The sequence below is a fragment of the Symphalangus syndactylus genome, chromosome 10, assembly GCF_028878055.3.
Source record: "Symphalangus syndactylus isolate Jambi chromosome 10, NHGRI_mSymSyn1-v2.1_pri, whole genome shotgun sequence".
Lineage (NCBI taxonomy): Eukaryota > Metazoa > Chordata > Mammalia > Primates > Hylobatidae > Symphalangus > Symphalangus syndactylus.
In genome coordinates, this window is record NC_072432.2 from 15,309,924 (window position 1) to 15,382,012 (window position 72,089).

The 72,089-nt window shown below is 37.6% G+C and overlaps 1 long non-coding RNA gene across 1 annotated transcript; it reads right to left on the bottom strand.

Moving 5' to 3' along the window:
• Window positions 1-14,318: 14,318 nt before the first annotated feature.
• LOC129491274 (uncharacterized) lies at window positions 14,319-55,717 on the bottom strand. Its single transcript, XR_008660496.2, has 5 exons — window positions 55,616-55,717; window positions 47,456-47,607; window positions 45,078-45,222; window positions 16,462-16,598; window positions 14,319-14,558 (listed from the first exon to the last, which is right to left on the bottom strand). It is a non-coding gene; the product is annotated as an uncharacterized lncRNA (long non-coding RNA).
• Window positions 55,718-72,089: the final 16,372 nt, after the last annotated feature.

Sequence of the window (72,089 nt, forward strand, 5' to 3'; positions counted from 1 at the left end):
TAAATGGTCATTTGAAAAAATATCCATCTGTGCTTGAGAAGAACACAGGCATACATCAGAGATGTGGGTTCAGTTTCAGACTACCTTGATAAAGCAAATATACAATGTTTTTTCATTTCTTAGTGCATGTCAAAGTTATGTTTACACTATATTCTAGTCCATGAAATGTGCAATAGCATTATGTCCAAAAAACAAAATACATAACTGAATTTAAAAATGCGTTATAGCTGAAAAATGCTAAAAGTCATCTGAGCCTTCAGTGAGTCATAACCTTTTTGCTGCTGGAGTCATGACTGATCAGGGTGGTGATTACTGAAGGTTGAGGTGGCTGTGGCAATTTCTTAAAATAAGACTGCAATGAATTTTGCTGCATTGACTGACTTTTTTTCTTGAAGAATTTTCTGTAGCATGAGATGGTGCTTCATAGCATTTTTACCCACAGTAGAACCTCTTTCAAAATTGAGAGTTAATCCTCTCAAACCCTGGGGCTGCTTTATCAACTAAGTGTATGGAATATTCAAAATCCTTTGCTGTCATTTCAACAATGTGTACAGCGTCTTCACCCGGCATAGGCTCCATCTTAAGAAATGACTTTCTTTGTTTTATTCTGGAATTACAGCAATTCAGTCACATCTTCAGGCTCCACTTCAAATTCTAGTTCTCCTGCTATTTCTGATACGCTATTTACTTCCTCCATTGCAGTATTGAGCCCCTCAGAATCATACATGAGGGTTGGTATCCACTTTGTTCAAACTCCTGTTAATGTTGGTATTTTGACCTCCTCCTGTGAATCATAAATGTGTTTAACGACATCTAGAATGATGAATCCTTTCCAGAAGATTTTTAATTTACTTTGTCCAAATACATCAGGAGAAGCACTATCTATGGCAGCTATGGCCTTACAAAATATATTTCTTACATAATAAGACTTGAAAGTCAAAATGACCCCTTGATCCAAGGACTTCATGGTTAGCAGTCATGAAAACAATATTTATCTCTTTGCATATCTCCATCAGAGCTCTGAATGACCAGGTGCATTGTCAATAAATAGTAATATTTTGAATGGAATATTTTTGTCAACAGTCAGCTTAAAATATTCAGTAAACCCTGATTTAAACAGTTGTGCTGTCATCTATTTATAGAGCACAGGTAGAGTAAATTTACCATAATTCTTAAGGGCCATAAGATTTTCAGAATGGTAAATGAGCATTGGTTTCAACTTAAAGTCAGCAGCTGCATTAACCCCTAATAAAAAGTTAGCTTGTTCTTTGAAACTTTGAAGCCAGGCTTAGGCTTCCCCTCTCTAGCTATAAAAGTCCTAGGTGACATCTTCTAACAATAGAAGGCTCTTTTGTCTAAACTGAGTAGAATCTGCCATTTGGTGTAACCACCTTCAACTACCTTAGCTAGATCTTCTGTATAACTTGCTGCAGCTTCTCCATCAGCACTCGCTGCTTCACCTTGCACTTTTATGTTATAGAGATGGCTTTAAAAAAACTCATTAATCAACCTCTTCTAAGTTCCCATTTTTATTCTGCAACTTCCTCATCTCTATCAGCCTTCATTGAATTGAAGAGAGTTAGAGCATTGCTCTGGATGAGGCTTTGATTTAAGGAAATGCTGTGGCTGGTTTGGTCTTCTATCCAGACCACTCAAACTTTCTCCGTGTCAGCAATAAGCCTATTTCACTTTGTTATCATTCATGTGTTCAGGAGAACAGCACTTTCAATTTTCTTCAACAACTTTTCCTTTGCATTCATAACTTGGCTAAATGTTTGGTGCAAGAGGTGTAGCTTTCAGCCTATCAGCTTACTTCTCAGTATACTTACTTCTTTCTAGCTTTTTTATTTAAAGTGAGAAATGTATAACTCTGCTTCACTTGAACACTTAGAAGCCACTGTAGGGTTATTAATTGGCCTAATTTCTTTTTTTTATATATGAAAAAGGATCAAATTTATTTTTTTTTAATTTTACTTTAAGTTCTGGGGTACATGTGCAGAACATGCAGGTTTGTTACATAGGTATACACGTGCCATGGTGATTTGCTGCACCCATCAACCCGTCGTCTACATTAGGTATTTCTCCCAATGCCACCCCTCCCCTAGCCCCCCACCCTGCTAATTGGCCTAATTTCAATATTAGTATGCTTCAGGAAATAGGGAGGCCCAAGGAGAAGGTGAGAGATGGAGGAATTTTAGGTCATTGGGGGCAGTCAGAACACACATAACATTTATTAATTAAGATTACTGCTCATGTGGGTGCAATTCATGGAGCCCCAAAATAATTATAGTAGTAACATGAAAGACCACTGATCACAGATCATCATAGCAGATATAATAATAATGAAAGAGTTTGAATATTGTGAGACTCACCAGAATTTTACACAAACTGAGCACATACTATTGGAAAAATGGTGCTGATAGAATTGCTCAGTGCAACATTGCCACAAACCTTCAACTTGTGAAAAAAGTAGTATCTCCAAAGCACAGTAAAGTGACATGTAACAAATTGATGTATGCAAGTATGTATAATTTCATACAGGCTTATAAATATGTGCATGTGGTCACTCATGTTAGTTACAGTGTTCAAATAAATCCTCTACAGCTTCACTAACTCTCTGTTTGCTTTACTTACAAGTAACTATTCAAAGAATGTTGAAACCTCCCACCATGATGATGGTTTTGTCCATTTTTTCTTATATTTATATCAGTTTTGCTTCATTTATTTTTAAAATATTTTAGATGCATGAAACTTGCAATAGTTCATATGGTCAACATGAGCTTTTGTCCCTAATAATGGATTTTGTAGTTAAATTTAATTTTTGTTTCATAGTAATATCATTATGTCAGCTTGCTTTAGGTTGGTATTACTGTAGTTTTGTTTTGTTTGTTTTGGTCTTTTAAATTGAATCCTTACATGTTCTTATATTTTAGTTCTGTTTCTTTTAAACAACATATCGTTGGGTTTTGTTCTTGTTTTATTTCACTAATTTTATTTTATTTATTTTTCTTTCCCATGCTGTTGTTTTGTTTGCATTTTAGAACCTTAGAGAGCTCCACTTCTTCCTCCCAGCTCTGCAATGTAATAATGCGTGTGTTTTATTTATGCTCCAGTTGCAACCAGTCTTCCACCTGCTCCTCAAAAATGTTTTGTTTTGCTTTGTTTTCATATTACATGTGCCTCTCTGGGGAGGATGCTTTCTACCCACCATCTCCCATCCCCTTAGACTGAGGTTGTGTAGGGTTAGTTTCCTGGCCATTGATGTTTGTTTTCATGTATTGAAACCACATAATCATATTCCCTACCTATGCAGTGCAAGGCATAAGGCAAAACCAAACATTCTACTTAGATATGATGTCATTAGGTGTCTACCTGAAATTTTCTTATCCTGTCCATATAACATGCTCCTGTCTCTAATTGGCACAATACACCTTGACATTAGTCAGCTTCTTAAGTACCAAGATAGCTTCTTGTTAGTGGGGTGCCTTTTTTTTGTGCTGTTGCAGAACATGTCTTTTTTCTGTAATGTAGTATTATAGTTCAGAGGAGATTAATCATATATATATATATTAAAATATATATGTAATTTTATATTATGTACATTGTCTGAAGATTTTATATCCTCCATGAAATTTTGTTTAAAATGACACAATACTCTATAAAATTATATATAGAAATATATAAAGACATATTTAAATTCCTCTCCAGACTTTGACAAAAGGTTGCAAGCAAATTTATTTACAGTGAAATGACAATCCAATTCACATATGCACTATCACCATATTTTAGATTTTGGGAAAAACAATCTCATCAGAAAAGATGTTCCTCATTATTCTATTCTAGCTGAACTAGGATTTCCAAAAAGGAAACAGCAAAGGAAGTCACTTCAAGCAGTAAAATAAGCAGAGTTTAAGATCGGGAATAAATCATTCATGCAAAAAGAAATGCAAGATTTCCATTTTATCTTGCTTCTACATATATTGGAAAGGTTCAATTCAGACCTGATGTACTAATGCAAGATTAAACCTTTTATCACCTGATATATTTTTTAGTTCTCTTACTAATCCACATAAAATTACTAAATTTGGCACTCTAGATATTTATGATTTTAAACAGATTCTACTAAAAGCACAATCCTGTTAAGATAGAATATGTTATGTACAAGTTATCCTTCTCCACCAGTAAATAATTTTAGAAACAGTGGATTTCCCAGGAACCCCTTTTCACCCATGAATAGGTCTTTGAATGGAATTTTACCATATTGGGACCCTATAACAATTCGTTTTAGGAAAGTATCAAGAAACAAGGCCTAATCTCTGTAGAAATCTTTTGAGGCTAATGATAAGATTCCCACTAGAATGGGTCAGACTATAAACCATGCTGTGATTTCATATATTTTCATATGTGACCTTATATTGTTATTTTTATAAAGAAAAATGAGTGTAGGCTTATTTTAGAAATGTCTATTAATTTTCTGAAGAGAGAGACAATATCAAAAAGATCAATGTATCTACCTCTGTGGAAAAAAACCCTGTATTTTGTCCTTCAAGAAGACTTTGCTCTCATTGGATATATCAAAGGCAAGTCAAAATAAAATAAGCAATTAAATGAATCATCAGAGAAGCAAACACAAACCAAGATATTTGTTCTTCCACACATATCCACCTATGCTGGGCTTTTTATTCCCTTAATATCTGTTCAGCAGAGGAAATATGGCTACATTTCCTTAACATCAGGCAACCCATGACAGTGGTACAATGGGACCAACCAATGGTTCTCTGGCATAGGCTTATAGCTAATGTTCAAACATATCCTGTGATGATAGTGCAAAAGACAACAGTACAAGACAAATCACACAAATAGTGAAGCACATCTGAAGAGTTTAACTGTCACGTTATGAAAATTATAAAATAATTTCTTCTTGCTGTTATAAAGGCACTCATGGCTAACCAATAAAAAAAGAAAAATACAGAAAATTAACAGAGGAAGATAATAATTTCTATACTCAATGGCAACCTATGTTAAAACTTGATTGTAATTCTTTCCAGATTTTTCACTCTTCCTATTTATCATTGTATGTACATTACTCCTGGGCCACAGAATCCATTGTCAATGGTCAAGCCAGATATAGAAGTCTTTTAGTATTTCCAAAATTTACAATATTAAATTACTAAATTCAATTCAAGTTTCATTTGTGTAGAGTGCATCTTTAGGTGTTTTTTCTAAAATCAACACTCAAACTCCGTGTTTTAGCATAGATAGCACTCTGGAGCCAGAAAGCCTGTATTAAGTGCCAGTTCCTTCATGCATTAGCAGTGTGGCCTTGGTTCTTTAACTTTTCTTGGAATTGAACTCATTGGCTAAATTAGTATAAAAATAATACTCACATGTAGTATTAAACAAGTCAATGCTACATGTAAACGTTTTAGATCAGAGACTAATGTACACTGAGCTCTAAGTACTGGTTTTCGTTTTTGCATTAGGATGATTATAGCTCTTGTTTTATTACTTTCAGTTAGTTTTAAGCATGCATGACCCTTTAGCATAGTGTAAAAGCCTCTGGTCATGACCCATTTCTATGCCATTGAAACTGAACTGGCTGGGCACGGTGGCTCACGCCTGTAATCCCAACACCTTGAGAGGCCGAGGTGGGCGGATCACAAGGTCAGCCATTTGAGACCAGTCCGGTCACCATAATGAAACCCTGTCTCTACTAAAAATATAAAAATTAGCTGGACGTGGTGGCATGTGCCTGTAGTCCCAGCTACTCGGGAGGCTGAGGTGGGAGAATCACTGGAACGTGGGAGGCGGAGGTTGCAGTGAGCTAAGATCATGCCATTGCACTCCAGCATGGGTAACAAAGTGAGACCCCATCTCAATAAAAAAAAAAAGAGAAAGAAAGAAAGTGAACCTGCTCCATAGTATACCTTCATACTTTATATTCCAGAGATGATGTTTGAGGCAGTTTCATTTATAGTTTTCAATTTTTTAGGAAGAACAGATTATCTGTTTTTAGTGTTTAAATAATTTGCATACACATATATATATATTTATTTAATCCCTAGGTATACAATTATTTATCCCTGTTATTCAACATTTTACCAGTATGCATGGATAGATGTATCTTTTATTTTTTCATCTTTTTTTTGCCAAATTCACAAAAGGTTGTCTTTACATATTAATCTTTTTCAACCTAAAAATGTTATCTTTAATTATTTAATTGAAAATTGATTTTATCAATTGATTTTTAATATTTTTCATTCCAAGAGTTTCATAGAAACTGTGCAATTCCCAGACTGAATGTTTCCTCTCTCCTTTTTCTCTCACAGTGTTATATCCCTGTAGTATTTATTTACCATCTTCAGTATTATATCCTCAAGTTTGTTTTCCTGTCACAGATTTGTTTGTCCACCATATCAATGAATTTTTTAATGCCACCAAGGTAATTTTTAGGTTTTCTATTGTATGTCAAAATACCTTATCACCACATTTTATCTTAGATGTGAGAAGGAAAGGTAATAAATCAGGAAGCTGCCCCCTGAAAGACAGCACCTAGGCCAAGCCTTGGGCTAACCTAACCTAACAAACACCCTCCACTGCCAGTGGGTTCTCACTATGTGTCCAGAGGATTCAAGAGGCACGACAGTCCAAAACTCCTTCTCTCCATCTCACATAGGAAATGGTGCATTTTCTCCCTTCTTTCTCTCTTTCATGAAGTGTCTCGGGCTACATCTATACTTGATGGAAAGAATTGCACATTACTCAAAGATTCTAAACTTAGAACTGGAAAACCACCTCATCTCCTTTTTGGAGGAAATGGGTGAATCTTAGGAAGATAAAAGTATTTGTTTCTATAGAATATGTAGGAAGAAATATATGTGTTAAAAGGGAGACAGGATCATTGGGCTATGGGAGATGTTTGTGTATGAGTCAACAAGAATCCACTTGCCGGGCTTTGCTAATAGGTGGTTTTCATTTAGAAAGCACCCCCACCCCACCCTCAGTCAATATGATTGCAGTGAACCTAAGGTAAGCAAGTCACTCAAGCTTGGTGAATTAGATTCCCCTAGCCCCCAGGCCACAGTAATTGGTTCACAGCTGCATACATTATCATTTCAGAGATTAAAAGGCATCATGAGAATTTTGCTGAACTCTCTGAAACAGTGGCAAATTGCATCTCTGTATGGATGGGAAGTTAACAAGTGAAAACTAAGGACTACTGCTGCCATCTTGCTAGATCATGGAGCCTGAATTTGAAACTACCATGGAAGAAAGAGTTCTGAATGCCTCATTTAAGCCATGAATTCAATTGTGTTTGAACCTACCCTACCCCAAGTGTACTCAGCACATGAAACAATCAATCATCTATTTCTTCAGCCAGTCCTGATTATATTGGCTGTCTTTTATATGAAGAATCTTAAATAAAATGCTCAGCTTAGGCTTTGACAAGAAAAATATAAACATATAAATGAATAAAAGTGCAAATAGTTTTCAGATTGAGAATGATAAGGAAAAGTGCCCCTCCACCTTTCATAGAAGTCCCTTATTTGAGGTTACTCTAGCATATATTATCCTTGAATGTGCCACATCCCCCAGCCTGCTTAAGCATTTTATGCATTTTATGTGGGGCTACAAATAGCAATAGGCTCTGGCAAGAACAGAAGTCAAAGGAACATTAGTGTGTGAATAGCAAATAATGGAGGCATAACCAGTGGAGAAGACTTGTGGACAAGCACGTATATATTGACTGTTAGAGCCAGGAGGCCTTCCAGGAAATATACCTTGGTCGTGAGGGAGATCTGGCTAAAATATTCTTCACCCCATTGACACTAATCTAGATTATTAGTACACTAATATACACAATCACCTTTTCTGGTCTTTTCTCTATTCTCTGCTCCTTCTTAGAAAAAGGCTTACATTAATTAAAGTTCTGTCAAACCCCTAAAATCAGATTGGTTATTATTTTAGGTTTTACTTCAGCAAAAGTTAATATAAATATGGAACTTATATAATTTTCTTTTTTAATTTAAATAATAAAAATAATACATTGGTGAACCAAAGGGGAAAACATGTATTTATATTGGTTAGCTGGGACCACCATAACAAAATACCACAGACTGAGTGGTTTAAACAGAAAGTTATTTCTCGTAGTTCTGGAGGCTGGGAAGCACAAGATCAAAGTGCCAATCATTTGGGCTCCTGAGGAGGGCTCTCTTTCTGGCTTGCAGATGTTGGCCTTCTTGCTCTGTCCTCACATGGTCTTTCCTTGGTATGTGTGAGTGGAAACAAAGAATAAAAAGCTCTCTGGTGTCTCTTCTTTTAAGGGCACTAATCCCATCATGAGTGCCCCATCCTCATGACTTCAGCTAATCCTAATCACCTCAATATTCCCATCTTCAAATACCACCCTATTAGGGGTTAGGACTTCAACATATACATTTGAATGAAACACAGACATTCAATCCATAACAGCATTAAAATAATGTTTGATAAAGGACACCAGACTTTTTTTAATGCTGAAGCAGAGGCAGAGATTCACAGATATGTTTGCTTAACCCACACAGATAATGACCTCCCAGATCATCATGAGATAATTCTCCAAATTAGTGTAGGTATTTGAGTGATTCTAATGTTTAACAGTGTGAAACAATTGTTTTTTGAAACTGCCAAAGCTACTGGGTTCCCAGTCCCATTTTTTTCAAATACTGTTTTTAGCTGTTTGCAGCCCTTCAGTCTATAGACTTTCAGAGAATATATCTTGCCAGTAGCGTATTTGTCTAAGTATACTCAGCTACACAGGGCAGAAGTTTCAATCATGGAAGAGGAAACTGGTGAGATAATTTTTCCCAAAACTTTTCAAATATTTATTCCATGATTGGCTCACATATTATGCACCTATAACTTCAAAAATCCCCAAATATGTTTCATTTAGGCATTCTTTGCATTTGGATTTTTGAAGAACTGTTTGAAGTCCAGGATGAGAGAGAGTTTGAGGATTTTATCAGCTTTTTAAATATGCTCTTTCTCTCTCAGAAAAAAATTGCAAATGCTTTATAATATACATGTACTATTTTACCCTTTGAACAATCAACCTGAACCATGCTGTCTCCCAAAGCTAATAAAGAGAATGTTGGAATCCTGAGGGCCAGTGATGAGACAGGGGAAGAAGGCACAGTTCTCATTATACTATCCTCTGACTTACATTCCTTTCTCTTTAAAATAACTTAGCATCTGCTAGTGTGCAGACATAAACTAATTTTCAATAGAGTACAGTGAGGAAAAACACATAATATTTTTCTCTCATAGCAGGATCAGTTTGGCCTAAAGATAACAAATTTGCTTTTATGTAAATATTTTACAAAAACTTTTAACTTACGCTCAATGGGCATTGAAAAAGTCCCTGGCGCTTTTTTTTTTTTCATCTTTTGGCATTTAAAAAGTTTGAAATTGCATGAAATATATTTTTCTTTCTGTTTGTAAAAGCACACTGTTCAGAAAGTATATTTCCTAATCAACATACGGGCTACATCTTTTCTGATTAAGGGTAATAGAAATTTCCCAGTTCAAGTCATGCATGTTGAATCAAGAATGCTCGAGAAAAACCCTGAGAAATTCAGATTTTAAAAGGACTTCTGCCGAATGTACCTATTCATTGCAAAATCAACCTTCATAGAAATTATTTTAATTGTATAAATTTGGCTAGACTTCCATGTAAACAGTTAAAGAGAAAAAGGTAAATTGGACATTTTCAAAGAAAAAAACTGCAAGATTTGGTATTAATTAAATTTATATAAAATATATTTGCATAAGATAAAAAGTAAATATATTTTATATAAAAAGTAATTGACGTAAAATATGAAAAGTATCAATCCATTGCATTTCTACAAGGGTACCTTTAAAAATATTATCAAAATTACTTCTCACATCAATACTCAATTTATAAGACTATTTTAAATTAGGATGAGAATAAACTTCACTCTAAAATGCAGAGATAAATATTATATGGAATTATATTATATTTAAAGACCATCCCCCAAATATCCTGTTTGGGCAAAATGTTTTTGTGTCATTTCAGAAATTTTCAACATAATGTAATTTCAAAATAATGAATTTTTAATCAAAAGGTTGATGGTCATCAACATACCATCAGATGAAATTTACTGTAAATGTCATGAGTAGCCTGAAATCTCTCCATGTTCAAGGACAATATATCAAAAGATTCTTAAAATAATTTGATAAATGTGAACTTCTATTTGAGTGAAGATAGTCATTCTTATTCCAGGTCAGCCTTAGTCCTTGGTTACATAGTTAGAAGAGATTATTCCTAGAAGTTGAATCCAAATAACATCAACAAATGCCAGTTAAAAACGGAAAAATTCATATACTCCAGGAAGTCCTACCCACTAAACCCCAAATAAGACTTTTTCCTGTAATGGAATAGACTAGATCTATCAGTATTTACCTATTGGGTTTTAGTTTAGTTTTCACTTTGACTTTTTAATAATGGCTTTAAATAACAATGCCATTAATAAATTTCATGGTATGCCATCCCACACAAGAACACTTGTGTTCTTGCCTATCAATAAGAGTATTTATCAAGACAGTGAAAAAAATATTGTATTTTCTTTAGCATACATTTCTGGGTGAGAAGGTTAGTTGTTCCATCTTTCAGAATGTCATTCCTTCCAAGGATTCTGGGTTGAATAAGTGTGTGTTTATGTGTGCGTTTGTGAACATATGTGCACATGCCTATGTATGTCTACAAAAAACACACACACAGAAACATATGTAAATGTATACACAGCTATCAATGTATACATACATATATGTATCTATATGTGGGTGTAATACAGACTGTCAATTCTGGTCCTCTGGGAAACCTTTGCCTAGGTGGAATTGGCAATGTAAGAAATTCTTCGGGGTAAATAAACATCTATAAATAATAAAGGGAAGAAAAAGCAGGATTGGGCAAGAGAGAACCTTCACTCTGCAATGCTAGTGTGACATCAGAACAAAGAGAGGGAAAGACAGAGTGGAGAGGGTAAAATAATCTCAGACTGTGTTGCAGTTCTGAGGATTTGACAGCTAGGCTGATGGTGAGACCCAGAGTAAAGATGGCAAGAATTCTGCATGGCTGAATCTACTATTCCTTCCATGCCCAGTCCCTGTGGGGAGTGAGGCTTTGTCCCTAACCCTGTGGTGGTTTCTACAGGTGCAGCTGCTGGATGCTGTCCGCTAAGTACCCCCTTGCAGCTGGTCGTCTCCTGAAAGTACATTTGAGTCTTGCAAGCTCAAGGCTGCCATGCACATGCATATGTAAATAGATATATTTTAGATTAGTCATTGCTCCGTCTTTCTGAAGTGAAGATTGATTATTTATGACCCTCCCAATTTTTTAATTTCTTCCCTGGGATTCTGAAATGATTACATGGATTTTCAAAGAGTGCTATACATTTTGAAGGGAGACGCCAGGTATAGCTATAAATACCTCATATTCTTCAGCAATGTGTATAGAATAGAGGTTGTTTTATTTAGTATATTGACCTATTTCCAAGTTGGCTGATAGTTCCAACATTTCTTTTTCCAAATAGGGGGATTATTTTTGGAATCCTGTTTTATATGGCTGAATGTTGCTTGTATTCCACTGACCACCAGAGACACAAAGGTACATTCTTGGGGGTCTGTGGTCAGAAAGGCTTAGATCACAGTTACAGATTTCAAAAATCCAAGTGACTTATTTGCAATTCAAAGCTTCCCTCTAATTCTCTAGCTCCAAAGAGAGAGAAAGGGGGTATGGTGCAGAACCAGCATATAAATTTTTCTAGTGTCAGATCTAAGATATGCACAGCCCCCATGGGATAGCTTTACATGAAGAGGCAGAAGGGAGCAGTATAAAAATTGTCCTTGTTATGGACTAAATCTTAGTGCTCCCCTCCACCAATGAATTCATATGCTGAAGCCCCAGTTCCCAATATACTGGTATTCGAAGGTGGGACTTCGCTAGGTAATTAGGTCTAAATGATTTCATGAGGGTGGGGCCCCCATGATGAGATTAGGGTCCTGATATGAAGAGAAAGACACTGGACAGCCTGGCGGGGGCTCACACCTGTAATCCCAGCACTTTGGCACGCTGAGGCTGGTGGATCATTTGAGGTCAAGAGTTCAAAACCAGCCTGGCCAACATGGTGAAACCCTGTCTCTACTAAAAATACAAAAATTAGCCGGGCGTGTTGGTGGCTGCCTGTAATCCCAGCTACTCAGGAGGCTGAGGCAGGAAATTGCTTGAGCCAAGGAGGCGGAGGTCGCAGTGAGCAGAGATAGTGCCACTGCACTCCAGCCTGGGTGACAGAGTGAGACTCCGTCTCCAAAAAAGAAAAGAAAAGAAAAACAAAAGACACTGGAGCTGGCCTGCTGTCCACAAGATGAGGACACACTGAAAACGGCAGCTTTCTGCAAGCTACGAAGAGAACCCTCTCCAGAAACCAAATTAGTGGGCACCTTGATCATGGATTTCCAGCTTCCAGAACTGTAAAAAATCAGTATTTGTTATTAAGCCACCCAATCTGTGTTATTTTCGTAAGGTAGCCCCAGCTGACTAATACCTTCCCTGCACCCCTGGCCCCATGTGATAAAAGCGAGGAAGGGAATGAGAAATCAGTCATTTCTGTTCGTGAATGACTCACATCATCTTAAGTTTCCTGAGTCTGATACCCTACCAGGAGTGGGAAAAAGCCCAGAGCAGAAAAATGTCATAGAATCCCAAGGCTTTGTAGACCAGTAACACCACCCAAATCTATAGCAATGGAAGATGGAGAGACAATTTACTCTCTTAGTGTGTTTTCTGTTGCTTATAACAGAAGATCTGAAACTGGATAATTTATAAGGAAACAAAATTTACTTCTTACAGTTCTGGAGCCTGACAAGTCCAAGGTCTAGAGGCATCTGTGCTAAGAGCCTTCTTGCTGATAGGGACTCCCTGGACATCCCAAGGAAGCACAGGGTATCACACGGCAAGGGGGCTGAACATGCTGGTGTGCTGGCTCAGGTCTCTCTTCTTTATATGAAGCTAACAGTCCCACTCCCATGATAACCCATTAATCCCCTGATTGACAAATGGATTAATCCATTCATGAGACAAAGCCCTCCTGACCCAATAACCTCTTAAAGGCTCTCCATACTGCCATATTGGGGATTCAATTTCACCACGAGTTTTGGAGGGGACAAATATTCAAACCACAGTGTGTAGCAAGCAGGCACAGCATTGTTGAAATTCACTCAAGGCGGGGAACTTGGGGACTGCATTGGTCAACAGTGCTGAAAGGCCTGGCAATATGCATTGAGACTTCTCACCCAGTCTACTGAAAAAAAGGGGAGCCTGAATGTAAGCCAAGTTTCCAGCAAGTGTAACTGGAGTGGGGAAAGTTTGCTGAGTTCATGTTTTTCTTGCCTACTTTGTGTTATTCACACATTTGCCATCATGCTTCCCCTGGCTGGTATCACACTTGTTTAAAACTCGAACTTCCCTGAACATGCACCATTGAGATTCCTTTTCCTGCCAAATTAACTGTGCAGAATTTCTCCTTAAATGTTATCAAAACCCCTAAAGTGAAAGATTAAATAATCGTTCGGTAGATATTGTTAAAGACAAAGGGGGTCTTTAGGCATAAAGAAATTTTTTTTACAGACTCTTTATGGGTTTAAATATTTTTATATGTTTAAAGCTAAATATATTCTTAGAAAAAAATTAAAAGATGATGATACTTGGAGCTATGAGACCATCTTTTTTGTTTGTTTGTTTGTTTTTGAGACAAAGTCTCACTCTGTCTCCAGGCTGGAGTGCAGTGGCATGAGCTCAGTTCACTGCAACCTTTGCCTCTTGGATTCAAGCGATTCTCCTGCCTCAGCCTCTTGAGTAGCTGGGATTACAGGTGTGTGCCGCCACACCCAGCTAATTTTTGTATTTTTAGTAGAGACAGGGTTTCACCATGTTGGCCAGGATGGTCTTGATCTCATGACCTGGTGATCCACCCACCTCGGCCTCCCAAAGTGCTGGGATTACAGGCTTGAGCCACCGTGCCTGGCCAAGACCATCTTTTTTATTTTGAATCGCGAAACTACAAAAACACAAATATGTGATGACAGTTCATTACAAGTTCAAAAGATAGAGCTCACAATTGTTAAAATTTCTTCTTTCTTCTGAAAATCAATATATTGACTGATGTTATATCATACTGAAGAGAAAAGGATATTTATAAAACCTCGTACAACCGTGTTTCAGGAACTTCAGAAAAAATAAAATAAAAATGAAAATTCCCAGCCTTGTTGTATGGTACTAAGAAATCTGAATCGTTTCGATAAGCATCTGAATATCAAGTGCTTATTCCAACTGAACTTGTTGCAATTCACCACTCTCTTCTGCATGTGCGATGCAATGTGATTGTGCCTAGGGTGGATTTCTTTGAGCACTGAATAATTTCTTTGCACTCTAGTCTTCAGTGCTGATTAGTTCTTTCTACTTCGACTTGTTCATACAAAGGATGCCTTGACATAAAGAAAGCCTAGAAACACGTAACAAAAAAAAAAAAAAAGAAAAAAGAGAAAAAAACAGAATTATGCAGTTAGAATAAAATCCCAGAGATTTTCATTAGCACACCCTGTCTATACATAAACCCATATATAGTCCCAGGGAAGGGCTGATATATTTAACTATGTGAGTAAAATCATTTTAATTAAAGTGAATGTAGCCTTTTGGTCTACAAAATAAACAATCTTACAATAGGAAAAATGCAATCTGTCGAGACATATTTGAGTTATTTTGCAGTAATTGGCTTGGCAACAGCTTCAGTCACAGATTTCTGTTTCACAGATTGCCCCCAAATGAATAAAGGTTTGCTTTGAAATGTAATTAATATTACGTTCAACTGTAAGACATTCTCAGGTTGTCAAAGGAATTTGAAGGAGGTAGCTACAAAAAGTGAACAAAATAAAAGTGAAACTGAAAAGTAAATTAAGTCAAATTAATGCACACAAAGTAAACTGGACCAAACAAAATGCCCATGGCATGAACCAGATTTTACCTTCAGTTCAGTCTCCTCTCAATGTTGAAATTCAGGTGGCTAAGTAATTCATAAGGTATATGTTTATTGACAATGATTGCCTCATTTTATCATTTAATAGTGAATGAGTGTGGGGAATGTGAATGCTATTCTATCCTCCACTGACATGAAACAGATCTGCAACAGGGCTGCACTCTGGAAGTTTGGATCTCTGAATTCAATACTCATTAACCAGTATCACTTTCTTCACATTAATAATCAGTCACCTGCTTATAGTAGGTCATTAAATAAATAAATATTGAGTTATATGGGTGAAGTGCATCAGTATTACATGGTTTTTTAAATTTTTTATGTAGTTTTTATGTTTTTATTACAATGTATTTCCATCTTTTCTGCAAGTCCAACTGTTCTTTTTTTTTTTTTTTTTTTTTTTGGAGACAGAGTCTTGCTCTGTCACCCGGGCTTGAGATAAGTGACACAATCTCAGCTCACTGCAGCCTCCACCTCCTGGGTTCAAGCAATTTTCCTGCCTCAGCCTCCCGAGTAGCTGGGATTACAGGTGCATGCCACCACAACCAGCTAATTTTTGTATGTTTTAGTAGAGGTGAGGTTTCACCATGTTGACCAGGCTGGGATCGAACTCCTGACCTCAGATAATCTGCCCACCTTGGCCTCCCCAAGTGCTGGGATTACAGGCGTGAGCCACCACCCCAGGCCTGCAAGTCCAACTAATCTATTTCGATAGGAGATATGGGCCCATAGGAAATACTGAGAACAAATAGAGAACATAGTCACAGTTGGTTCCCCTCAATGGTGTCAAAACTACTCACTATATTTAAAACATCCAGGTCCATGATATGCCATCAATCAAATATAAGTAGTATTAATTGCATACACTAGAGGAATCTTAAATGTATTTTCTCTCTCTTTTATTAGGAAATCAGTAAATACATTTGTATTTATTAGTCCTTAAAGAGTTGACTATGGTAGTTCATATAAATTTAGAAAAAATGTTATAATTTACAAATAAGAACATAGGGTTTATTAAAGAATAAACAATCATTCTTTTTTTTGCATCTGTCCTACCTGGCATTAGAGAGGCAGTTTCTTGTAAGCCTTACAATATCTCTTAAAAATATAAAATTGCTTCACAAATCAACAGAAGGTTGGTGATTTTGCAGATGGACATTTGTGTTGAATAATTATTTTACTCTATGTTCAAATATTCAGGTTGTTTCCTATTCACAATTAACCTTGTCTTTTGGTGATGTTTATTGTTAGTATTATGTGAACTTCAATTAGCTTCAACCTGTGATACTTGGAGAATTTGATAATCAACACAAAGAAGTTTGGGAAAGAAATTTTGAAGGGAAAGAAAAGGGAAAAGATTGGAAATGTGGCTTACTGTATATTCTAAATCTGGCTGAAAGACCAGCTTTTGAACAAGCTGTTATTTTCCACATGGGAGTAGCATTGCTACAGTAAAATGCCAGATTTCATCCATCATAATGTCATGGCTCATATTAAAATGTCTTCAGGGACCTAAGGGAGAGATGGGCAAAAGACATCAAATCAATTTTCAGGCAATTGCTATGGTTTTCAGAAACTAAGCCCTATGTGATAGTGTTATGACTACACAAAGGGAGGTTATAAATAAGGTCCATACATCAAGGGAGGAAGTAATTTAGAAAAAGAAAGCTGATTTGACTTTTGTGTGAGTCTGAACATATGGTTAGGGCACAGCTGGGTTATCATTCTATACATTCTTACAAGAGAAAAGAACCAAATCAACACTTTGGAGAAATGAACCTATCACCACAGTCTTGAACCTGACACCCTCAAAACCATCTATTGTTCTTCGTCAGTTGAGAAGGACTCAGGTTATTTTGCATTTGTTTAAGGTAGTATTTAATCACAAGAAAATCCAGTCAAGCGTCACTATTTGATGACCTTGGTAGCTTCGAACTAATCTTTATATGAAGGTGTCTTTTCCACAGAACAGGAATTGGCCCAATTAAGGGATCTGTGACGCAGTCAGACTTTCATACGTGAAATTCCTTCTTCTTGATTCAGCAGTTCATTGTTAAATCTATAAGCTTTAAAGTGCTACAGCCTATATTTGCCACAGCTGCCTCTACTCTATAAAGAGTCAGTCTGTCTTCCAAGAAGTTAATCATCACGAAATGAGTCTTGGGTGTAAAAATTAGGAAGGGTAAGTGGGGAAGAACTTTGTGAAATTTCTGTGCATTTATTTGACTGGAGAAAAGAAGTTAATAATGTGACATGATCTTACCAGCAGAGTAAAAATTAAAATCTAAATATTTGTTATATTTCCATATTCTATTGAGAGACTTTAATTATGGCAATATATAAGATAACTATATATTCCTTATAAACTGTAGAGTCACAACAAATCAGCATAGAGCATAAAATTACTTCCATCAATGTAATTAATATATAATCCTTGCCATTTAATTTCAAGAAATATGTCTCCATAGTGGTACTGATCTTCACATGTTCTGTTCCTCAAATCATTATGTGTTGGAAGAAATTGTGTTTCAGTTTCCTGACCATCAAAGTACGTTAGTGAACATTCCTACCCTAACTGAAGGGAAACTATATTTTAGAGGGTATATAACACCACATTAAACTATGGAAAACAAGGAATAAAAACATGATATGCTTTTAAAAACTATAACATGTGCAGAGATGGTTAATAAGGAGCTTAATTTTGGGGAGCAGCCAAACTACAAAGATTAAGAAAATGAACTGTGTCAAAATTTTGCAATAAGCAGCTCAGTTGCAAATAGCTCTAATACTCAGCTATGCTGGGAAACAAAAGATATTTCTTTAGACTTTTTAATTAGGCTTTATTCACATCCACATCAGGAACTAGGAATCAACAGATTCTGAGACGTCAAAATTAATCAAGAAAGTCCAAATAGTTTTGAGTCAATATAGATGTCTAGATTAACTGAGTATAAACAAGGTTCTATTATTTATCACAAAAATGAATGTTTGATGCACCATTAACACTAAAGTAGTTTTGCTTTGTTTAATTATGGAGTCATTTGTGATTCGCTTTTTTGATTTTAGTAGATTGATGCAATATAATTTTAGTCTTGTGCTCAACAGAATAGATTTATTTGAAATGCATTTATTGTGTATATATTTAGTAGCAAATGCAATACACTGAGTTAACTAACCTTGAGCCCAGTTACTAATTTATGAAGAAGAGGGTTGGGAAAGAACAGAGCTATTTTACAGAAACTCTTGATAAAATCCTCTGGAAGAAAATCAACCAAGGATCCAACTATTTGGTTTATCATTTTATTAATATATCTATTCTAGGTTTTCTATGGGCAGCAGGAAACCTGTGAACTGCTGTAATTACCACGATTTTACACATTAACTTTAGGTGCAAGATATTATAACAAGTGCTGAGGCAACCAATAAGAATAATGAGTATTATTATTATTAATTATTATTGCTAAAGTTTGTTGAGTATCCCAAGCACTGTGCAGCCCACATTCAGTGAATATTTGTAACAGCACTTTGAGTTAGTAACTATGATTATCTCCTTTTCACAGAAGGGGAAAGTACGATTTTGAGAGCTTAAAGGACATGGCTCAATTTTACGAAAGTAGTAAGTGCGAGAGTGAATCCAGGATTCTTTGACTCTGAAATGGCTGGCAGTCCCAGCTCCTAAGGAGCCATAGCTAATGAGATCAGGGTTATAAAAGGAATATATAGCTCGAATTGGAACATCTTGGAAGTCATAGAGAAAAAAATTGAACAATCGAAGGCTAATCATTGCCTTGTGAGGAAGTTCCCATTACACTGTTACTGACATATCTTTGAGAAAACCCCACAGATCTTGCTAAGTTTCTATTTGATATATGGAAATATTTCTTCCATCTCTTTGTCATTGAGAAGAATGTTGACTCTTTGGCTAAAATCTCATTGAATGCCTTTCTTATTCATTTATTTATTTATTTATTTATTTTGAGGTGGAGTTTTTCTCTTGTTGCCCAGGCTGGAGTGCAGTGGCGAGATCTCAGCTCACTGCATCCTCCACCTCCTCCTGGGTTCAAGTGATTCTCCTGCCTCCACCTCCCAAGTAGCTTGGATTACAGGTGCCTGCCACCATGCCTGACTAATTTTTTTTTTTATTTTTAGTAGAGAGGGAGTTATATCATGTTGTCCAGACTGGTCTTGAACTCCAGACCTCAGGTGATTCACCCACCTTGGCCTCCCAAAGTGCTGGGATTGCAGGCATGAGCCACCACCCCAGGCCTGCAAGTCCAACTATTCTATTTCAGTAGGAGATATGGGCCCACAGGAAATACTGAGATCAAATAGAGAACATAATCACAGTTTGTTCTCCTCAATGGTGTCAAATTACCCACTATAATTAAAACATCCAGGTCCATGATATCCCAGCAATCAAATACAAGTAGTATTAATAGCATACACTAGAGGAATCTTAAATGTATTTTCTCTCCCTTTTGATTCAGAAATCAGTATTAAGTGTCTTAGGGAGAAAGGTGTTTTATCTCTGAGAAAGGAGCAGTTTTACTCACTCTACTGAAGGTCTCTCACAAACTTTGATATGTTTTACAATTTAAACTTTTTAAGCTACCGAGAAGCATGAAAAAATATATATACATATCTCACTTCCATTTTTGCTAGGAAACTCAAAAAGTCTATTTTATTTTATATAGATGACCCTTTCTAGGAGTAGGATTATCATCATGAGTGGTAAGTCACACATGGCTTAAAACTGGGGGATGATAGTCTCTCTTAGCTTCTTGGTTGATGTCTTCAAGGCTGATATTGGCAGGTGGAGGCAGGTTAAAGTTACAGAAATGCAATTACATTTGGAAATCTCACTAGGATTTGCATTTCATAATCACCACCTTCCTCTCTCCTTCAGAATCACACAAAGCCATTTTATTCTTCTTGGCTTGATGGCTCCATTGTCTTTGGTTCTGTCTGGCAGTACCTGCACCTTGGCCTGGCCCTTGGCAGCAGTCAGCTCTTACCCTTTGTCCTTTTAGGCAAGGTTATTTCAGTTCATCTTTGACTGCTGTGTGCCACTCTCTGCAGGCTCCTTCCCATCTAATTTTCCATTTGTTTCTCTTTCAAAGGCTTCTTCATATTCACTGTTCCAGACTAGATTTGTCTGTTTGGAAAGATTTATTCTCCCCATCCCATTATTCTTATTATAATTTAGCATGCAAGGCAGAGTGCAGCACTGGTACTTTTACAGTAGAACTCTTAAAAGCATGCACATGGATAAAAAATGAGCAAACACACTTTAAAAATATGCAGGATTTCAGTCGTTTTAATTCTGAGCAGACAACTTTGATCCTGGCAACCCTTGGGATCAGAGAATTTTGTATAGTGAGAATAGTTTCTTAATCCATTTACTTTCTATTCCTGCTAATGTTCCATCCCATATAATTCCTCTATTTTCATTAACCAAACCCTTTACTGCCACCTCATTCTTTTCAGTATCTATAGTTGAAAGGATACAAATTTAGCTTGGATGAATGTTGAAGAACATGTTCAAGAAAAAACTTTAGACATAGTTTTTCAAGAGTACATTATATGCCATGCACAAAATTGTAAGTTCCCACTAGAATATAAGCCCTGAGGGGGCAAAGATTTTTGTCTGATTTATTCACCTCTCTACTCTCAATTCATGGAATCTTGCCTCCCACATAGTAGTTGTGCAATAGAAAGTTTTATATTTATTTTTTATTGTATTTTATTTTTTTGAGACAGAGTCTCTCTCTGTTGCCCAGGCTGGAGTGCAGTAGTGCAATCTCGAATCACTGCAACCTCTGCCTCCCGGGTTCAAGCAATTCTTGTGTCTCAGCCACCTGAGTAGCTGGGATTACAGGCATGTGCCATCACACCTGGCTAATTTTTGTATTTTTAGTAGAGATGGGATTTCACCATGTGGCCAGGCTGCTCTTGAACTCCTGGCCTCAATTGATCCACCCACCTCCACATCCCAAAGTGCTGGGATTACAGGCACGAGCCACTGTGCCTGGCCAGAAATTTGTAAATGAATGAATCATTTTTCTTAATCACCTGCCTAACTGAAACCAAAATATTGCACACATCAGTTTCAGTTTATTATGTCTTTCAAAATACCTCTAAGTAACTACTGCTTTATTTTAGGGGTAATAGAAATTAAACTAGTTATTTTCTGTGTATTACCTATTTTCTATATATAAGTTATAGTCATATTAATAATGAACTGCAAGTAAGGAACACTGAGCACATAGCACTTTTTCTTGGAGTTTGGTTAAATTATAATTTATGTATGTAAACGTAATAAATTTCATAACTTGATATGTAAAATGTGCATACATACCATGGTTGTTTACACACAAGGAAAGTGAGTGTGTTCACTTATTTCCTACCTTGCCTAGGGCTGAGTGTGGAGGATAAAGAAATTTGACCAGGGAAACAATCTCTTCTTTAATATTCATAGCATTGACACATTCCTGTTATTTTAGAGCCCTCAAAAATGTGCATACATACTTTTGCATTCACTGAATGGAAGTCAGTGGAGATTGGGAAGGAACATAGTCTTCATTACATGAAATTTTACATTCTTAGAAAAATTTTCAGAAGATATTCAGATACACTTGTTCGGTGAAGAATGAGAAAGTGAGCTAACAAGGAAGACAGAAGAAGACTGCATGTCAGTGGAACAAGAGCAGTGGGCTGGAGGACCTCCCTGCAGGGTTGTGAGACTGCTCTAGTGGCCCCTCATTTATGACAAGTAGAGGACTTGGGGAGACCACAGGATTTCCTGAATTACTAGAATTTTACCAATGGAGATAATACCATTAACCCTGTCTAAGCAAAAATCTGGCTCTCATAATTAGCCCTTCATTCTGAACTTGGAGGAGTTCATATGCTTAATAAACTTCATCTCCACAACACTGGTCTCCACTGGAGCAGCAAAATCTTGCTTAGGGGATCTTCAGGGAGGGTTTTATGACTCAATTCTACACTAAAATTTTGCCAGGATCCGGCAGGGTGGGACTGAAAAAGCATGAAATCTTTCAAATATATGGAATTAATTTCTTATGAAATTTTCTGTTGTCAATATGTTGAGAATTTTTCCTTTTTAACAATGCACAGTAAGTCTAAAAGAGTCAATGGTAACTGTATGTTTGGTAAGAAGGTGTATTTATTTATTTGTTCTTTTGGAGGTGTATTTATTTTTACACTATGTGTGTCTTTTTTGAAAAGGCTCAACTAAAATGGTTGCTTAGGTTGAATAATATTTAAGAAAGTGGAAGTGAATTATATTAGGAAAAAAAAAATGCCCCTTTGTAATGAAAACAAATCCTCCTGACCTACTTATTTAAATTTAAATCCAAGACCCATTTATTAGTCTAGTGGTTCTCAACCCTGCTGCATGGAGCTCTTTAAAATTACTTTTCTGCAGACCTCACCCCAGGCAAATTAAATTAGAATCTTAAGGTGTGGAACACATATCACAGCATTTTTTAAAAAGCTCCTTGATGGTTCTAATGTGCAGCTTGGTTTGAAAACAACTGATCAGGCTTTTTCTAATCCATAACTTTCAAAGAAATAGTATTCCAGAAGTTTGTTTGTTGAGCAGTTGTTTACATTTGGGAATACATTTTTTCAAATGAACAATGTTATACGTGGTGTTTAATTCCCCAGGCCTTTCCATAAAAGCTTAATTAAGCTCAATGTATCTGAAGCTTAGTACTCTGCTAATGGAATTATAGAACTTAATCATCATGTATAACAATGTTTCTGCAAAAGCAGACTCAGAATTCTAATGGGGAGGGGGAAGAATAGAGAAAGTATCACTGCCTACAGCCCAGCCAAAAAGCTGCTCTCCTGTTCCCTCTATTGTCCCCCTGCCACCACCACACACACCTGACTCTCCTTGTAGTCATCTAGGGGGTTTGAGGGTCCCAAATAGTGTGCTCCTAGTGCCTCTGCTTTTCCCTCACCAGGTGAAAATTAACCTGCCAGCTTTCATTCCACTGCTGCAACTACTGCTACTGGACAGGAGTCCCTTCCTTCTCTGGATGCAGACATAGCACCTAATTCCTTTGATGTGTTTGGGGGATGGGTGGTGGGGGAGTTGTTTGTTTGTTTTCTACTCTTATCTTCCTTCTTGCTATATTTTTTTTTTTTTTTTTTTTTTCTGAGACAGAGTCTTGCTCTGTCACCCAGGCTGGATTGCAATGGTGTGATCTCGGCTCACTGCAACCTTCACCTCCCAGGTTCAAGTGATTCTCCTGTCTCAGCCTCCTGAGTAGCTGGGATTACAGGCGCATGCCACCATGCCTGGCTAATTTTTTGTATTTTAGCAGAGACTGGGTTTCACTGTGTTGCCCAGGCTGGTCTCAAACTCCTGAACTCAGGCAAAAATCCGCCCACCTCAGTCTCCCAAAGTGCTAGGATTACAGGCATCAGCCACCGCGCCTGGCCCTTCTTGCCTTTTTTAAGTGATAGAGTTATTTCCCACTAACAATGCAAATCAGACAATGGATACAAATAATCATTTTTTCCTATGCTCATTCCTCCCCATGAATTTTTTTCACTTCTGCCCTATAAGCACAAAGTCCATATGACTTATCTTCCAAAACAGGCCACTTTTAAAAGTTAAAGGAGGGGCTAAATACTTGCCCTGGGACAATGGAAGTAAACCAGAACAACCCTCGGTGAAAAAGATTGTTTGTTCTCCCTAAAAATGGGCTTAGGCCACACAAAGGATTGAGATAAGATTCATTAGCATTTTATCATAAATACTAAATGCTGGCAAGGGAATGTCAGCCAAAGCTTTCAAATAAAGAGGAGGAAGGTGGTAGAGGGGGTGGTATTTCTCTATTAGTCCGTTCTCCCATTGCTATGAAGAAAGACCTGAAACTGATGAATTTAGAAAGAAAAGAGATTTACACGGCTCATGGTTCTGGAGGCTTTACAGGAAGCATGGTGCTGACATCTGCTTGGCTTCTGGAGAGGCTTCAGGAAGCTTCCAATTATGGCAGAAGGCCAGCAGGGAGCAGCTGGCTCACATGGTGGGAGCAGGAGCCACAGAGAGTGAGGGGGAAGGTGCCACACACTTTTAAACTACCAGATCTCCAAAGAACTCATTCACTATCACAGAGACAGTACCAAGGGGCATGGGGCTAAACTATACATGAGAAATCCACTTGCCACTATCCAGTCACCTTCTACCAGGCTGTACCTCCAACAATGAGGATTGCATTTCAATATGAGATTTGGGTGGGGACACACATCCAAATTACTAGTTACTATTATCAGTGATCTCTATACTGAGGGTAAAGAGGGAAAATAAAATAGGGAATAATCTCTTTTTGTATTTTTCCCCTTGCCACCCAAGTCACCATACAGGCCCCACAGCCCTGGGTTGTACTGTCATTCTATCATGAGATGGAGTGGATAGGGAGGTTCGAGGGGGCAGGGTGAGGAGTGGAGAAGATCTTACCTAAGGGTAGTGTTAGTGGAAACAAAATGCAGAAGAAAACATCCAGCGGAGTTATGAGACATGAAAAGAGAATTTTTATAGTCATGGAGCCACTGAGAATCATTGTGGCTATTTTAGGAGAGGAGGGCATTCTTTTGTAGAGAATAAAAGTGGGCGAGACCAATCAAATTGAGAACTGTTGATACAACCTGAATGTTCAGAAGTGAATACATAGAGTCTTGGAAAAATGAGAATGTTTTTATATTATTACCACTGTTCTTCGTTCAAAAATACTAACATTTATTTAGCTGGGTTTCTGTTTCTTATTAACCAGACGTTTTCCCATGTCCCCTCTTTCCAATTGTATGCATACGGTTGGCATCTAGTTAGTCCAGTCGCACTGACAGTATCTGGTGTCTCCAATTCGACTGGCAGAGAGTCCATCTCTACTTATGTGGACATCTGTCGGAGGACATTTCTATCCCTTTCTACTTAGCAAAGATGGGAAAAGGGAGCAAGGGAATCAGTATGTGAAATGTCAACCTCATGGCATATTGATTTTTTGGATTTATTTATTTGTACCTCTGGGAATCTCACTCATATGACACTTGGCACAATTACTCATTCAACCTTATATACTGGGATTTTGAATGTCTTCTGTTTTTGAGCCGCCTGGCAATATGTCCAATATGATTGATCTTGTCATTATTTTCTTTCACTTTGAATTTACGATCTAATGATCAATTTTGTGCCTGGGGAACATTTGAAATTGAGCTGATTTACTTCTCTTTTTCTCGGTCCCATTTTCCTCACGATACTCCCACTAAGACCTCTGACAACCAAATCACATCTTTGGCCCTGTGTAAAAAATTAATTATTAATATTGGAAATGACCAGATTCTGTTATTTAATATGATTACACATAATCTGTCTTTAAAATTTAAAAAAATATAATATTATGTTAATTTTATTAGATTTCTAATAAATATATGTCAAATGACTACAAACATCTAAATTGGTAGAATGCATAAAAATAATTTCAAAGTAATATTCAACTATTAAAAATAGCTATTAAGTAGTTATTATCTGATAGACACTTTAAACTTTTTGTAAATGTTTTATTTAATCTTCATGATGGATGGGGTTCAGGACATGAGATTTGGATAATAATACTAAAATACACAATCTCAAACTCCATAATCCTAAATGTTGAAATCCCAAAAGATCAAAATCCCTAAAGTCTAAAATCCCTAACATCTAAAATCTCAAAAATCACAAGCACAGAATAGTTGCATCATGTTATGTGGAACTATTCCTTCGGTATTGCCTTTATTTATATAAATTAAGTATGGTTTAAAAAGATGACTCTGGGTGCCAAGTTGACAAGGTGTAGACTTATGGACTTAATTTGAGGTGTCAACTTGACTGGATTAAGAAATTCCTAGAAACCTCATAAAACATCGTTTAGGGTATCTGTGAGGGTGTGTATTAGTCAGAGTTCTCTAGAGAGACAGAACTAATAGGGTATCTGTATATATGAAAGGGACTTTATTAAGGAGAATTGACTCACACAATCACAAGGTAATGTCCCACCATAGGCTGTCTGCAAGTTGAGGAGAAAGGAAGCCAGTGGTGGATCAGTACAAGTCCCAAATCCTCAAAAGTAGGGAAGCCAACAGTGCAGCCTTCAGTTTGTGGCCAAAAGCCTGAGAGCCCCTGACAAACTACTGGTGTAAGGCCAAGAATCCAAAAGCTGAAGAACTTGGAGTCTGATGTTCGAGGGAGGAAGCATCCAGCACGGGAGAAAAATAAAGGCCGGAAGTCTGCTCTTCCATATTCTCCTGCTTGCTTTATTCTAGCCTCACTGGCAGCTGATTAGATGGTGCCCCCCTAGATTGAGGGTGGGTCTGCCTCTCCCAGTCCACTGACTCAAATGTTAATCTCATTTGACAGCACCCTTACAGACACACCAAGGAAGGATACTTTGCGTACTTCAATCCAATCAGGTTGACACTCAATATTAACCATCACAGGGTGTTTCCAAGGGAGATCAGTGCATGAGTCCAAGTGGATTAAGTGTGAAAGAATCCCCTCAATGTTGTTGGGTACCATCCTACTGGCTAGTGGCTGGGAGAGAACAAATACAGAAGGTGAACTGGTCTCTCTCTGAGAGGTGGCACAGACATTTCTTCTGCTAACTTGGACATCAGAACTCCAGGCTCACCACCCTTTGAACTCTAGGACTTGCACCAGGGGCCCACAGAGTCCTGCAGCTTTTGGCATCCCAGGGTCTCCAGCTTGTGGATGGCCTGTCGTGGGACTTCTCAGCCACTGTAATTTCATGAGCCAACTCCTTTAATAAATCCTCTCTCATATTTTTGTACACATAGTGATACAGCAGCTAGAAAGAAATTATTTGGGTAGCTCATCAGGGTAAGAGAGTCCTTGGTAAGGTTTCCCTACTAACAAAAGCAGCCCCCAAATAATTTCTTTTCTAACAAACAGCAGCCTGTAAAGTCAAGCTGCAGACGTAGAAAAGCAAGCTGGCAGCTTGCATGGGTGAATGCCAGCAGCTAAGCTAATAGGAAGAGGCTACCTGGGGGCCAGGCATGTTCAAGGAGGCTTTATCTTCCCTTTTCTTTGTCAACCACAAAGAAACAGGCAACATGGTGCAGGGCAGGTAGAGAGTCTATTTACATAATAAAAGATTAGGGTGGAGTGGCCAGCTTCTTCAAGCGCTATGTAAACGGAACACCTGGTTTGACCAATCTTTTGGGCCCTGTAAATCAGGCACGACCTCCTCAAGCTCTTTTGTAAAACCGCCTGCGATTCACCAGGGAACTGGAAGAGCCACTAGAGAGTCCCTCTGTCTCTGCAGGAGAGAGAGCCTGTCTCTTTTCTCTTGCCTATTAAACCTCCACTCTTTTTTTTTTTTTTTTTTTTGGGGATGTAGTCTTGCACTGTCTCCCGGGCTGGTGTGCGGCGGCATGATCTCAGCTCACTGCAACCTCCGCCTCCTGGGTTCAAGTGACTCTCCTGCCTCAGCCTCCTGTGTACCTAGGATTACAGGCTCCTGCCACCACGCCCAGCTACTTTTTTGTATTTTTAGTAGAGACAGAGTTTCACTATGTTGGCCAGGCTGGTTTCAAACTCCTGACCTCATGATCCGCCCACCTCAGCCTCCCAAAGTGCTGGGATTACAGGCGTGAGCCACCGCGCCTGGCCAAACCTCCACTCTTAAACTCACTTCTTGTGTGTCTGTGTCCTCGATTTCCTTGGTGTGAGACATCAAACCTCAGTTATTTACCCCAGACAATGACACCACTTCAATAGCTTATTGGTTCTACCTTCCTAGTAGAGACACTTGACTATACAGACTTGGTATTGGGGAAATGTAATAGCATTCTTTCTTACTGTATTTGTTACAGCACAATGGAAGAGATCTGTGAAATTATTCTCCTGTAAGAAGGCTGTGATAAGTTAAGTGTACAAGTCTAGTTAATGGTGAGAAATCAAAGTTTAAAAGTTATACCTGGTGCTGTGAAAACAGAAAATCTCTTCATTGTGATGGCCTAGCAATAATCATACCTTGAAATGGACAGCATAGGCTTACAAAATTTGTAGATTGCAACCACTCTCCAAACACAAGTGGCTTGGGTGTATTGAAGATCATGGAAAGAGGTGAAAAACATAAGAAATCTCTCCTGCCAAATTATTTAATCACATACAACTTCTGACCTCCACACACAGCACCATGTTTACCTTCAAAAAACGCCTCCCCCAGAGAATAAAAATAATTAGACAAACTCAGTGATCCTCTGAACCAAAGACACTTGCTGATACTGAGGTTTCTTCAGGATTGCAAAACACATTAAAGGGTGAACTCTTCTTGATTAGGAATTTGACTATCAAAGAAGTTAAACTTCTTGTATTTACCACTAAAGCTAATGTTAAAAAACTAGCACATGCTGGCCAAGCATGGTGACTCATGCCTATAATCACAGCACTTGTGGGGGCCAAGGTGGGCAGATTACCTGAGGTTAGGAGTTCGAGACCAGCCTGGACAATATAGTGCAACTCTGTCTCTACTAAAAATACAAAAAAATTAGCTGGACATGGTGGCGAGTGCCTGTTATCCCAGCTACTCAGGAGGCTGAGGCAGGAGAATCACTTGAAACTGGGAGGCGAAGGCTGCAGTGAGTAGAGATCATGCCATTGCATTCCAGTCTGGGTGACAGAGGAAGACTCCATCTCAAAAACAACGACAACAACAAAACAAAAACAAAACTAGCATATGCTTCACTTTGCCTAATGGATTGGCACTTTCAAAACTATTCCCACTGTTTCTTCTCAACTATGTACAATTCATGACCCTAATGGATCAAAAAATCTTATAAATCTCCCCTCTTTTATGTATTAATGACTGGAAAAAGTGAAGCACTTTTTAAAAGCTTATTTGAAGGTTTGGTGGACTTTGCAGAAGGAAAATGGATTTTAATTGAACCTCTAAACCATAGTGATAGATTTGGAATCAAGTGAGATCAAGGCTTCACAAATTGAATTTCAAGCTGTTACCAATAAAGTTTGCTTTTTCTATTCAACCCAATGCATTTAGTGGAAAATTCAGATGAGTGGATTGGCCACACTATACAGTAACAATTAAAACTTCAGTTTAAAAATGTGTCATTTGCCTGCTTTGGCATTGCTCTCAGCTGATGAAATTCCAGAAGTTTTAGTAAATTAGAAACAAATTTACCTGAAGAAGCTAGAAAAGTTACTGACTGGTTCAGAAATAACTATGTGCATGGCAGGATAAGAAGACATGTTTGTTTCTGCCAAATTTGTGGCCTCTATGTGAGTGCATGAAAAGTGGATTTCCATGTGCCCAAATAGCATGAAAACATGGCAGAAAAAATGGTAACATGTAATAGGGAATGCTCACGTCAGTGTATCTCAAATTACAGAATTTCAGAATGAGCTGTGCCACATAGAAAATGATGTGAACATATCCTCTGAGAAGAGCCATGCCCTAAAATTAAAAAAAAAGGAGATATTCATCATGATGCAAGAATTCAAATCTTATTAATGATCATCCAAGTCAGTCAGTACCTCTGTGCAATTAGTCATAGTCTATTTTAATCCCTGTAATATACTTATTCATATGTAACATTTTCCTTTTTCAGTTTTTTAACAGTATTTTTAATTGTCAGCATTAATTTTTACTGTGCATTTTATCTTCCTATCCTGTGTATTTCATGTCTGCATCATTTCTATTACTGGAGACACCAATTGTGTAGAGACTTTTAGGGAGTTCTAATTCGTTTTATGCATTTTTTTGCAAGTCTGACTCCATAAAAGTGCATTATTACAATGTTTACTTTGGGTGTAAACGTTGTGCATGTATCTAAAAATGTTGAAACTTCCTCAATAAGTACAGAGATGTCCTTTTTGTACATCAGCATTTGTGAAAAATAAGATTTCTCAAGATCTCAGCTTTTCGGATGACTGCATATGTGATGGTGATCTATCACACTTTTTGACTGATCTCATCAAAAAACAGGTTGTTCCTCATGGTATTTTAGATGACTGCAGTTATAAAATTGGGTGCACCCAACTACCAGCCATAGTGACATGTATTTATACATTTTCCTTTTTGGCCTATTTCTTTATGGATATGGTTAATCTGTTCATAACTGATATACTCATGTGACTGTCATTAGATCTGGATGTTTATACATGCAAAACTATGTATGTTATTATCATCTATTCTATTGTGCAAAGTGGCCCTTGTTTTTATATGTTTCTCAAATAAATCTCCCTATAAAAGTGCAAATATGTATATTTTAAAGAATTTTGTATTATTCTTCCCATAATTATATTTTCAGGATTTTGATCTTTCAGGATTTCAACCTTTGAGATTATGGCTCTAGTATTGCATCTTTGGGGACTATAATTGTCTCCTGTTCAAAAGTTCTATAGAATTGGTGAATATGGGAGGGTAAAAGAAGGCCAGAGTAGCTGGAAATGAAAGAGGGAGAGCATGGGACTGGGACTGCAGTTAGTAGGCTACCAATCAGTAATTTGTCTTTAGCTAAGTGCAATAAAAAATCACTGTAGTAATTAAGGAGGGGCTGATTTAATGACATCTGTACAAACGAGTTGGAGATAAGGCAGAGCGGAAATAGTGAGGACATTTAAGAATCTATGACTGCAATTCAGGTGAGACTTGTGGTTACCTAGACAAGGGAGAGGACAATGCTGGAAAGAGATGGACTCATTTGACAGACTGTTAGAAGAGAAAATAGACAGGACTTGTGCTACATTATTATTGGAGGTAAGGATGATATTAAAAATAGCATCAATTATTGTGTCTTGCATAAGTTAATAGATAGCAGTTCCATTTAGAGATAGGAATATTTGAAAGGGGACCAGGTCACAACCAGGTTGAAGTGGGTGATTCCAGGAGTAATAATGTGTCTCATTTTAGATGTGTTGAGTTTGAGTTTGATTTGCTTTTTAAATAATCAAAGTACCACAGCTGCATTGTTGGACATATGATCTAAGCTTAAACAGAAGTTCTGAAATGAAGTTTATATCTATAAATGTCACCTGTATATAGATAGAAATTAAAACCAATGATGTAAAAGGTAACACCGCAAGATGGGAAATGAAATCAGAAAATGAGAGAGCCCAGTACTGTGGCTGGGAGCATGCAAGCATTTTATGTGGGTGGTGAAGGCAAAGCTTGACAGAGGTGTAGAGAAAGAGTGCTCAAAATAGTAGGAGACAAGGACAGGAACATGTTGGTTTAGATAACCAACATAAGTAAGTGATTTCCAAGAGACAGTTCGTAGTGTGGTTTGCTACTATGAAATCAGGTAAGATGAGGACTGAAGGTGACCTACCTGTTGAATAAGGTGGTATCAATCAGGTAGAAGAAAGACTGAGACATCTGAAGAATAACCTGATATCTTATATTCACAAACTTCTATAATTTGCTTTTCCATTTTACGATAAACTTGTGAAGATATTTTCATGTTGTTAAATACTTTTCTAGCAGAGTTCTACCATAGTTTATTAAATGCATTTCATATTGCTGGCCATTCCAACTTTTTTGCTACTATAAACAATCTTATACTGACCACCCCTGCAGCTATGTCTTTATGAATATCATTATGTCCCTGAGGCACATTTCTAGAAGTGTAACTGCTAGGTTAAAAGTTTTTCTATTTTTTTTCTAAATATAGGGTTATATAATCATTGGAATGTTATTGCCAAATCAGTGCATGGCTAAGTTTGCACAGTCTACTAATGTTTCTTCCCTGAGGAACTAAGTAAGCCTAGGTGATTACCCACGTTTATTATAGGTTAGCCCATATATACCTCTGAGATTGGTTTTAGTTGAACCACTCTATAAATCTTTAATCTCTGAAAATGATAAATTGCTAATATTTAGTTAGTACTTACTATGCATCACACATTCTTTTAAGAAAGTACATGAGGCCAGGTGCTGTGGCTCATGCCTGTAATCCCTACACTTTGGGAGGCCGAGGTGATCACCTAAGGTCAGGAGTTCAAGACCAGCCTGTTAAACCCTGTCTCTACTAAAAATACAAAAAATTAGCCAGGCATGGTGGCAGGCACCTGTAATCCCAGCTACTCAGGAGGCTGAGACAGGAGAATCGCCTGAACCCGGGAGGCGGAGGTTGCAGTGAGCCAAGATTGCGCCATTGCCCTCCAGCCTGGGTGACAAGAGAAAGACTCCACCTAAAAAAATAAATAAAAATAAAAAAATAGGTAATAATTTAATTCTGTTAAGAATCCTCTCTTTTCCTTTCATTATTTTTCTTTTGATATTAAATAAAGATAGAGTTAGACTATTTTTGCTCAGTAGGTTGGGTAAATTCTCATGTTCAACTTCAAGCAAAGGTTCTAGTGGATATAAGCTCAAGTGATGGGGGCATCCTATGGGAATGGACTATGAAATTAAGGAGTAGAAGGGAGTGTGTTTGTTCTATGGATCCTAAAATCATAAGATAAATGTACATATATCACCAGGTCATGGTAATATCCAAATATCAGGGGAAAGTTCATATAAAAATTTTTGCCATGTGTTTTTCCATATAAAATTATTTCTGCTGTTCAAAATTATTGGAAAATGGAGATTGCAATTTCCACTATGAATGAGGAAGAGAAGAAGAGAAAGAGAAGGCAAAGAGGAGAAAGAAGAGAAGGAGGAGGAGACAAAGAAATTGAGGAACGGGACTTGTTTTACTCTAAGTACATTAATTATAAAGAAAAATAAAATAAAATGGGTAAGGGATACAGCAACATTTTTTTCCAACAAGGAAAGATAGTTTAGAGTACGATAATTTCTTCTAAAGAATGTGTTTATTATCCTTGATGGAGGCCAGAGTTGAAAAGCAAGCAGATGGCTTTCAATTCTACACAGGATCCACACCTCTCCACATTGGTAGTTACAGTATTTAGGGAGAAGGTCTTTAGTGAATAAAGTAAATGAGATACTTGGATGGCATGGAGATACAGACTAATAGGTTTTTGCCAAGCACTTGAAAAACAGAAGATGTTTTAAATATATCCTATCTAAAATGGAAATCAAAAAATTGTTTTTTTGTTTTAAATACCACCATAATAAATTAGACTGTATGATAATTATAGCAAAAAGCTTCTGAGGTTAGTTGCTACAAGATATAGCTAGTTGATTAGTAGTAAGGAGCAGTGCTTCAGGACATGCATCTCACTGTGGTATTATCAAAACTGTCTCAACCACACATTCACATCTCTCTTCTTCTCAGGTTTCCAAGTCGGAAATGGAGTCCTGAATTTTGAAAAACTGCATAATTTGTTTTTTTAGCATCATGCTAGAACACGTTACTTTATTTGCCCTGTATTTCTTTATTGATTATTTGTTTGGGTTCAGTGTGCTTTCCATAGTTGTTTTCCTTTATTGGAATTTCCGTGACACTTAGGAATCATCGTATTTACAGGAAACCACTACTTGGGGATGTCTGTTTCTTTGCTTTAATTTCTCTTTAAATTTTTTTTATTTCCAGAGTTTGAAGGGGAACGGGTGATGTTTGATTGCATGGAAAAGTGCTTTAATGGTGATTTCTGAGATTTTGGCACACCCATCACCTGAGCAGCGTACACTGTATCCAATGTGTGGTAAATAGTAAGTGGTAAATACAGGAAAATGCTACTTGGGAAGTCTTCTTTTTTCTATTTGTTTATTTTTTAAATTTTTGTTTTAATAGTTTTGGGGGAACACTGATGTTTGATTGCATGGAAAAGTGCCTTAGTGGTGATTTCTGCAATTTTGGTGCACCCATCACCTAAGCAGCGTATGCTGAAACCAATGTGTAGTAAACAGTAAATGGTAAATACAGGAAACCACTACTTGGGGACCTCTTTGACTTGTCTGTAAAATGGAGGAATTTGATTATATTTTATCTAAGTTCCCTTCCAGCTTGAAAATAATACGATACTTATTTCTTTTTCTTTCTACCCTTTAAAAAAACTATTGCTTTTATTCACTTATGATATAAAACAGTGTGGTGTATAGTTCCCAATCTAGAGTTTCAGCTTGTTCAGGCTCCATTTAGAGGTATTAAGGCCTGACTGATTTGCAATGTCATGGTATTCCAGGTATAACTCATTCAATCAATAAGAGAAATTGAAAGGCAGTTTCTGAATCTTATATGTATATATGCATGTATATACTTCACACACTAATACTAACATTACAATGAAATGTATGATTACTACACTTGTCCCATAACTCAAAATTGGCCTAATCACAATTTACATTACTTATTTATGTTGATACAGTTCTAAAGATATTTGACCTATATTTTGCATTTCCTTCAAAGGACAAATTCACTGAGGTTTAAATTGCCATTCTCGGTATCAAATAAAAATAAATTGCTTGTCTTTCATCTGTACATTCATCTTGTGAACATTTGCAAGCAGAGAGACTTCCTTATATAGCGAATAGGGTTGGTTTTCTTCCTAGTAATATTCTGTGAAACTGAATTTGGTTGCATAATTTCAAATACAGCAGAAATAAGATGAATCTTATCTTCCCTATTCTGAGAGAAGTAAAATTGTTAATCCTCTGTGCAACGGAGTTAAATGGAAAGATTCAGACTGGGAGAAACTGTAATTCCATTGGCTGGAAATACATTCATTCTGATTTCCTTCCTGGCTATGCTACTGACATTTTAAGTGACCTGAAGTAAGTCATACAAATGCATAATTTCCCTTTAGTAAGTGAATATTACTACTGAACCTCACAGAACTTTGTATAAGTTGTTAATTGTTGAGAGCCAAGTACATGAAGGCTGTTACAGAATTTTATTTGTCTTATAACCAGTTTTTAAAAAATCAGGAATTAGAAACAGACTATTTCACAGTACTGTTTTGTGTAACCATGGTTTTTCCTTACTGTTTCTTTCCTGCCACCTCAAGATTCTGCCCTATGGACCATCTTACAGCAAGACATTAGCAGTGTGAAAATGTTGTGAAAAATATAAGGTACACAATAAGTAAAAAACCTTAATATTATCCATTTCTAAATATGGTATAATTATAAAACAAAAGCTTATCATGGTTTCTAGAAATGAAATTAGTAATCTTGTGAGGGGTTCTCCGTCAAAGAAAGCTTCTAGTCACAATTTCTCCTTTAGAAAAAGCATGCTGTTGGAGAGAATGGGAGGCATCACTTTTACAATAAATTTCTAGCCTTAAGTGTTCAACTTTGGTAAATCACAAAGGGTTTAAGACGTGGCTTCGCCAACAATTTAAGCTCAAATTCAAGGGCACTGGAATTTGTTTCTCCAAGTCAAGTCAGATGCACAAATAAGGAGAACATGAGAGGCCACAGAGGCAGTAGATATCCCAGTGATATGGTTTGGCTGTGTCCCCACCCAAATCTCGTCTTGAGTTGTACCTCCCATAATTCCCATGTATTGTGGGAAGGACCCAATGGGAGATAATTGAATCATGGGGGGCTGTTTCCCTCATACTGTTCTCATGGCAGTCAATAAGTTTTACAAGATCTGATGGTTTTAATTGGGAGTTTCCCTGCACAAGCTATCTTGCCTGCCACCATGTAAGACATGCCTTTGGTCTTCCTTTGCCTTCTGCCATGATTGTGAGGCCTCCCCAGCCATGTGGAACTGTGAGTCCATTAAACCTCTTTCCTTTATAAATTACGCAGTTTTGAGGTGAGAACAGACTAGTACACCCAGTAACAGTCCCCTTGTCTGCATGTGTAATCTGTAGAATGGTGTCATCGTGTCATCTCTAGAAGAATAGCAGAATTGAAGGCCTGTGTGTGGGCACTGTACTGTGTTTTCACCAAGTCCTGCACCTTCAGGAAGAAGCCCTTTTGTTACAAAATGAAATGGCTTATTTTTCTGTCTATATCCTATTAACTTCTCAGGATGCTTGATGTTTTTTTTTTTTGTCCCCTGGTCATGAAGCGACAATTTCCTTGGCTTTTCGGACAACACAGTCTCTTGATTTTGCTCCTAACTCTGTGACTGCTCCTTCTCAGGCCTTGTATCCTCTTTCTCCATGGATTCTTTCTCTACAGCCTCACACCCAAGGAATATACTGATATGCTGCTAACCCCAAAGTCTAGGTGGCCAGTCCACTCCATTTCTCCAGACTTAGATCCACCCTACCAGCTGCCCATCCACTCTGATATCCTGCAGCCACCTCAAACTCAAGGTGTCCATTAATCTGGCCAAATTGCTCCTCTCTCCTGCCCTTCATCAATCATGAATTTATTCTTGCATTCAGTATCCAAGTGAACAGCCTCCCTTACCGCCTCACAACACAGGTGCCCTCCTTCTCCTTTACCTCTTACCAATTCTACCAGTAGATCACAGACCACTGTCAACTCTTCCTCCTAAGTTTTTCTGTGAAGCAGATCAAAGACAGAGCTCTGGAGTTCTTAGAACTTCCTGGCTTTAAATCCCAGCTTTTTGCTTTTTTGGAACTCTTGAGTTTGAGCTGATCTTCTCTTTAAACTTGCATTTCCTCATTTTTTACATAATAAAATAGTACTTATATTTATAGAATTTTGTATGTGTAACAAGACCCTACACAGAAAGCATTGAGCGTAGCACATACATGTGAGCTATTCTTATGACTAATTCCTGTCCTCCATCCTACCCCAGTCCTTCCCTCCATCTGCAGGCTTTTCTCATGGAGTCACTGTAACAGGCTTCCCATTGATTTCCTGCCTTGAGTCTCCTCCGAGATCCAACCTGTCCTCTCACTGCGGTCAAAGTGGTCCTTTCAAAAATGGAAAGATACTGTGTTCTTCCAAGCTTCCTACCCTTCAGTGACTTCTTATTGGTTTTCAGATCCATGCAGCTCCTTACCACGGTGCACGAGACCCTTCAGCTCCTGGCTCTTGCCTACCATTCCAGGTTCAACTCAGGTCACCTCCACTTTATTCTGCCTGCCTCCACTGTACTGAAATTTCTGCTTCTAGAATTTGCCGTGCTTTTTCTTCCCAAACATGCTGTGTCAGGAACATTCTCTTTTCTTTCCTACTTACCCAGGCAAATTCTACACGTCCTTCCCCTTAGTTCCTTTTCCCTATTTTAATTAGGTGTCCTGCTGCATGTTCTCATAGTACCAGCATTTATTACAGCACTTATCTTGTGGTTACGGATTTTTTTTTAAAACAATCTCTCTCTTGAGACTTTCTGTTCAGCTTCTATCTCCTGTGACTAACCAATGTCTTATACAAAGCAGCATTCTCTTATGCAGAATAAATGGCCTCCAGGGGTAATGTAACATGTTTTCAGCCTTGTTCCCTCCACGAGGGTTCCAAGATAGATTTTCCGAAGATTGTCTCCCCAGAGACATATATGGACAGGCTTCTAGGAATGTATGACCCTTATGCCCCTGTGATTTAAGCATTATTTTTGTTATACTTATCATCTTTGTTATTTATGCCATTTTTCTCTTTTGCCAATGAGGAAACTAATCTAAGTAGAAGACATTCATCTAAGTAGAAGACAGATGCCTTGAATCATTCATCTAAGTAGAAGACAGATGCCTTGCCTCTAGTTCATTAGTGAGGAGAGGAAAAACAAAAAGAAGCTTTAATACAGTAGGTACTAAGAACACCTCTGTCTTGAGCAGATTTAGACCTGCGTGGCTTATTTGGGTTTAGGGGTGGTGAAAGAAAACAGCATTGACACCCACAGGGTCCTGTACTGAGAGTGAGAACGATGTTGCCAAAGGCAACAGCCTTTGCAAGTGGCGAGGGAGGAAAAAGAAAACAGATCAGTGTCTTTAGCAATAACAACACATGTATAGCACAGCGCCGAGACAAGTATGTCAGAAACACAAGTGTTTAAGAGGCGTATTCCTCAAGAGAATCCTTTTATATGCTTTAAATAATTCTTAAGTGTGAAATGCAAGTTATGTTTGAGCTGCATGTTAGTTAGGTATTTTTTCCCTAAACACCCTGAGACTCAATTTGAGGACAAACTCTGCATTTCTTATTACTTAACTGGAAGAGAATATTTTAGCTATTCTTCAGCTCTGTTAAACATCAGCACTGACTAAAAAAGTGTATGCCTAGGTGGGTGTTGATTAATGGTGCTAAGAACGCTTTGTGTGGGATTTTATGCTAATTACCCTTTATACCCTAACCCATGTCAATTTTAACAATCTAAATTAGCATTTTCTCCTAGGACTCAAGAATGTGAGAATTGTGAAATTGGCTCAGTAAGCTGAGTTAGCAGTGAGAAAATTGAGATGTTCTATATTTCCATATTAACATCTGCTGCTTGTTCAAAGCGTGATCCTTCCAAAATGATGAAGATATTGAAAGAAAAACGAACGGGGATAGGAGCGTTACTATACACTTTACAATTTTTAAAAAGTGCAATATTTGACGTTGTCATCAACAGTTCCAGCTAATAATGCCTGGAATAATGGAGTTTTAGTATACAATGTTTGAGAAATTGATCATATTATTGTTGACAAATATTTTAGCTTCTCTGCTATTTGTGGCACTTATATAACAGAACAAACTGTCAAAGACCATCGTTTATGAAAAATATCAGGTTAAATCACAATAATAATGAACTTTTGTTTGTTTTTGAAGTAGCTCAAGTAAGTACAACAGGCATTTTCAGATGATGCTTTATAAAATAAAGTACCAGATTCAAACTCTTCAGGAGAAAGATTTATAGTAACCTCCTATCCCACAAACTAGAATGTGGACTTGGACATTTAAAAATCAGAAGCATATAAGCATTAGTTGTAAACTGCATGGAGAAGTCTCTTTCCCCATCATATTAATGGTCTCATCTAGATTTGTAAACTATCCAGTTTCTTGTTGTTATAACCTGAAGGACCTAAGATATATACAACAGTGTTAAGAGGACGTGGTATTAGAAGCAAAACTGCTGAGCTTCAGAGGAGGATTCAGCTGCTATTAAGCCAAGGTCCAGCCAAGTGGTGGCTTGGCTGTGCAGATATTGTGGTGACATCTGAACCACATAATAAGCAGTTCTCGGGTCACAGTTAATATAACATATGTACCCAAAATTATTTGAGTTGTTCCCTATATCCAAAAGGTGTTCACTGCTGACAGTTAGGTTTTGAAATCTGGATTCAAGTTAATTTGGATTACTAGTTAGTTGTTCTAGTTTCCCCAGCATTCTGGGGATTATTCTAGTGGGGAGCAAGTCCTCTCTATCTCCCCAGTTTCCAGTGGTAGAAACAAATTTAGAGAGAATGGCTGCTTCACTAGAGACTGATCTAAGAGCTGTGCAAGAGACTGCAGAGAGGTTTGTGTGGGCTACTTTCTGCTCCTTGGAGTTTCCTGGAGGACCCACTGACTCAGTGAGGAGTGGAAGGCCAGGCCCTGTGCATGAGGGTGGGTGACACTTTGGGCAGTGTTCAGGTGGGCTACACTCTGACATTCCCTCATTTTCCCTTGTCAACAAAATCACTTGCTGCTTCCCTCCTCTCCTAGGAATGTCCTTCATGGTTGGAACTTCCTCTATCCTTTAAAGTCACGTTCTTATTTCCCAGCAATATGTTCATAGCCCCGTGGATTTTACCACCATACAGTTACAGTAGAAGTAATTTAGGTCATACCAAAACACTAAATTCAAGACCAATTTTGAAGACTAAATGTGAATGTGGCAGAGGGGAAAACAGCTAGAGTATTTTAGGAGCATCTCCATCTATAACAGTCATACTTGAGCATCACAAAATGTATTTAACACAGGCAACAGGTCCATTAGAGAAGATGGACCATTTTTCACCCATCCCACAATCATGCATACTGCATTTAATTTTACTCCCAAAGGACAACAGTCTTTTCAAACCAGAATGATCTGGATTCAAATCTAGTTTCTGCCACTTAATAGTTTCATGAGCTGGAGCAGTTACTTAGTCCCTTTGGGTTTCACTCTCATCATCTGTAAAGTGGGCATAATGTTGTGAAGATTATATCAAAGGTTGGGAATAATAATGAGAGACTCTGAAAATGCCTAGCCCCTGCCTGATGCAAGGGAGGTGCCCTGTGAGTTTGTTCTGTCCTGTGTGTTCTTTCTTTCACTGCCACACTGACCTTTCCTTCCAGCCACAATTCTCAGTCCCTCCAACCAAATCTTTATGTTGCTCCTTATGGCTTCTTTATACTCCTCTTTTACTATACTGTGTCCATTTTTTTGCCACCTTATCTACTCTGTGGGCTTCAACAAGGCTATTATGCCAATAATATGGTTTGGCTTTGTGGCCCCACAGAAATCTCACCTGGAATTGTAATAATCCCCAGGTGTCAAGGGTGGGGTCAGGTGGAGATAATTGAATCATGGGCGCCGTTTCCTCCATACTGTTCTCCTGGTAGAGAATAAGTCTCACGAGAGCTGATGGTTGTATAAATGAGAGTTCTCCTCACAAGTTCTCTTGCTGGCTGCTGTGTAAGATGTGCTTTTGCTTCTCCTTTGCCTTCCACCGTGATTGTGAGGCCTCTCCAGCCATGTGGAACCGTGAGTCCATTAAACCTCTTTCCTTCATAAATTACCCAGTCTTGGGTATGTCTTTATTAGCAGTGTGAGAACAGACTAATACAGCCAATGAGTTATAAATTGTATCTCTGGACCACATATTTTCCATTCAGTCTTGTCTTTTCTTCTCTTTTTTCTCTTCTTATTTTATTTTATTTTATTTTATTTTTGAGACTGGGTCTCACTCTGTCTTCCAGGCTGGAAAGCAGTGATGCAATCATGGCTTAGTGCAGCCTTGACCTCCCCAAGCTCAGGTGACCCTCCCACTTCGGCTTCCCTAGTAGCTGGGACTATAGGCATGTGCCACCATGCCAGGCTAATTTTTGTATTTTTTGTAGAGACGAGGTCTTGCTATATTGCTCAGGCTGGTTTCGAGTCCTTCATTTCTCTGAAGCCTCCTGGACATTGTACTAGATTTCCTTCAGGCATCCCCAACCCAAATATTTTAATATAAATGGTGTTTAATTCTGTCTTGATTTCCCATATAAAGAGACAAATCTTGTTAATCACACCTCCTGAATGTCACTTGAATCCGTATTTCCTTCTTGACTGCCATTGCCACTGTCCTAATCCAGATGCCTCAGCCCTTCTGATTCCCTACAACAGCCTTCTAAAAGGCCTCCCTGATTCGAAGATTCAGATGCTGGCCCACCCCATGCCAACTTGAGAATCCCATTCCAATCAGACTTATCTTTCTGTAAGGCAAGCATAGCCCTATTACTCTTCTGGCTTAATTCATTTAAAAAAAAAAATCTTCATTACTTGGGATAGAATTTGATCTCCACTGCATGGCATCGAGGTTCCTTCACACTCACTCTCTGTTCTGCACCTTTAGCTCATTCTTTTTCCTTGCCCTGAAACCTGCATTCTCCCCTGCTCAGCCTTTTGAATTCCTGTCTGTATTCAGAGACTCCACTCAGGTCCTCGAAACAGCTATTCTTGATACTCCTGAGGTAGTATTGTGCTCCCTGGAATTTTGTACATGCCATGATCACAGCATTCAGCCATTTGAAAGAGATTGGATGCAAACGAATCATTGCAATCAATCTGATGAGAGCACTCTGAAAGCAATATTTGCTTCTGACTCATTTTACTTTCCCAGAACCTGTCACATAGTAGGGATTGGTATTTGAATGAATGGAGGAATGAATGAATGAATCAGTTCCTTTCTATCCCAGTCTTGGCAAACTAAATTGCATGTGTTCTCTTTCTACTTTTACTTATATGCTCAGGGGCTGCTAGGTATTCCAATAGTAATGAATTTGGCCCCTGTCCATTCTTTTATTAAAATAAAGCAGGCTTTCTGCCAAACCTGACTTTAATCTTAAAAATCTCTGTCTTCGGAATAAACTCTTGCCCTCTGTCCTAGCCAGAAAAACTTCAATCATCATGCTTTTATTTTGAGAAGAATTGCTCATTTTTTATATATAAAGATTTCGAAACCCCCAGGAACTTATTAAAAATTAGATCATAGATTTAAAGGGGATTTGATAACAAAATCATTCCCTAATAAATATCAAAATACTACTTAATGCAGTTATCCTAGTTAGGCATCAAAAATTAAGTTTTTGTTAGATACACAACAGATTGATACCTGTACTGTGCTTAATGGTCTGAAAAGTGCAGTGGAATGACCAAATTTCTTAGTATGCCACATATATTTAATGAAGAAAAGTTGCACATCTCTGAACTACATTTTTCATCATTTTTGTCTAATTTAAACTATATTCAGAACTGTACAAAATGTTGCCATCATTTCTTTCATTGAAGCATTTACACGTCTGCAGTTGAAGTTATTTCTTGCAAACTTGATCTTTATTAAATATATCTGATTTATGTTCTGCAGGCTTGAGAAAGGTCAAATTAATTTCATCATCGTTTCACTTTCCACTAGCATCTGTTGTGCAGCATGGTACTGCTGTTATAAATAAGGCTTCCTCTTAAGGAACAACATGGTGTCTTAAATTATATCCAGTGCCACAAATGATTCCAACTCCAGTTCTAATCAGGCTCCATGGCTCTGGCATGTCACATAGGGCTCTTTTGAAATTTGTTCTAATATGTCTTATATTTCAAAGAATTGTGCATCAGAAGTTGACTTACAAGAAAAAAAAAAAAAAACTAAAGAACAGCACAAAAATCATATATTCACTCAGGACAAAGAAGAAATTGCAAGAATAAACTGGCTTTGAATATATGCATGAACATGTGTTTAAGACTCAGTTTTGTAGACTCTATCATTTTCAGTTGCCTGTATCTGCCTACTGTAAGCCATCCGTTTTGCCCCAAACCAGTAAGAGCTCTTGCAAGCAAATAAAATGTCAAAATACTTTTCTTGGTGTGGTATGGTTGATATAAATATGAAGATCCTCAAACTTGAAGTATAATCAATGAAATCACCTCAAACTGTGTATCAAACTTTGAAAAGTTGTCCATCAACAAACTTCCAGAAAGAAAAAGGAGAATTAGCTCCACTTAATTCTGGAATTAGTTTTTCTATTGCAGATTTGTTATTTTTGCATTATATTTTCCTACTGGTTATTTTATTAATATAGATAAATTATTAATTTGGCTTTATTATTTTGAAGCAATTTCATCATCTTACAAAACTTTTATACTTTCTAATTCCTTTTTTAGGAGATTGTCTTGCATGTTTTAGTATTAAGACATCCTTTGAACATGATGGCAAATTTGTCTATTTTTCTTCCAATCTTTTTAAATTCAATGCCCCAAATCACCAGAAATTATAGTGTAAAATACCAATCTTTGGTTCTAGCTCCGAAGTGTAAATAAAATGATATCAGTAAATATACTCAATACTTCTTGCACTTGATAACTTTTTAAGGAATCACCTTAAGATAAACTATCCCTATTTTAATATGTAAATCTTCTTAAAATTAAGAATGAGCCTGGGCGCAGTGGCTCACACTTGTAATCACAATGTTTGGGAGGCCAAGGTGGGAGGATCACTTGAGGCTAGGAGTTCACAGACTAACCTGGGCAACATAGCAAGACCCCATCTTTACAAAAACATTAAACAATTAACTGGGCAAGGTGGCCTACACCTATAGTCCTAGCTACTCAGAAGGCTGGGGTAGGAGAAGCACTTGAGCCTGGGAGTTTGAGGCTGCAGTGAGTTATGATTGGGCCACTGCAGTCTAGCTTGGGTGATGGAGCAAGAAACTGTTTCTTAAAAAAATAAGTAAGAATGACTTATGAATGTTAACAGTGCCTTTCAACAGTTATTGTAATGGTATACTATTTTTCCTTTGACCAAAGACAATAGTGAATTATAGCTACGTAAACTTATAAAATCAATAATGGGAGAGAAAGGAGTCTGTATAGGGCAGAAGAGCTCCACAAAAGAGTGCTATCTTCCACCTGGAAAATCATAGTGATTATATAGGAAGGCCTTCTCTGAATGATTAATTGGATGCAATTTCTTGAACAGCAATTGAATTCCTCGGTTCATATGTATCATAAGGTTAACTGCAAAATGGGCGGAAATGTTGGTGATTCATGGAATAAGTCCCAAAATGTGCTTGCCTAATCAAAGAATAATCAGAAGTAGACAAAGAAGTGACAAAATCCAATGGGCAAATAAGATACATTTGTTGGAGCACTAAGTAAGCATAAAGGTAACTTTCTACAACCGTTAGAACACTGATGTCACTACCACCACCATCCCCCTTCACACAGGGACCACCCAGCAACATGGCTTTTAAAAAAGACTCATGAGAGAATTCATGTTCATCATGAATTACTTCAACTGGAATGAAAAGGAAAATTATCGACTTTATGATTGGAAATTAACTGCAACATTAGCTAATTTGCCTGGACATGCTCCCAGCTACCCCGATTATTTCTCAAGTGGAGTAGAGGGAGACAAAAATAAAGGGAAAAAATCATGAATGCTTTGTACAATAAAAGTTGTGTTGACATGTGGAACTCAGCGAGGATGTGTACATGACACCAGAAAGTATCCAGACTGCCAATATATGCCATTTATCTACCATTGTAACTATACAATGAGCAGGAATTATGATAATGAAATTAATTTCTGGAACATTGTGTCGACTCTTGAGGCAGGAATTGGATTGTAACCAGAAAAAAAGGCTCTTTAAGAATATGATGTGGCTTGAGAGTTGAATTAGTCTCCTAGAAAGAAACTTTGTCAAACTATTAGGGCGCTTTTAGCCACCCAATTATTTTCATGCCCAAGAAAAGCCACTATAAACCAGACAAGGTAATTTTCACTGCCACTTGGCCAAAGCCTCATATAATTTGCTGCAACTGCCTAAGCCTTCATTTCCTCCTAATAATGGGGCCTTAATCCTGCCCTTTGCAGGGACAGTGGAAGTTATTTACGATCCCTAAAGCACCACTTCAAAGAAGATTCTAGAGAAATAAAAAACATCGAAAAAGCACTTGCACACCACTTACCAGACCATGCGGGACTTCTTTACCAAACTGCACAAGATTCTGCAGCTTTGGGATAAGAGGATTTTTCAATCCAATTTCTGTTCAACTTTGTCAGAAACGTACTTTTCTATTTATGCACATATTTAAACCGTCTAACATCATGCATCTGAAAAATGACAAAAACGTGGACAAACTTGGGAGGTAAATGAAGAATAATAGCATGGGTGTAACTTGGGAATCCCAATGCTAATAACGAATAAGATATTGCCAGAAAATGCACGAGGAAATGATTGAAATCTCAGTCCACAAACTCAAGTATTTTTTAAAAAAATACATTACTTTTGTTATTTACTTTAAATAAAGTTAATATGACTCTGACAACATATACCATTTTCCAAGGACATCTTTTCTTAGATACTGTTGTGGCTTACTCTATGAAAGGTCAGGCTCCAGGAAGCCAATATGGAGCCCATATATGGGAAAATGGATGAAATTTCCAGTTCACCATGCTTTCTGCTGACATTCATATTTTTTATTTTTTCAACAAATCATTTTAGAATCCATTAGCATATAGCATAGAACTTTAGATTGCAAATTTTCCTAGACAGTGAATCTAACTTCTGGCACCAAATAACTGGTTAACTTTAGGAGAGTCACTCAATTTCTCTTTTCTCAGTTTTGGTTTGGATGTCCCAAACGGCACATCATGAAACTCTATAAACAGCTGTTGTGGTACACTCGTGTCTTGTCAAGTGGAACGCAGACTGGATCTCCTGGGATAGCTAGAAAAAAGCTCCCTGAAGATGCTAAGTTAGAGATGGACGCTGCATAAGGAGACAGATGAAAGGCAAACCATCTCAGACAGAGAGGAGAGAACATGACACAGCCTGAATGAAAAACAGGGATGCAAATAGGATGAGATTGAAAGGGCCCCAGGGCGAGTGTGAGGAAGCAGGCAGGGGATAGAAGTGAGAAGAAGTTTTAAAATGGGGGTGATTTTGACCTGATTTAAATTAAGCGATAACATACGCCAGACATAGTGGCTCACACCTGTAATCCCAGTACTTCAGGAGGCTGAGGTGGGAGGATCACTTGAGGCCAAGAGTTCAAGACCACCCAAGGCAACACAGTGAGATCCCATCACCATAAAAAATAAAAATACATTAGTGGACGTGGGAGTGTGTGCCTGTGGTCCCAGCTACTCAGGAGGCTGAGTCAGGAGGATGGTTTGAGTCCAGATGTTCGAGGCTACAGTGAGCTATGATTGCGCTACTGTACTCCAGCGTGGGTGACAGAGCAAGATCCTGTCTCTTAAAAACAAACAAAAAACCAGTCATGTGTATTACATAGAAAAGATTGAAGGAAGGCCAGCATGGAAGAAGATAAGAAGCTACAGTACACAAGATAGAGAGTGGTTTGTCCAGGGCAGAAGCAGTGAAGATGACAAAAGTGAACGGAAATGCATTGGACAGGGCAACAAGATAGGGCCACTTTCCAGGTGATTGGAGAGTGGCCAGTGTTGGCCTGAGGGGGGGAATCCAGAATGACTCCTAGATTTTCATCATTGTTACTGAGCAGGTGGCAACATTGGGAATACCAGGGGAAACATTTCTTTTGGAGGACAGGGAGCTGTTAAGAAAACAAGTGTTCCATTGACAAAGCATCTTCATTGTCTATGCCCACAATGTAACCTTGGAGCTTGGTGTGCTCTTCTGAGAACTAGAACTCTGGAGAGCCTGGGGGTTCTGGGATTCCCTCTCTTTAGAGGATCTCATAGTGGTTCTTCATTTCAGCCTTGTCAAGGAGTAAGGTCAGGTTTGCTAGACCTCACAGGTTAAGACCCACAGACCTCTCCCTATGTGAACAGGAGGCAGCTTCTTTCTTCTTCATACTTTGCTGAATTGTTTCTGTCTCCTTCCTCTACCTTACATGGCTCAAAGGGATTTTTGCAAAACAAAATCCAGGAAGTATTAGAGTAAATTTCTGCATTGGGCCCTGCTTCTTATCTCCTCCTAGCTACGGAGAAACTGTTTGACACCACTGTTACCTCTTGACTTGGGAGAAAGGAAATAAGAAACATGACTTATTTTTGAAAGGCCCATATATGCATAGCAACCCACAAATGCTAAAGGAGCTGAGAAACCAAAGAAGGAGGCAGACTAATCTAGTGCGTTGGTATTGGGTCATTTACAAAGGGAACTTACAGACAGAAGCACGGTCTTGGGTAGCTGTAAGACAGGTAGATTTCTGCACTCAGGGCTTATCTACTCTAGGGAGAGGGTTTACATGCTCCAGCAAGACAATGAAAGGCAACCTTCCAGAACAGGTAAGAATGCTATATGCATCATTGTCTATAATTTATGCAATAACATCAGTGTTACTCTGATCCATGTTCTTACCCTAGGGACAGTAAATAAAGTAGGAATCAGGAGGCATTCATGGGACTGGCGCTCATCAGAGGTTAACATGGTAGATTAGCATCCAAGATGGAGTCGCTTTTGTCTCCTCAATGGCAAAAGTAAACCTAGATTAATATCCAAAATATTCAGCTCTGTTGAATATGAAAAGAAAGCATCTTTCATCTCCTGAACCCCTTTCTCTTAAATAATACCCTTTAGGGGATTTTACTCACAATTCGCCATCAGCTTTGGGCCTATGACACTTTATTTTCCCACTGAGGGCCCCTTAAAATATTTATTCATTCAATAATTCCAAGCTTACTATTGACTACCCACTCAATAGTAAGCTTGAATGTATTGGGATACTGTCTATAATCCCTGCATCCTGTGCTAAAGCCTTTATATATCCTCACATTTAATCTTCAACACCACCCTCATCTCCAGCCTTCACCTGTAATTAAAGAAACTCGGGAATTTAAATCAGCCATTCAAAATTATTAAATCAGATGTTCATAATTAAAATTATTGGGTTAGGCAGTGTACTTCCAGCACCACCCCCATTCTTACAATTTAGAGAAAGAGGTAGAAAATATTCACATAGTGAGTGGCATATGGGAAAGATACTTGGCATGAGTAGAGCATATAATCAAAGGATTTGTGCCTGTGTGAGATGTCAGGAGGGCTTCCTGGAGGAAGTGACATGTATTTTGCTAGTGGACATCTTGACGATAAAGAGCTATTGACACACAAATATGAACAAGGAAAACAATGGGATTTAAAGGAACTTGACGTTTACTCCACTTTTGTAGTCACCCCTAAATAATTCAAATAATTATAATATCATCAGGTGGCAGTCTAATTAAGTAGAATTGTGGCTTTATTAGTAGGGCATGTGCCTTTGAACAGCTGGTTTAAATTTCCTGAGTTCCTTTACTTAGAGGTGGAGGGTGGAGATGAAGGTGAAGTTAGAAGATTAAATGGGATGATATAGAAAGATTTTTAGCACAGGGCACAGGGATTATAGATACACAGTAAGTGGTAGTTCTCTTTCATCCTCCCCCACTTTGTAAACCTAGTTTTTTTTTTGGGACTGATTCTCACTGTCGCCCAGGCCAGAGTGCAGTGGTGTGATCTCTGCGCACTGAAACCTCCACCTCCTGAGTTCAAGCGATTCTCCTGCCTCAGCCTCCTGAGTAGTGGGATTACAGGCACCTGCCACTATGCCCAGCTAATTTTCATATTTTTAGTAGAGATGGGGTTTCACTGTGTTGGTCAGGCTGGTCTCAAACTCCTGGCCACAGGTGATCCACCCACCTTGGCCTCCCAAAATGCTGGGATTACAGGCATGAGCCACCGCGCCCGACCAACCTAGTTCTTCTTTACTCACTTGTGATCAACACGTACTAAACTCCTGCAAGACATTAATTTCCATGAAGGCAAGTTCTGTGTTTTCATTTTAGATTCATCAGCAGGGAGTTGTTGCTGGATTACGCACATCTGTTCAATAAATGTACTTGCATGCTTGGTTATTTATTTGCTTTAATAGACCAGGGGCAATTACCACAACTGACCATGATGTGAAAAAACACATTTAACAAAAGAGTATAACACTAATTCTTATTTCTAAGACAAAGAAGATAGCAACAAATGGAAAGCTGACACCCGAAAAATGCCCAGGGTTTGACAAAACCTGTGGAAGTATGGTGACACACACCTAAATTGCCATATTTGTGTTTTTTGAAATCTCGGACGTATTTTTTTTTGAGCTTGATTTAAACTGCTTCTTGACAGAGTTACTACTTCTATGATGTAATATGAGTCAGGCAGAATGACATTTCTGGGACTACTTTGTTTTCCACATTTAATTGATTTTTTTTTTTTTTTTTTTTTGTTAGAGACTGAGTCTTGCTCTGTCGCCCAGGCTGGAGGGCAGTGGCGTGATCTCGACTCACTGCAACCTCCGCCTCCCAGGTTCTAGCAAGTCTCCTGCCTCAGCCTCCAGAATTGATTTTTTTTTTTAATTTTAATTTCAATTTTTTTCTGAGACAGAGTCTCACTCTGTCACCCAGGCTGGAGTGCAATGGTGCAGTCTCAGCTCATTGCAATCTCCACCTCCCGGTTTCAAGCAGTTCTCCTGCCTCAGCCTCCTGAGTAGCTGGGATTACAGGCATGTGCCACCACACCTAGCTAATTTTGTATTTTTAGTAGAGACAGGGTTTCACCATGTTGGCTAGGCTGGTCTTGAACTCCTGATCTCAGGTGATCTGCCAACCTCGGCCTCCCAAAGTGCTGGGATTACAGGCATAAGCCACTGCACCCGGCCACATTTAATTGATTTTTAAACATTCTCAGAAAACAAGACTATTTTGAAATATCTCTATAAATGCTGTTGGTTACATTACGCTGTGTCCACTTCAGTGTTTGGTTGAACTTATTTCTAGCCTTCCAAATCAGGTCCAATAAAAACATATTGGAGGAGAGAAACGGAATATCCCAACCAATGTTTACCATCCAGATCACTTTCAAAGAACAGCTCACTCTAGGTAAATGTAAGACAAAACATTGTGCAGCCCCGACTGTTAAAATGATGGAAAACAAATCTCAAGGCATGAAAGGTGGCAGCTGAGAGGATGTCTTTCACCAGATATGTGTAACTTTATAAGTTTTGTGTAAAGTATATTTGCTTATTTTCATAGATAAGTGTTTTTAACTAGATTTTTATCCTTGTAGATTAGTCAAATGTTTCCTAAAATCGAACTGAAGCTTTCAGCGTAGTGATCTGAGGCTCTTTTATGTGATTTTTCCTTGTAAGAAGATGGAGTAGAATTTGTCAGCATTCTCCATATACTGCCCCCCAAAATGAATGTGAAATCTCCACTCCTTTGGTCAAATACAGTTTAGGGATTCCATTTTGTATCTTTTCTTTAAAATGTTGGGGCTGGGCATGGTGGCTCATGCCTGTAATCCCAGTGCGTTGAGAGACCAAAGCGGGAGCATGACTTAAGGCCAGGAGTTTGAGTCCAGCCTAGGCAACATAGCAAGACCCCATCTCTCTAAAAAAAATAAAAAAAAAATTAGCCAGGCATGGGGGTGCACACCTGTACTCCTAGCTACTTGGGAGGCACAGGTGGGAAGATCCTTTAAGCCCAGGAGTTGGAAGCCGCAGTGAGCCATGATAACCACTGCACTCCAGCCTGGCAGACAGAGGGAGACTCTGTCTCAAAAAAATAATAAATTGAGGCCAGGCACAGTGGCTCACACCTGTAATCCCAGCATTTTGGGAGGCTGAGGTGGGCAGATCACAAGGTCAGGAGTTCGAGACCATCCTGGCTAACACGGTGAAACCCCCTCTCTACTAAAAATACAAAAAATTAGCCAGGCATGGTGGAACGTGCCTGTAATCCCCATCTACTCGGGAGGCTGAGCAGAGAGACTCTGTCTCAAAATAATAATAATAATAATAATAATAATATAAAGTAAAATGTGGAGGTTAAAACAAGGCAGACTATTTGAATGACATCTAGCCAATTCATAGTCATGTGAGAATGGATGTCCAGCCCTCTGGATCTACCATTCCCAAGCTCCTGCAAGCCTTGTTTCATATTATTGCTCTGCCCAGTTATCTCCACAGGGAGTGTGAGCTTCCCAGGAAGTACACTAAGTAATTCATTTGGATGTGGGAAAATAAAAAGTTCTTTTTAAAGAACATTTTAGCTGGGTGCGGTGGCTCACACCTGTAATCCCAGCACTTTGGTCCAGACCATCCTGGCCAACACGGTGAAACCATCTCAACTAAAAATACAAAAAATTAGCATGGTGGCAGGCGCCTGTAGTCCCAGCTACTCGGGAGGCTGAGACAGGAGAATTGCTTGAACCCGGGAGGCCAAAGTTGCAGTGAACTGAGATCGCACCACAGCACTCTAGCCTGGGCAACAGGGCAAAACTCCATCTCAAAAAAGAAAAAAAGAAGACATTTTAAAATTAAGGAATAATTTTGTATTTATAGAAATGCACTCATATTTAGTGTACAGTTTGATAAGTTTTGACAAAAGTGTACACTTGTGTTACCCACACACCTCCCAAAGCACTGATTATTTCCGTCATTCTAGAGACCTCCTTTTTGCCCATTTCCAGCCAAATAAACCCTTCCCCAGGCAGCCACTTTCTAACTTGTATTGCCCTAGAGTTGTTTGGTCTGGATTCAAACCTCAAATAAGGGGTATCATAGCCTCAGTGCTCTGTGTATCTTGCAGTTAATTTTTTTCACACAGCACAAATCTTTTGAGATCCATCCGTCACTGTTGTCGGAGATACCAAATGTCGCTCCTCCTGTTGCTGGATAGTATTCCACAGTACGTCACAACTTGATAATACATCTGTTATTGCCATACTTAAGTCTACCATTTTGTTTGGTTTCAGTTTGTTCTATCTGCTATTTGTTCCCGTGTTATCTCTCTTCTCACTTGTCATAGATGAATTGAAGTTTTATTGTTTGTTTGTTTTAAAATTTACTTTATGTCCCCTTTCGACTTTTTAAAAATTTTGAAATAATTATAGATTCATGGGAAGTTGCAAAAGTAGTAAATGGATACCCTGTAACAGTAACCTCGCCCCTCCCAATGAGAACATCTTTATGTAACTAGAGTATGATATCAAATCCACAAGGTCACCATTGGTACAATCCATAGATCTTATCTGGATCTTACCAGTTTTATATGCACTTTGTGTGTGCACACGTGTGTGTGTGTAGTCTTGTGCAACTTTATCACATGTGTACGTTCATGTAACCCATCACATTCAATAGAGAAACTGCTCCATTACCACAAAGATCCTCCATGATACCTGATTACAATTAGACGTGTCTCCTTTTCCCTAGATCCCCAAGCCCTGGCCATCACTACTGTGTCCTACATCTCAATAATTTTGCCCTTTCAAGAATGTTATGTAAATTAAGTCATTCAGTAGGTAACCTTTTGGGATTAGCTTTTTAAATTCAGAACAATTTCCTTACTATTCATTCAAATTTTTGTGTTATTACTAGCCAATTTTTTTTTAATTTTTGAGTGATATTCTATTGTATGGATGTACCACAATTGTTTAAACTATTCACTCTTTGAAGGTCTTTGGACAGTTTTTAGCTTTTGGCTAATATACAACTTATATATGGACATAAGTTTTATTTCTCTGCAATAAGTGCCTAGGAATAAAATTGTTGGGTTTCATGGAAAGCATATGTTTAGTTAATTTTTTTAAAAAACTGCTAAACTATTTTCCAAAGTAGCTGAGCCATTTTACATTCCTACCAGCAATGTATAAGAAATTAGATTTTTCATAGCTTTACCAGCATTTGGTAATGTAACTTAAAAATTTTTTTTTAGCTGCTCCAATAGTTGTGATACCTCATTGTGGTCTTAATTTGCATTTATCTAATGGCTAATTATGTTGAAAATATTTTCATGTGCTGAATTTCCATTTAAATATCCTCTTTGGTAAAATGTCTGCTCATTTCACCTATTTTCTAATTGGACCTTTTAAATATCATCTTACTGTTGCATTTTGAGACTTCTTTATATATTTTAAGTATAAGTTATTTGTCAGATATGCGGTTAGCAAATATTTTATTCTGTAGTTTGTAGTCTTTTTATTCTCATAACACAGTATGTTCTAGAACTAAAGTTTTATTTTTGATTACATGTAGTTAATTGATTTAATTTATGCCTCGTGGTTTTGGTGTCATATTTAAGAACTCTTTACCAAACCTTAGGTCCCAAATATTTTCTCCTGTGTTTTCTTCTAAAGGTTTGATATTTTTAATGCTTTACATTTAAATCTATAATCTATTTTGAGTTAATTTTTGTACAAGGTGGGAAGCTTAGATCCAGGCTTCCTTCCTCTGGCCCCCGTGGATGTCCAGTTATTCCAGTACCATTTTTGGAAAACATTGTCCTCCTTCCACATAATTGCTTTTGCACATTTGACAAAGTCAGTTGATTGATCATATCTGTGTCAGTCTGTTTATGGATTCTCTATCTACTTCATTGCTTTACGGGTCTATCAGTTCCCCAGTACTACATTGTTTTGATTAATGTAACTGTATACTAAGTTTTGATATCTGGTCAATTAATTCCTCTCACTTTCTTCTTTTTCCAAAATTGTTATAGTTATTCTAATTAGTTATTCTAATTACTAATCTAATTATTCCAATAACTAATTCTAATTAGTTCTAATTTTTTTCAAATAAGCTTGCCTATATCTAAAAAACAGTTTTACTGGAAATATGATAGGAATTGTATTAAACCAGTATATAAGTTTGGAATAGAGTTGACATATTGTGTTGAGTTTTTTAATCCACGGATGTGTTATACCTCTTCAATTTTAAAAATAGAGACAGGGTCTCACTCTGTTGGCCAGGCTGGTCTCAAACACCTACTTTCAAGCAATTATCCAATCTTGAGCTTCCAAAGTGTTGGGATTACGGGCATGAGCTACTGTACCCACCTCCATTTTTTTGTATGTTCTTTTATTTCTCCCTCTATGTTTTGTAGTATTCAGCATACAAATTTTGTACATGTTTTGCTAGATTTATACTTAGACATTTTTTAATATTTTCAAAGAACAGTTTTGTGTTTTATTAATTTTCTCTATTTTTCTGTTTTCTATGTCACTGGTTTATACTCTAATACTTGTCATTTCTTTGTTTCTTCATGCTTTGGGTTTATTTTGCTCTTATTTTCTAGTTTCTAAAGATGGAAGCTTAGATTCATTTTTTAGAACATTTCTGTAATATAAGAATTCAATGCAATAAATTTCCCTTTCATTACTGTATTAGCTGCATCCTACAAATTTTTGTTATATTTTTATTTTTATTTAGTTCTGTTTCATTTCCTTCGAGACTTCTTTTTGACCTATGAATTAGTTTCTAGTTTATAGCTATTAAGAATAAAGATACTATAAACATTAATCTACATCCACATGCAAATAAAAATGAGTCTATACACAAACTTTACACCTTTCACAAACTTCTTGAATCTGTGGTTTTATATATGTTGCCAAATTTTGAAAATTTTTAGCTATTATATCTTTAAATGCTTTTCCAGTCCTATACACCCCTTTTCCTCTCCTGTAACTTTGACAATATTCATATTAGATTTTTTATTATTGTCCAACAGATCTTTGTGGTTCCATTCATATCTTTTTAGTCTATTTTATATTGTTCACACTTGTTAATTTTATTTTTTTAATTAAAAAAACCCACTGATTCTTTTGCTATATTCATTTGCTATTGAACCCATTCTGTTCGGATATTGTATTTTTCAGTTCCAAAAATTCCATTTGGTTCTTATTTATATCTTCACTTTCTTTGCTGAGAGTTTTTCTTTTTCTTTCCTTTATTTTAAGTGTGTTCCTCGTTGCTCCTTGAGGCATTTTTTAGACGGCTGCTTTAAAGTTTTTGACAGATATTTCCAACATACGTGTTTTCTCTGTGTTGGCATCTGTTGTTAATCTTTTCTCATTCAAGTTGAGGTTGTCCTGGTTCTTGGTATAATGAGTAATTTTCAAATGTATACAGGATATTTTACATAGTATGTTGTGAGACTTTGGATGATATTTAATTCTTTCTTTCTTTCTTTCTTTCTTTCTTTCTTTCTTTCTTTCCTTCTTTCCTTCTTTCCTTCCTTCTTTCTTTCTCTTTCCTGTTTAAGTGAAGTGTGCAGAGGCAGATTGGGGTAGATGTTTACCTCTGTTCACATCAATGTTGACAACAGCTTCCCACTGCCTCATTGGGCCAGCTGGGGGCAGAAACCCAGCTCTCCAAAGGGTGGCATCCGCACAGGAGGCAGGGGGGAAGTAACATGTCCCCTGGCACCACCTCTACCTGCTCATTCAGCCTTGCTGTTGCTCCTTCTGGGTGAGCTGTGAGTAGCACAACCTCCTCTCATTGTCTCATTCTGCTCCTTTGCTGCCAAGTGTGGGGAAAAGCTCCATTTCCCTCTTTCTTCGCCAACACCAGTGGAGGTGGATGGAAGCAAAGTGCTGACTCTCACAGCCTCACTGCTCATTTTACTTCATTATTGTTGCATTAAGGTAAAAGTTCAGCCCCTATTGGTCCCCCCAGTGACACCCTGTGGTGAGGGGAAGCAGAGAGCCACCCAGCTTTACCTTGTACCACCTTTCATGGCTTTATTCCACCTTGCATGGCTTTATTCTACCCTATTGCTGCTGCCAGGTGGGGACCAAAGCTCAGCTCTCCACTGGGCTGAGTCAACACCAAGGAAGGGTCAAGGGAGGAGTTACTTGTAGCACCTCATTGCTCCTGGGAGAGAGGAGAAGTTCAGTTCCTCCTTAGATTCCATTGACAACGTCACAATGCAGGAGATGATATCACCAAATTGGTGTTCTATTTCTCCTACACCAACCTTGTACCAGTCCCTTCACTCCAGGAATTAAGGTTTTCTTGGGGTTTTGACACTTATTTCCAGTCACCTGCTGGGGGTTCTAGATTACAGGTTTTCCCAGTGCACCATGTGGTACATATTGTGTCATTTCTAACTTCCTGAAGTTCCTAGCCTGGCTGATTTTTTTCCATCCACATTTCAATGTTCTTGTGTTTGTTTCCTGTAGTATGGCCAGGGTTTTTCAGTTATAACAGAGAGAAATAGCTTGCAATGAGTCTACCCCTACTTAGACAGAACTAGAAATCCCTCTATCCACTTTCCCATTAAGCCTTTCTTGTTATTTTGTAGTGGTTGCTCTAGAGAGTATAATGTGATCTTTAACTTATCACATTCTATCTTCAAACAATATTCTGCTTCTTAATTAAAAATATAAAAATCTTACAACAGTATGCTTCTAATTACCAGTCTCCCAAACATTGTACTCTTATAAGCATATATACTTTCTCTAAGAATAATTTACACAACATATTTTATTGTTTTTTTTTTTTTTTACTTTAGTCCGTAGCCTTTTTAACAGATTTAAAGATAAATATATAGACAGAGAGAAATGTTTTAAATTCTTCCTCCCCTTTGTCCAACATATTTACTTGATCATGTGTGTGGGTTTAAGAACCATCATGTCTGTGTTTGGGTTCACCAGAGAAACAAAACCAATAGAAAATATAAGGATAAAAAAGAGATTTATTATGAGATTGGCTCATGCAATTTTTGGAGGCCAAGGAAACTCATCTGCATCGTTGGCCATCTGTAAGCTGGAGTACCAATAAAGCTGGTGTGGTCATTCTGTCTGAGTTCAAAGCCCTCAGAACCAGGGAAGCTGATGATATAACTTCCAGTCCACTACCTTATTGCTAGCATTTTTATCTTATATATGTATGATTGTATTTCATATCATAAATGAAGATTCTTGTTATTCTTATTATATCTATTTAACTTCCCTCTTTCTATTGGTTAAGAAATCAGTTCTCTAATTTACCAGTATAGCAATGGTACTTATTGTGATCTGCTGTTAACAAAAACTTAGAATACAACCCAATTATAAATATATAATTTAATATCATTTAACCACTTGATGCACCCAGTGTCATTTCTATTTATTTAGTTAATCAATACACTGAAAGGCACTCGGTATTGTATTAGATTTTTCAGACTTAATGTATGAAAAAATATTTTTAGAATTGATCAGCTTACAACCTCTGCAGAGGTCGAGATTTTCCAACCCCATCCTCCTCCTTGCTTAGCACATTTATAAATCAAATGTAACACATCCTAAGAAGAGGACCTGGGGTATGGGAATGTAGGTAAAGATTGTTTGGTGGCTGGGTAAAAACAAGACAGCATCTTTTTTTTCCTTTCGATCTCGGTAAACTGTAAGTTTCTAGGGCCTAGGAACTTAGAACCTGGCCCACCATAGGTATTTAAGGAATGTCTAGAAGTCTAGAATGAATGTTAATTGAATGGATACATTTATCGTGAGATTATTAATAAAGAACCCAAGAGGCCAGGCACAGTGGCTCACGCCTGTAATCCCAGCACTTTGGGAGGCTGAGGCCGGCAGGTCACCTGAGGTCAGGAGTTCGAGACCAGCCTGACAAACATGGAGAAACCCCATCTCTACTAAAAATACAAAAAATTAGCTGAGCATGGTGGCACATGGCTGTAATCCCAGCTACTCGGGAGGCTGAGGCAGGAGAATTGCTTGAGGTTGTGGTGAGCTGAGATCGCGCCATTGCACTCCAGCCTGGGCAATAAGAGCAAAACTCTGTCTCAAAAAAAAAAAAAAAAAAAAAGGAAACCAAGAAGGGAGAAAAGAATGGTATCTGAGGTCAAGTTTCCCATTTCCCCAAAGCAGACCCTGAGAGGTGGATGTATCTGCAAGTGACTTATTAAGGAAGTGCTCTTAGGACAACTCATAAGGGAGCGGGAGAAACAAGTCAGAAGAAAAGAGTCCATCCAGGGTGAGATTTCAGCAAAGTCCCAGTCTCAGCCTGACTGCAGGGAGACCTGGAGCATAAGTCATGCTGTGGGATATTTTTTCTGACTGGAGGCAAGGGTACTAGGCTTTCAGACACTAACTCCTGTACCTGTGCACTCCAAGGGGTAGGGACTGGGGATGTAAACTCCAGTGTGGCCAGATCTTTGGGTGGAGGCTAGGTGCTTTCTGTAGCTCAAGGGAAGGCCACCTAACAGTTTCAGGTGTAGGCAATTTGAAACTAAGGCACAAGGATACCAGAAAGAAGCCTATTGAATAAGTAAGTGATTCTGAAAGATCTGAGCAGAATGTGGATTGTATCTACTACAGGTGGCAATAGCTACTTGATAACAAAAAAAGAAACAGATTAGATACTGTAGGTAGCCCAGTGTGGACAATAGACAGGATAAGGAGGTGTTTTGACAGAGTGAAGGCAGGGAAAAAAGGTCTTTGTGAAGAATTAGTGTACACTGATATACCAGTTATACACTTGGTAACAGTAACCAAAGACTCATCAGTATATAGTAAATACGGACTTTGTTATTTTTTTTAAATATGCCATATAGGTAGGCAATATGCAATATATATAATGTAATATGCAACATGTATATATATGTCTGGAGATAGGGTCTCACTCTGTCACCCAGGCTGGAGTACCGTGTCATGCTCATAGCTTACTGCAGCCTTGATCTCCTGGGCTCAAGCAATCTCCCTACCTCAGCCTCCCAAGCAGCTGGGACTACAGGTGCTCACTACCATGCTTGGCTAATATTGTATACTCTTATTCTTATAACTTTTAGTGAAAGTAACCATAACATATACATTTATCTCATTGACTACAAGAGAAAATAAAATTGCTTTTGACCAAACCAGTAAATTCTCTTTAAACTCGAAAGCTTTTTAAGATGGAAAAACATTCATGAATAGATTCTACTCCACTCAGTCTCCAGTCAGGTTCATCATAGACTTCTGGTGTCTTCTTGGTGATGAGCTAACACAATTAGATGCCCAAAGCCTGTCATTTCCTTCTTAATAGGCTTCTGGGTTTGCCTACAGCTTTCTTAGCTGGAGAAGACTGCAATTCACTTGACAGCCATGGGTTATTTATAGAAAATTGGCTTAGGAGCTGCAACCTGTATAAAACTGGGCTCTTTTATTTCCTGTATGAAGATGTGTTTGCTCAAAATCTGTATGTGTTTGAATTGTAAGGTGGAAGTTGACATACTGCTTCCCTTTTTATCAGGTTAATATTCCATGTTCACAAAATTGTAAGACAAGTTTTAACCCTCAAAGTTAGCCCTCCCACAAGAGGTTATAATTACTATTTTTGACTTTGCCCTGTCACCTTTATTCTTCATCTCTTCTCTCACGTAGTTCTTTTCCCTCTGGAAGGCTAGTTTTCATTCTACCTTTTCTTAAGTACAGAATTGGCTTTAATTCTAAATCAAGTGATTGTCTAAGTATGGCTGACACATGCCTGACCAATTTCCTGACCAGGTGCATTAGCTAAACTGCTGTAATTTATAAAGTTAAGGATTAGCACCACTGCACATCAGCTTCTTTAAGTCTTTGTATTATTTAAAGATACAGTTCAAATTGTGTGTCTCAGAACTTAAAAATTTAAACTCTATAAAATAAAGAGATTCTTGAAATCACAGGTTGAAATGTTTTTTTGATTTTTTTTTTAATTTTTAGGTTGGTCATAGTCATTGAAGTAAAACATTTTTTTGTGTTTCTGATTACGTTCAAAACGTTTGTTATTCTAAAGTCAGGTAATTTTCTCTCACCTTATTTGTCTCAAAATGTGCCTAACATTCATTAGAAATGTCTTCCTTGTTTAAGTGGAGTACTGGCACATTTCTGCTTTTTAGATCCCAAATCTATTTTGGACTATTCAATAGGCATAAAGTCATTCTCTTCTCAATTATAGACCTTAAAAGCATGCACATTTGAATACCCTCTCTAGGCCTAAGTTCCTCATTAGTAATTGAAGATAATAACATGACTTACCCATGGATTTGTGGGGATTAGTGAAACAATGGTAGTGAAAATGCTTCCCCCATGAGAATTAGTATTATTTCAGTCACATTAATCTTTAAATGCAAACAAAATTTGAATACTACTCTTGCCACCATGACCTAGAAAAATATTGAATATTCGTTATTAGATATTTGTGGCAAATATCTTTTACTATATCTTCCCAACTGCCAATGACTTATTGACGGCCTTTATTCAAAAGCAACCGAGCCTCTGACAGCTATGTTTAAATCTCAAGATCTGCATCACCCTCTGTGACATCAGATTTTCTTCCCCGAGGAGCTGAAATGAGTGATCACCACTTAGTCTCTGTGGTCCCTTGAATGGTGAATATGAAGTCTCTTAATTGTTGGGTAGACATGTATGTGAAGCATTGACAAATCTGAGTCTCAAAGAGAGATCAATAAGGTAGAAAATGAGGGGGAAGGGAAAACAAGAAATGCAGAGAATATTTCTGTAGTCTGTGTTACAAATGGCTTTGCTGATCCCTACTTCTGGATCTCTTCGTGCCTCCTGGATGCCCAGAAACTAAGTACTATGATTTATATAAACACTCCTACCCCACCCACAGCCCTCCTCCTCCTCCTCTTTCTTCTTCCTTATAATTTTTTTTTTTTTTGGCCAAGGCTAATTTATGTCCCTTTGCATTACTTGAAAACTTCCAACCACAAAGAACTTATGATAGGTATTTCTTGATTAACCAAGAGATATTTGAACATTGGCAGGTAAATTTTGGAATGAGAGGAATCAGATTCATATTTATATTTTACTCACACTAATTTCATGGATCTGCTTTGTGTGGATCATTATTGCAAATTTTGATTAACAGTATTAGCAACACTTAAAAGGTCTATATTACTATCTGTATTTTACAACGAGGAAACCAAAGCTCAAAGAGATTGAATTCCTTTTGAAGGTCACATCCATGATATATGTGATTCAAATCCTAGTGTCTTCCAAAAAATGGGCTTATCAGAAAAAAAGAAAAAAAAAATTCCTAGTACCTAGACTTTTTCCACTTAATTATCCTGCAATTCCCCTGAAGGGCTCAATGGAACCAGAACAAAGATTTTATGAACATTCTTCTTAATTTTATATATATAACACATGGAGGTGCTTGTCATTCAAAGCAAGTGGTGATCACACCATTTATGTTCACAGGATTATAGAACACAGAACTCTAGGTATTTCACATTAAATCCATGGCTGGCAACATTCTGAAGCTGCCAAACTTCCCCTTCTCTTCTTTTTTTGTTTCAAATCCTTCGTGATGTTGGCTGCCTTACTTGGGTGACTCAGTGAGGGGGATCTTCTACCTAGCTCATGGTGGCCAAAGTACACGGTGCCTGTGATACAGTGAGGTCCAACCTGGGCCATATATGTATTTACTTATTGCTATTTCATAGCATTATCAGGATAATCAATCAATCCACTTTCATTCATTTTGACTATGTTTAGTAGATGTCAAGAGTCAATAAGAAAGCAATGTATAGAGCTTTTTGGTAAACCTTTTGACTCATTATGTTTTCTGGTCAACTCTACTGAAGAAATGAAACACATGCCCAGCTGCTAATCCAGCTGCAGTGTTCTCAATATAACAATGGTTTCAACAAGACTGGTGGAATTAGATCAGATCAAACTGCAATCCTCCAAATGACTAATTTACCTTATTTTGAAATATCGCTACTTCTTCACCAATTTCAATCCTAGCTCCACTGTAATCTTTACACTCCGAGAACAAACATTATTGCAATATCAAATTTCTGAATTCTACTTGCTTCTTGACAGCATCTAAACCTTCATAAGGCCCCTTTCCCTAGACCTTCATCAGAATCATCTAGCACAAATCGAAACCCTCCCTTCCCATAAGGATTGCCCTTCCCGTAGGGATTGCCCTTCCCACCTTTCTCTTCCTGAGATTTCCCAAAACTCCACTGAAGCATATTCTTCACACTGCAGCAGCCAAAGAAGAGTAACTTTTAAGTTTACGTGGCTACAAGTATGTTCCTAGTGCTCTTCGGTTGAAGGGCTTCAATACGACCAAGACATACGTAACACTTATTCCTTTGAGCCTGATGTCTATATGTTTACATATGGAGTCCTTGTTTTCTTCATGGTAAATTCCAGATCTCCTTGAGTGAGTAAGGTGCTTATTTATTTATTTATTTATTAGATGGAGTCTCCCTCTGTCGCCCAGGCCGGAGTGCAGTGGCGCGATCTTGGTTCACTGCAAGCTCCGCCTCTCGAGTTCACGCCATTCTCCTGCCTCAGTCTCCCGAGTAGCTGGGACTACAGGCGCCCGCCCCCACGCCTGGCTAATGTTTTTGTATTTTTAGTGGAGATGGGGTTTCACTGTGTTAGCCAGGATGGTCTGGATCTCCTGACCTCGTGATCCGCCCACCTCGACCTCCCAAAGTGCTGGGATTACAGGCGTGAGCCACCGCGCCCGGCCAGTGCTTACTTCTTAAAGCCCAAATTTATGCACACTTTAGTGGATATTGATAGTCTATGCCCTAGTTACTACCTCATTGATGGTAGGCACCCCTTCTTTTACTCCTGACCTTTCTTGGTGGAAGCGATTCTGCCGGTGAAGAAATGGGAAAGGAGGAATGCAGGAACTTAGGCAGGAATCCACCAACTGTGAAGTTGTTGCCACTAGCAATTTGCTTTGTCCTGTTTCAGAAACTCACACATTCTATGCAAGGCACCTCCAGCTGGATAAATGAGAGGGAGTTTTATTTTAGTTATTGTCTTTTTAATCTCTCCTGTACCAGCTTCATACCCCTTTACTTCCTTTATGTATTTATTTATTTATTTATTCATTCATTCATTCTGTGAAACCCAAAGAGTTACTCTAAATTCCCACTGGAGACTTTGATAGCACGGTTTTTCTGCAAAGGCCCTCCACCTGGTTGAGGTTCCCAGAGTGACGCTCTGGTGGTAATGTTCTTCTGCTACAGCGACATTAAGCTTTACAGGGGTAGCACGTGAAAAATTATACACAGAATTATATATTGAAGACTTTATTTTAAAAGCCCCTTCTGTAATTTCTTTTTTCATTTATAATTTTTCCACGTTATTTTAACTTAAAATGCAGCCAACTTTAATTGATATAAGTTCATCCTTATCGATGTTTGGGGTTTCTTCTAGTTTCAGCATACTTTCTGTTGGAGAAGTTTTTGTTTTTTTTAATTCCCACAGAATTTCTTGAAATATACACCTGTGTTCTTTACAATATTTTATGACTCAATACACTATCTTATGACTTTGTGTTATTTTTAGTATGAATAAAATGTGCATTAAATGTTGGAATTTTTTAGGTCTTTTTCTCCTATGAGCTTGTATTTTGATGTTTTAATCATTACAAACTATGCAAAATCTAAACATCTGAGGGAAGGGGTAAAGAAAAGAAAAAGAAAAACCTTATACTAAAACAAAACCACATGGCAACAGGATTTGGTTTCCTTGTGTTGGGGAAGAGGGATCCTAAATTTAAAACTTTAATATGTTGATAGGCACAAAATGATCCCATGTTGTCTATTCAGAGAAGAGATAGCAAAGTATTAATTGTTGGGCTAGTAGCTTGGATTCATTTATTTCATATTGTCTTAAACTTGACTATTTTGGTAATCTGCTAAATCACAGAATAATTCTGTTATTGTGCAATTTAATGTTATAACCACCTGCCAGGTATAGTTTATGTTTGAAAGCACACCCTGAAGTCATTTGAAGAATTGTAAAGTAATAAAGTAATCTGAAGTATAACCCAGGGTCATTTGGATATTTACCTTGAGGAACTATTGCTGTTTCTAGGGCTGAATTTGCACAGATGCACAGGTATGGGAATGAGGGGAGGATATGAGAAGAAAATTGAGACTATTTCCAAGTGGCTTTGGAATTGGAGTTTGTGAGCTCCCAAGAGTGAGTAACACCCTTCAGTCTAGTTGTCTTGGTCTGAGAGGAAGTGTTCAATTTGGTCAGGGTGTTGTAAGAAGTAAACTGAGACTTGTCCATCATTCAGAATTACCATATTTCATAAATTCTAAAATGCCATCCTTTTGTGATTTTTTTTTTTTTTTTTTTTGATACAGAGTCTCACTCTGTCACCCAGACTGGAGTGCAGTGGCATGATCTCAGCTCACTGCAACTTCTGCCTCCCAGCTTCAAGCGATTATCCTGCCTCAGCCTCCGAAGTAGCTGGGATTACAAGCATGTACCACTACACCCGGCTAAGTTTTTTATATTTTTAGCAGAAACTGGATTTCACCTTGTTGGCCAGGCTGGTCTCGAACTCTTGACCTCAAGTGATTCACCTACCTTAGCCTCCCAAAGTGTTGGGATTACAGGTGTGAGCCACCGTGCCCAGACTAAAATGCCATCCATTTTAAAACAAACTGTTGTTTTATTCAAAACTAAGAAAATAATTGGCTGCTAAACTGTGGAACACATCTTTATTACCACTTATAATCTTTTTATCCTTAAAGAGCTATTTGGTGTAGACATAAGCTTTTAAAAATTATTGTCTATTATTCTTTTGTATATATTAAATGAAAAATATATGGAAAGTACATTAGTTAATGTGGTCTTAAAATATCTTCACATTCAAAATTTCTCTCTTTTAATTCAAGTTGGGACCCAAAGGTGTCAATATCAGGGGTCCTCTCCCTTTGCCCTCGAGAAATAATCCCCTGTTCCATCAAGGTTCTTGCTGCGATATTTCTGCAATGAGTTCACACTGTTATCTCTTATTTCAAGACTAGTTAAAATGCTGGCACTTTTTTATCTTGCCAGAATGTATTAACAATAACACATATTTCCTGACTACTATCTAGAGAACAGAGATTGTATAAGTCCTGATTTAATAAATGTTATATATTTTTTAATTCATTATTTTCCTCTTTATTTTTTCATCTTGAGGAGTTAGGAGAATGAAATAACTTCTTAAGAAACATCTTAAACAAGTCAGTTCAAGACTATCTCTGGTGAGAACTAAATTATTTACTACTTTAATTTTCATAAGCTTTCTCACCATTAGTTTTATCTACAGGTAGTATGTTTTGGTTGACCAAAAACTTCAAGTATGTAGTTTTGCTTTATGCACTTTGATTTCCAAATTCTTTGTTTCTCTATGGAAGAGAGTGAAATAATCCCTGAACTCGGCTATTCTGCTAAGAACTTGGAATGCCTTGTTCTGACTTCCTCTACTGGACTCTGTTTTAGAATTCAGAGTTTAATTTCCTTTAAAGAATGCTTTTCAGATCCCAGTGGTTTTGCCAGTGAGTTTCTGATATGTCAAACTTACTTTCTCACTTAACATTAAGGAATACTCAGGCTTATTGTTAAGAATTACAGATAACCCAGGAATTTACAAATAACTCATATATACAGAATGAATCATGCTTACCCTTTAGAACTGCATGACTTACCACCCAATGTATTTTTGTTTAATTTTTATTTTTATTTTAAGTTCTGGGGTACATATGCAGGGTGCGCAGGTTTGTTACACAGGTAAATGTGTGCCATGGTGGTTTGTTGCACCTGTCAACCCATCACCTAAGTATTAAGCCCAGCATGCATTAGCTATTTTTCCTAATTCTCTCCCTCCCCAAACCCCACCCACCAACAGGCCCCAGTGTGTATTGTTCCCCTCCCTGTGTTCATGTGTTCTGATTGTTCAGCTCCCACTTATAAATGAGAAAATGCAGTGTTTGGTTTTCTGTTCCTGCGTTAGTTTGCTGAAGATAATGGCTTCCAGCTCCATCCATGTGCCTCCAAAAGACATGATCTCATCCCTTTTTATGGCTGCATAGTATTCTACGGTATATATGTGCCACATTTTCTTTATCCATTCTATTATTGATGGGCATTTGGGTTGATTCCATGTCTTTGCTATTGTGAATAGTGTTGCAGTGAACATATGTGTGCATGTATCTTTGTAACAGAATGATTTACATTCCTTTGGGTAGATACCCAGTAATAGAATTGCTGGGCCAAATGGTATTTCTGGTTCTAGATCTTTGCGGAATCACCACAGTGTCTTCTACAATGGTTGAAGTAATTTACATTCCCACGAACAGTGTGAAAGTGTTCCTGAGGAAATATTACATTATTTTTTAAAGGCACATTTTAGAGTCAATGAAAGATGTTGTTAGCTCTCCTTCCTGGTATCTGTGCTATAAGATATGTGGTTCCAAGAAAGAAGTTTCAGACTAATTCTCCCACAAGAACATATAGTTATTAACATGGCATGGCAAGGAAATGCAAGTGAAATGAAATCCCTGTTAGGCACCCTGGAGATAAGAATCCCAACCTAGACCTCCATTTCAAAGGGAAAAGAAACTGAATCACTTCCATCATTATACACTGTTCAGACCAGGATGGTAATGCCTGCAACATTTCCATCCAATCCACATATCTTTAACATTTCAACAATAATAAAAAAAAACTATTTCTAACTGCCATCATGCTAATTAAAATACCATTGCTGCCCTGGAATGTGTATATCCAATTAGAGTATACATGTTAATTAAATTCCATTAGCTCATAATTTAAGTACAAATTGCATACCATGTAGGAGAATTTTTAAAGAAAATTACAGAAACTACAAAATATTTATAATTGGATCAGTGTGTTTCCTTTAGCAAAATGGAGATGCATGACTAGTGGAAATGCCAGTTTCAAGAACCTTGTTTTCTATTTTACTAGCTACTAGCAAATGTTGAGCAAAATGTTTAAAAATGCTTCCCTCTGACTCCTTAAAACTGCAGTGAATATTTTAGAAGAATAAATTGTTCCTCTTTCCTTTGGACAAAAGAGTTATTTCTAGCAATGATAAATACTGCATACGAAGCCTAATATTATGGATGGCTTAGGAAGATCTAAAATCAAAAAATTGAAGTTATAGAGGTAAAATGTTTGACTTATAAGATCATATTTATAATTTTTTGTAATCCTGCAGGGTCATTTCATTTTAGTAACATCAACCACAGGACTCTTGAACGTGAGCCATGCACGATAAACCACAGGAAGTACTGAGAGGCAGTGGTCTGTGTCATGAAACTTTCCTCCAAGGAGCTAAAACCTCCAAAAGCTTCTAACTGGATAAGCACAGATAGCAAAAGACCTAATAGAGAACCACTCTGTCCCTCCAATATATAATATGTGCTCTATTAGGTCCTTTGCTATCTGTGCTTATCCAGTTAGAAGCTGCTGGAGGCTTTAGCTCTTTGGAAGAAAATTTCATGCCACAGAAACGTTATAAATATATAAAAAGCACTCTTCTCCTCTTGCCGTTTGGAAACAGGAACTTTAAGCCTGCGTATCATGAGCATGAAATGTTTGCCCAGATAATCTCACTTTATATCTATTAAAATGTTCTTAGGAGTCATACATATTTTTGACAATTGTTAAGTAATAGTTTTTATTTCCTGGAATTGTTAAAAGCAGCAGAGTAACCCAGGCCTAGAGAATCCTTCTCTCAATATTAAAGATGGTATAAGTTTACAGATTTCTGGAAAATAGTCTTATAAGCCATTGCTTATAGAAGTTTACTTCTGAAAAATAAGCAAATGCCTTCATTTACAAGGAAACAGACATATTCTTGCGTTTTCTTGCCCAGTAAGCTCCTGAGCAAAACTATCTCTTGTTTTAATTACCAAGACTCCAAAGTTTATTCATACATTCCCAGCCCGCAAAGTGCTACATCCCACTTTATTATGATTTCTTGGTCAACTCTTCTAGCTATCCTAGAAACTGTGTTACTCTCTTATTATTCCCAGCCCTTCTTCTAATTGTTTTCTACTGTCTACATCACTTTTTCTCAAAATGTGATGTATGTTAAAAACTGAATTCCTGTGCCCCTTCTTTATACCAAATGATTCAAAATTGCCCTAATTTTGACTTCATAACAAGCTCTCCTAGGGATGTTTCTTCCTGTTAAAGCTGGATAGCTATTGTACAGTCCACTTTCAATCCATCAGGTTCTCTACTTTCTACCTCCAAATTATGCCCTCATCTAATTCCCTCCTCTTCTACTCTTTCTCATCGGGATAACTCAAATAGGCATTTAATCTATTTTCATGTCCTAGATTCACTTTTGGCCTTTCTGGTCCATTCATTAAATTGTGGTTCTTAACGAAGGGTCATTTTGCCCCCAAATGATATCTGACAACATCTGCATATGGGTTTGGTTGTCACAATTAAGGAACACACAGCTACTACTGGCATTTAGTGAGTGGAAGTCAGGGATGCTGCTACATTTCCTACAATGCCCGGGACAGCACCACAAAGAACCCTCTTGCCTAAAGTGTCAGCAGTGCCATGGTTCTGGGGTGAAGTCTTCACGCCACACTAAGGTTCTTCCATCACCTGACCCTGCCCGAATCTGCAATACCAGTTTTTCCAAACTGTCTGTCATGGTGCCCTATTTACCTTCCTTATAAAACTTTTTGCTTAATATCATAAAAAAAAGTGTTTCATGATCTTTCTTCCCCTTGAGAACATAAGCATTTGATGCCTAACACCTAGGATAATAATTTATACATTGTAGCTGTTTATTAAATTTTAATTAGATTAAGTAGGCCATATTTGTTTGTATATTATGTGTGTTTGTGTATGTGGGTAATTCAAAAGAAGCAATATATGTAAAAGTGATTCTAACATTAAATTAATAGCTATTCGAATATCAATCATAATCTTCTAGAGGATGTGAAAAAATGCTTGAAAAAATAAAAAAAGAATTTCTTTGTATTTAATTGAATTCCACTGGTTATGTTTCCTAATGACTCAAAATGAACTACTATGGGTCATAAATATGTGGTCTATTATTTTGTTCATTTAAGCATATTTCACTTACAATGTAATTAAAAACTATATTGCAAATTATTTTAGATAATTTTCAACGAAGTAAATTAGACTTGCCACAGGTCTGGCCTGGGAATTGGAATTACAGAAGAATAGCAAATCGAGTTATAAAGCACCTATCTGTCCCAAACCTTTGGGTGCACAAAAATCAGGTATTATTATTTTCAGTTTTAAGTGATATGTCTGAGTCCATGAATATTTACACACCTGGTCTAGGTTCACAGTGATAATATCTTTCTAGGACAGAATTTAAACCTAAAGCCCTCATTCTATTATTGCAGATTATCAAGGCAAAAAAGCCTTGTTTTAAAAATGAGTAAGTTCATAATGTACTTCTCTTCTTAACATCTTTTTCCCTTTGACTTGTATCATGGTACAGTAAAAAGAACAGGTTTTAGCCAGAGAAAACCCTAGATTTGAAATTCAGTGGCCTAGGACAGAGCAGGGATCAGCAAACATTTCATAAAGAGCCAAAAGTACGTATTTTTGCTTTGCCAAGTGTATATTCTCTGTTGCCAACACTGAGTTCCGCTGTGGTAGAGAGAAAGCAGTCATAAACGATATGGAAATGAACTGACTTCTCTGTTTTCCAATACCACTTTATTTACTAATAAGGTGGGCAAATTTGGACCCTAGAGCATTTTTTGCTGACCCCTGACAGAAAGAAAATTACTGTACCTCCTCACTTATAAAATGGAGGTGAGAGAGTTCATTTCATAGGTTTGAAGTAACTCAGACTAACCAAGGTAATGTAACATACTTATGAGAGTATGTAGCCTGTTATAGACATTACATGCAGCTATCATTATGATGAAGGCAAGTGAATTAATGTGTAAACTCATTCACACAATATTCTCTGTGGAGCAAAATGCAATGTTAGGCAAGAGCATGAAGGAGAGCTAATTATTTAACTAACAAAAGACTGAGGTTATGAAGGAGCTCTAGCCTTAATGATATTCATGTTGAAAGTTTTCTATTCAAAGCTCTATATCTCAAAGCTTCAGTAGTAGTATTTTTTTCTATAAGAAGAGCAGAAAATTTGAAATTATTCTTTCAAGAAAATACGACAAACAGCCATTGGATTCTCTAAATCTAGGTAAGCTTCATCATTACAAAACAGAAAAAAGTCTAAGTTTATATTATAAATTGTTCTCACTGCTAGTAATTACTGAATGCTTCTTTAATGGCTCATAATGAATTCCATGCATTTTTCTAAGAATTATTTTGTTCCCAGAGTTATGTGGATTAATTTATGTATATTTAATTTAAAAATTAGCATCACTTTGGGGATTTGTTTGTGTCCCCTTAACAGTTCATGAATAAATCAGCTACCTTAAGCTCTTTGAAAAATGCATAAATATATAAAATATCCTTTAGCACATTTAATTTGAAAATAAAGAGTAATGAATAATTGAACTTTTGTTGACTTCAGTTAGCCAAAATTTAAAAAGAAAATGAAATGCAGTTGTGAACAGGCTGTATGTTTGGTGTTTTGTTCTATATTTTCTTTAGAAATATTGTTCAGTGTGACTATGTGTCTAACCCAACTTAAAATTTAAAATATTTCACATTACCTCTTTTACGCTAAATCAATGGATGTTTTTCAAAATAGCATCTTCAGTTGAAAAATAAAATAATCCACCCATTTTAAAGCTTCCTACTTTGTGAATTAAATTATATGCTCCACATCTAGATGCTACATGGTTCCCTAATTGTATGAGGATGTCTGTTTTCGAAAGGCCTTTACAATCTTCCACTAATTCAATCAAATTATGTTGATTGGTAGATGTGTCAGAGTTTCTCTTCTTGGTTTAAGGATAAGAGATTGCTTTTTCAAGAAATGTAATCTTTTGTTGGAGTTTATGTCCAGCCAGGTGGGGTGGCTCACATCTGTAATCCCAGCACTTTGGGAGGCCAAGGCTGGCAGAGCGCCTAAGGTCAGGAGTTTGAGACCAGCCTGGCAAACATGGTGAAACCCCGTCTCTTGTGGTGAAACCACAACTCAGTCAGGTGTTGTGGCATGTGCCTGTAATCCCAGCAACTTGGGAGGCTGAGGCAGGAGAATTGCTTGAACCCAGGAGGCAGAGGTTGCAGTGAGCCGAGATCAGGCCACTGCACTCCAGCCTGGGCAACAAGAGTGAGACTTGGTCTCAAAAAGAAAAAAAAAGAGTTTATGTTCATTAGCATGAGAAAATATGGATAGACAGATGTGTAGATGAATAGAAAGGTAGGTAGATGTAGATATAGATTTATATATATGTACATCTATATGTATAAAATAACATAATAAAAGAATGTCCATGGATTTGACTGTACTGATGATTTTTCCAAAATCTTTTGTATGTACAGTTAGTTACAATTTTACATTAATGATTTTGAGATTAAGAGCTGGCTCCCATGAAGACCAATTAATTTAACACACTCTGTTCTATGGGACGAACCTGTGCCACCAGAATCCCTTGGGTATCTTAACATTACATGGCTGGGAAAACAAGCATAGACCAGCAGAAAGCCTAGGTAACCAATATCGCACTAAACTAAAAACAAACAAAAAACCCTCAAAACTGTGGGTGGTGTGACATTGGTTTTGTGCCTGTGTAATTGGTCTACTTGATATCCTGCCCTGACATTTCTTTATTTCCCACATGTTATACATTTGAAACGACTTGTAATTAGAACAACTCCATTCTATTTTGTATGTATTATATCCAGTTGAATAAGGGAGAATAGAAGGAGCTCCAGACATCTCATAACTTTCCCACACCATCCTTATAATTCCTCTCTGAGTATCTCGTTCACACTTGTGGACTCCTGTGAGCTCCATGAAGCAATTTCTATCCTTAGAGTTACATCAACATAAGCAAAGATTAGGAAAGTATACTTACCAGAGGTGGCTTCAAGTTCATAGAATCAAACAATGTTGCTTAAAGGCTTTAACTAACTAAATAAATATACAAATAAGCAAGTGATGTCAAATATTACATTTTTTTAATGCCTAAGGAATAATGTATCTTACTTAATAGTCAGAGATCATGTCCCCTACAAAATCCATTTTGCCTTCCCCAAGTAAATTCTGTGAATGTAAGTGATTGATTGTCTTAAGGAACTAAATTTTACTCAAGTAGAGGGTCTTCTTTGATTTCCATTCATATAAAGAGATAAAACCTCAACATTACTCATGCATATAGGATAAGACCTTTGCAAAACTAAGTTTACACATTATATTCAGCACTTCCACAATTTCAGCCCTCCAGAAGTTAGGTGGATTTTATTATGACTCAATAATTGTTGATACTTTCCTCACTGG